Genomic DNA, 60415 nt, shown 5'->3' on the forward strand with positions numbered 1-60415 from the left:
CACCCCCACCCCACTGCCACCTGTGCTCTCCTCTGCCCCAGGCTCAGCTCAAGGGCTGGGCAGTCACATGGGGAAGGCCACTGACTGCTAGGGAGGCAGGAGGGGGCCCTAAAAGTTGGGAACCCTTAAAAAAAGAAGTGCCTGCTTCCAACTCAAGGCCTGGAAAAGCATGACCACAGAATTGCCTTTGCCTGGGTCCTGTGCATCTGAGCTGGGCTCTGGGACCTGGGAGAGGGGTGCGGCAATCCAGCCTTAGGCCCACACGGCTCCTGCAGGACACACTGCACTAAAGGGGCTTCTGAGTGGACTTCCGTGTTGTGACTGATCGGGCTGCATGTTCTCGAGCTTCATGCTGCGCCGCCCACGGAGACGACCCCTCCTCTCTCCTTTTTCTCCCAACAAAGCATCACTTATCCTTTAGCGCAGAGGCCTGCCTGCCCCCTTCCCCACCCTGCGTCCACCCTCCCCCCACGACACCTGACACAGCTCTCTGGTCTATCCTTTATTTCCCTGTCTGTCTTCCTTCCTGGACTCCCCCAAGCCCAGGGCCTGGTCCTGCTCCTTTGTGCCCAGAGCTGGGGCACTGAGGTACAGAAAGTACCCGCGTAGACAAACGGATGGGCCAGCAGATGGAGAGATAGCTGCGTGGATGGATGGAAGGCAGACAGGAGGCAGAGTGACTGATAAAAACCTGGCCGAAGGAAAGCCTGGCCCTTGCAGAAGAAGGGCTGGCAGGAGGCCTAGAAGGGACTTGGTTGCTGCCCCGCTCAGCCAGTAGTCATGGCAGGCACGTCCCCCAAGGCTCCTGGAGTCCACTCCATGGCAGCCTGGAGGATTCAGCCCTGAACCCTCCCGGGGTTCCCAGTGGTCATGGGCAAATGGCTCCACCTCTCTGGGCCTCAGCTGGCTCATCTGGAAAATGGGGACAGCAGTGGCACACCTTCCAGGGTGTCGTGAGGCCAAATGAGGGCACGTGTGTGAAACTCCTGACCCAGGAGATAAAGGTGTGCAGCAGAAGGTGCAGTGTGGCTGTGAGGGTGAGGACGGGGACCAAGGGGGACGAGGGGACCACGGCCAGCTCTTGGGTTCCCGCTCACAACTGCAGGGCCTGCTGGAGCACATGCTCATTGGCCACTTCATGTGGGAGTGTCACCACCAAGCCGTTGTTCTCTTGCATCGTCTGGCAGATGATCTCGTAGGCCTTCTTGTTCCCAGACCAACAGCGGCGGGCCACCTGCCAGCAGGGCGGAGAGAGGGCGGTGCACCAGTTGGTGCCAACATTACCAGGTTCCCAACAAGGCATTCTGGACACACTGTGACTGGGCTCCAAACTCCCTATCCTCCTCCACATCAGGGACCTTCTGTGCTATCAGTGGGGCCAGTAGTCCTTTGCATCTGCCGCATCCCCACCCCAGGCTCAGACCTCCTCCTCCTCTCTTGGCCAGACTACTGATTTACCCACCCCTCTGATCTGAAATTGGCCATCCAGCCTACCCCATCGCCACACAGGGGCACCAGGCCAGGCAGCCAGGAGTCATCCTCAGCACCCTCTCCTCCATCCTCATAGAATGCATATCAACCTTAGCTCTGCCTTAAAATCTCTCTCCGGTCAGCTTCCTTCACTCCATCTCCATCACCAGGGCTCCCCTGGGTAATGGTCGTGGTACCTTCCCACCTCCCTGCTGCCATTCTTGCTAGCCATGTCCTCCCACGCCTCTCCCATCTATCTTCTCACCGCTTCACTGCCTTCAGGATGAAGACCACCACCCTTGCTGGGGGCTCCTGGAAAGTTGGCCCCTCCAGGGACCCCTCCACTCTCAAGTTCACCTTCCGGGCCTCCCAACCTCACACGCTCTGGGCCCTTGTGCTCGGCTCCCCAAACCCTCCTCCCCATCTTGCTCAGGTCCTCACACACCCTTCCCCACTACCACCTGACTTCCCATTTGTGCATTTCCCCCTTCTTGGCTCCCTGTGATGTGGTCATGGGGAGGGATAGAGCCCCGCCCCCCGTCCCCCCCCACCCACATACACACCAAGAGAAGACTGCATCGCAGCAAAGTGGGTTAGAGCTGCATTAGCATAAGAAGCTGCACTCTGACCCACCTTCAGAGATGGTGGAAAGATAACGCTTTAAAAGGAGGCCTCTCAGCACTAGCAGTGGGGGTGCTCTCCCTGGGAGGGAAGGGTTGGGACCCCGGGGCCCCTGTGTGAACAGAGGCTGGACTGAATGGGTAAGGCCAGAGGCAGGGAGACGCAAAGGAGACTCTGGAAACAGCCCTGGAGACTCTGGAAACAGCCCTGGAGAGAAGCGGGCATCTGAAGAGGAGGGAAGCCCCGGCAGTGGCTGGAGAGGAGAGAGGCATCTGCAGAGGAGACGTGAATAAACAAGAAGGCAGCACGGGCTCCTGACTGTTTTCTAGGGAAGGGGCAGATCTCTATCTCAGGTCTGCAGTCTGAAGAGGCAGAGCCACTGGTGGAGAGAGAAGGCTAGGGGAGAGGCCTGGGTGTAACTTACTCCGTTGGAAACATCCCAGCTGAGCATCACCTTGGCCTTCTGCTCAGCTTCCTGGGTCCCGTCCAGCACAAGGCCAAATCCCCCGTTGATCACCTCACCCCTACAAGAGGCAAAGGTCACTCTGGGTCACTCTGGGTCCTGACCCCACTCGGAGCAGGCAGAGCATAGCTTGGATCGTTTTGAAAGCATTGGCTGGAGGAGGCGGCGTGGTGGCCCCATGCAGTCGGAGCCTGCACCCTCTGCACAGCCTAGGGGATGCAGGAGTCGCATGGCTCTGCACCGCCCACTCGTGCCTTTGTGCTTTACCGGGCCAGCCCCACGCCCACCTTCAGGACCCATTCCCGTGTCACCTCCCGCAGGCGATGTGACCTCCCTCTCCTGCGGTTCTCAGAGTGCTTCCTATAAAGGTACACTTTCTTGGGGTCTCTTGTATTACACAATTCAATTGTCATTCCTCCTGATTTTCTCTCCAGGCTCCTGACCTTCCTCACCCCTTCTTTCTGCTACAGCTTTAGGTGTATTTGGGGGTCCTGATCACTTAATTTAAAGGCTGAGTTCCTTTATTTGCAGTATTTCTTGTTTTCTAATTGACGCATTTCTCTGAGTAGTTTTGACTGCCTCCTCTCACAGGTTGACATGTTCTTGTGGTCATCCGTTTCTTCAGAGATGTCATTTGAATGTCACTTTAGCACGTTACTGCTACTCCACTTTCTGCATGTTTGCCCCCGGTTTTTCTCTATCAGCCATGACATCCCTCTCCTCCTGGAGCCCCTGGATCCATCCTCACCCTCAACGTCCTCATCAAGGGCTGCTGGACCCGGATGCTGGACCTGGCCGCAGTTCCTGCTCAGCTCGCATCCCTACACCCCTCGTGCCACCTTTGGTCACACACACTGGAAACGCCCGGATCTTGTCAGCACCTGCCAGGGCCGTACTGCCAAACAGGAGCCCCTGGGACCACAGTGTCTGGCCTTCCAGTCCTCACTTCCAGGGAATTTGCTCTTTCTCCTGCCTGCACACAAAAGGTGCAGCTGTGCATCTAGTTTCTCTAGTCTCAGATCCTTCAGGCCTGTCCAGCCTTACCTGATTCTCTGCCCAGCCTGGACACTACTGACAATTTCAGCCAGTTCCCACCAAGAAGGTGAGGAGCCCTCTACCCCAGGAGCCACCAGCGCTCCTCACTCCGGGCACAGAAGCCAAACACCTCTTGTGAGCAGGCCAGCTGCCCCTGCCGGCCCTCAGCCTGTATCCCTGCAGCTGGCAGCACTGTGCCTGCGAGTGAGCTCCTGTCACGTCTCCCACCAGCCTCCAGGGTGGATGCTGCTCTGAACAGATTTAAGGTCATCATCATTCACCGGTCAGAGACTGATGCCAGCTATCAGAGCGGAAAGTGGGCGGCAGCCACAGTCACCAAGTGAGGACCCCGATGTGCCCTTCAACCAGAGAGGTCTTTCCAAGATTAGAAGTACATCTTTTGTTTTTCGAGCCTGAGGCCCAGTCAGAGAGCACAGCTGCTCAGCTTCAGTGACCTCAGTAAACCCTGCCACGGAGGAGCCCTGAGCACCCCGAGCCAGGAAGATGGGCATGAAAAGGCAGCATTGCTCTCAGTAGGGCACTTAGGGTCACTCACAGACGGTGGGGACAGCCAACTATCCCTTTGAGAAAAACATGAGAGAAGAACCCAATGTCACACAGGGAGAAAAATAAGTGCCAGAGTACTAAAGAAAGAGATTCAAAATTATAAGATGAATAAAGGAAGTTTAGGAGCATGTTGTTTCTTAACTCAAGAATGGAGGAGGTCTTTTAAAGCAACATTGAAAAAGCAAAGAGCCAGAAGAGAAAAGTCACTGGACGAAGACGTAATGCTGCCCTGTGGGGAGAAGAGGCCTGCCCAGGTGCTAGATGGGGAGCTGGTCTGCTCACAGCCCCCAGCCATGACTCCCTAGGTCCTTCTCGGGGCCAAGACTGAGCTATGCCATGTATGGGCCTGCCCGCTTCACCCGATGCCGGCTTCTCCCATGGCCGTGTGGGCTCCGGAGCTCCCGTTGGGTGGCAAGACTGTCGAGTCTGCATGGGGACTGAGGGCCCCCGCCCAGTCCCGCTTCCCTCTTCCTTTCCCAGGTGGTCCTCCCCTATAAGCCTTTTGCACACTCCCAACTCCACCTCAGCATCTGCCTCGTAGAGAACCCAACCGTGCAGATATTTAAACAAAGTTCAAAGACGAGTGACATGCAGCTATTGGTGCATCTAACACCTAGAATAGATCAAGAACACCTGCAAACCGATGCGGAAAAGCACATGACTCAAAAACAAAAACCTGGGGGGCCAGCCCGGTGGCGTAGCAGTTAAGTTTGCGCATTAAACTTCCGTGGCCCGGGATTCGCTGGTTCGGATCCCAGGCACAGACCTACTCATCGCTCATCAAGCCATGCCGAGGCAGAGTCCCATATAGAAGAACTAGGGGCCCGGCCCCTGTGGCTTAGCGGTTGAGTGCGCGCGCTCCACTGCTGGCAGCCTGGGTTCGGATCCCGGGCACGCACCGACGCACCGCTTCTCCAGCCATGCTGAGGCCATGTCCCACATACAGCAACTAGAAGGAAGTGCAGCTATGACATACAACTATCTACTGGGGCTTTGGGGGAAAAAAAATAAATAAATAAAATTAAAAAAAAAATTTCTTTTTTAAATATTTGTAAAAAAAAAAAAAAAAGAACTAGAAGGACCTACAACTAGGATCTACAACTATGTACTGGGGCTTTGGGAAGAAAAAAAAAGAGGAAGATTGGCAACAGATGTTAGCTCAGGGCTGATCTTCCTCAAAAAAAAACCCACCAAACCTGGGAGTGAAACATTCAAATCAAAACAAGAAGGATTATTTACTTCTTGCCCACCCGCCTGGCACATCCCGTGGTAACATCGGTGGGTGGTAACATCTAGGGTAGATAGGGTTATGCAAACAGGAATTTTTATCTCGGGAAACTGCAGTAACCACCAAGTTTAAAATGCCCACACTTTTTGAGTCTGCAATCACAAATAGCGTGCACACGATAAAGGTTAACATTTATGGGAGGGCTGCCGCGTGCTGGGCCTGTTCTGGCTCCTTTATGAGTGATTCGCCGTGGTGAGCGCATGCTTGGGGGCCAGGCCTCCTGCAATCCCAGCATGCTGTGAACCCTGGGCCAACTGACTTACCCCTCCTGGGTAGTGCCTCTTTCTTAGACGGGACTGTTAAGGCAAATAGATGAGTTAACATATATACATTTCTTAGAAGGAGGCCATGCACATTATGTACTACATGAGGGTTAGCTATTATAATTAACTCACTTAATCTTCACCACTAGCCTACAAAGCAACAGCTATTATTATGACCCTTTTGTCAATGAGAAACAAAGCTGAACCAGCTTAACTCCTGTGGACAGATCAACTTCAGAATGCATACTCTTCACTGTGCCACAAAATGGTACCTGTGAAGATGCTCCCTGCTGCAACAGGGCGGGGGGTGGGGGTGGGGTCAGAGAGATGTCTGCGCACAGGCAGGAGAGCCCTTGGAGCCCAGACTACCCTAGGGTCCTCAGGCCAGCAGAGGCAGCACCGCCTGGAGCTAGGTAGATTGGCTGACTCTCTGCTGCTCCAGACCTGCCAGTCAGACTCTGCATCTTAACGAGCTCCCAGGGGTTTCCTGTGCACATGCAAGTTTCAGATGGCTCTAAAACATTGTTTGGTGAAAAAAAAAAAAAAAGGTTAGTATCCAGATAAAGATGGTGGGTCAAATACATGCATTTATTGCTCAAAGACCTGGGTCTCCAGGGCTGGATCTGGGTGTGAGGGCAGAGGCACCTCTGACGGTGAGACAGCGAGCATGAAAACACAGAGATTGAGGAGAAGTCTCAACAACCAACAGTGAGGCCCCCTCCCTCCCACTCAGCTCCCAGAACTGGCTACACCCTCTCTATAAGGACAGGAGACCAGAAGGGTCTTTACTGAGCTGTCCAACCAGCCCAAGACCAGAGACTGACCACTGACCTCTCCTGCTCTGCAGCCCGTGGTCCAAAGGTCCATTAGCACACTGGGCTGCAGCCTGCCTGCCTCTGAACATGAGCTGACAGCAAGGACCGCTGGACAGACAGCACAAGGACAGACACCAAGCAAGCAATCAGAAGAAGGGGCTCTGAGGAGACAGAAGCAACAAGGGAGGAATCAAAGAATGACCCTGCTGACACTGATTGTCTCGGCAATGCAAGCGCTCCAAAACAGGGAGCAATAGACAATAGAAAAACCTGAAAGCGAATCAAAAAATAGCAGGGGGAGCTTATAACCTAGAAATACGGATTTACATACAACGAAGAAAAAATATAGCTGAAGAGTTGGAAGTAGGAATGGTTGTGGGACAGATTTTTTTCCTGCTGATTTTTGCAGTAAGCCTTGCAGGGGTGTCTGAAGGATTAAGTGATGTACGTGTGTGAGTCTGATGGATTCCAAGGTGGATCTGAGGCACTTTCCCGACAGAGTCCTGGAGGACAGCCAAGATAAAGGGCATTGGTGCCAGCATCTCACCAGTCTGCGGCTCTGTCCGCAGAGCCTGGGGGCAGCCTCAGGGTGGGAGCAACTTGGGAATTGGCAGGGAGCATTCTCCTCCCCCGCAGGGGTCAGCGGCCAGCGTCCTAACCGTGGCCCTGCCATCCCTGTCCCGAGGTCGCTTTCTCAGCCCTGCTCTGCTCTGCTCCTTCTTGCTCTCTGTTGTGCTGTGGGCAGCGACAGTGGATCCTGGGAGATGACAGCTCTGGGTTTGGATCCGACTCCACCACCAGCTCTGTGGCCTTGGGCAAGTTACTCAACCTTCAGAGTCACTCTCTTCACCTCCAGAACCAACTCAGCAAATCCAGCGCTGAAATGCCAGGAACCCAGTAACCAGGCATTCTTCTCCTGAGACAGGAACCAGCCTAGCAAGACAGGGCCCTCTGCAAGGCCCCTGGCCTAACAAGATAAGGCCCCTAACCAATCTGCAGGCTAAGAGAATCAGATAGAGACCACTAAGATCCACGGTCCACAGCCTCCAGACTTTCCTGGGCTTACATGTGCACCCTGGCACCCAGGAGTCCACTGAAGGTGACCCTAGCCCCATTAGCACAGTAAAAACCACACCCAGGGGTGGAGAGCTAGCATGCTAATGATACATGCGTCACATGTAGTAGCATGCTACACATGCTACGTGACAGCACAGGAACAAGTACAACCCCGCCTCTATGTGCCATGACAAGACACTCCTCCCCAGCCTTTGCCTAACAAAAGCCCCACAGTCCCGCTAAAGGAGCCCGTCACCTGCCCCTTTCCTTTCTGCCCCGGCTGCCTTGTGCCTCTCCTGTGCACACCCTAATCAACTTTTACTTTTCTACTCTCGTTTCTTGTCTCTCTTGATTTCCATCCTGGGGGACAACAAGGACCCAATGTGCCAGGAACACTCTGTCCTGGTTTTCTCCAGCCTGTGTATCGGAAAGGACACGCACTCCAGTCACATTTTCCATTAATTACAGCCACCTGACTGGGCTGCTGCTCGGCATTCTGGCCTCTAAGGGCCCAAGGGCCTGCCAGCCCATCGGAATGCTCTGGGAAGCTCCTAGTGATGAGGGGCTTGGCTCTGGGGGGCAAAGCCAGGCTTGACTGGGCCAAAACAGGCTCAGAGGTCAGTTCAGAGATGGCCAGGCCTGGGGAGCTGTCCTCTTCTCCAAAGCCACAGCCCCCCCTGCTGCTCAGAGTAGCCAGGAATCCAACTTGTCTGGGAGCCCGGACCTGGGAGCTCCCCCCAAGAGACTCCCCCAGAGGCGGACCTGCGCAGGAACAGCTGGTTAACTTCCCGGTGCCTCGGTTTCCTCATCTGTAAAAAGTATTTACCCTCTAAGATTAGGTGAGAGAGTGGTCCATGTGTAATAAAGATTACTTATTCACTATTCTTAGCAGTGGATGTTGTGATTTATAATAATACATATGTGGTCTGTGTCCCTGTTTCGGGCACAGAACTTCTAAAACCCTTGGAATTTCCTAAGTGATGAGAGCAATAAAGGTGTCTGTTGTTATGTTAATAAGGTGACTTTTGGAATGCCCTAAGGATCGGGGGTGGGGCTGGTTGCCAGGGGACCCAACCAGGTGATTAGAGGGTTGGAACTTTAAGTCCCACCCACTGAGGTCCAGGGAAGGGCTGGAAATTGAATCAATCACCAATGGCCAATGATTTAATCAATCGTTCCTATGTAATGAAGCCTCCAAAAAACCCAAAAGGATGGGGTTCGGAAAGCTTCCAGGTTGGGGAACCAGAACGCTTCCACGTGCCACTGTGTCAGGCCCCAAATCCAGGAGGACAGAACCTCCTTCGTTTGGGACTTCACCCCGTGTATCTCTTCATTTGGCAGTTGGTTCCTACCCTTTAATATCATTTGTATTAAATGGGCAATCTAGTGAGTAAATGGGTTTCCTTAGTCCTGTGAGCCCCTCTAGCAAATTAATGGAACCCAAGGAGGGGGCTATGGGACCTTCTGGTCTATGGAAGCACAGGTAACATGGTGGACTTGCGATTGGCATCTGAAGTGTGGGCAGTCTTGTGGGACTGAGCCCTTAGTCTGTGGAATCTGATGCTATCTCCAGTAGATAGTGTCAGAATTGAGTGGAATTGTAGGACACCCAGCCGGTATTGGAGAATAGCTTAGTGGTGTGGGGAAAACCCCCACATGTTGGAATTAGGGGTACAGAATTATAGCAGACATCTTCGTGATGGAATTGTGACTGTCAGCCGAATGAGATCCTTCCAGAAACTCCAATTTCCTCATGGCACAGACTGGAAACGGGCCTGGCAGGACAAAGCTGAGGTTTTGTCCGGGGACCCAGGGGAGCCCAGAATCCAAATCTCTGGCCTCCCAGCCTAGCCACCCTGGGGACCTTGGGTGGAATGAAAAGACCTGGACTGGGACAGCACTGAGAATTCCTGAGAAAACATCTGTGAAAGCATCATGGAAACTGACATGAAAGGGCAGTTGCTGCTCTTACAGCATCACAACAGGACTTCGTGTCCTGCGTGACAGGTGAGACCCCCAAAGGTAGAGTGGCTTGGACGAGGCACCCTCACGCCCTCAAGTTCCCAGCTCACATGAGGAACACGTAACAGCAAAGCCTTTAGCAGAGGGAGCTCAGGGGAGGCAGGGCCCGGGACCCTTGAGGGAATTCCTAAGATTTCCACATCACCCGGTTCTCTGAAACCTTCTTACCAGCCAACGCCCCCGCCGTTATGAAGAGCGACCCAGGTGGCACCGCGAAAGGCATCTCCCACGAAGTTCTGTACGGCCATGTCTGCAGAAACAGAGGCCACCACCCATCATTCCCTGCACGAAGTGGGCCAGGGGCCAGGCAGACAGCGGGTATCCACAGGCCCCACGGGCTGAGCCAGCACTGCTCGGGCCTAAAGGACAGATAGGGAACTCGGGACAAGTAAGTCTAGAAATAGCAATAATTTATGTTTGCAGAGCCAGCAAAGGCAGGAGGAATTGACAAATGCCCAACTAACTACCTTCCCTGTGGGTAAGCTCTCTAGCACTGAATGCCAGATAAAGGGCCCCAGAGGCAGCAAAAACACAAGAATTAAAAGGGATGTGGTAGCAGTTTCAGCTCAGAGATGCAGAGAGCCGGAGCGTTACTCCCACCCTTAAAACAACAACAACAAGGTGGAGGATGAACTGCAAATTAACGACTTTTCCTGACCCCATCAGAGAGCTGAGGGCCCAGGGCAACTGACTAACCTGAAACCTGGGGAGACACAGGCACTTGCACAGAGAAACAGAACTCAAGCTGGTCGCCTTACAGGGTCTAAGAGATCGCTAAAGGATAAGTGTGAGCCAGCCCAAGACTGTGAAGCCCCTGGGGACACGGATACAGGGGAGTTGCACCCTCTGGCAGGCTCTTCCTCCAAAAACCCTCCTGGGTGCCCACAGAAAAGATCAGGGAGAATTCTGAGCATGCTCTCTCCTGGTGCTGGGCTGTGAAATGCAAGAAGTGCAGCTCTAGAATCTGGAAAAAGCTGGAAACAGATTCTCCCCGATCGCCTCCTGGGATGTCATGGCCCTGCCGGTACCTTGACTTTAGCCCATTGAGACTGACTGCAAACTTCTGACATTCAGAACTGTGAGACAATACACTTATGTTGTTTTAAGCCACTAAGTTTGTGGTAATTTATTACAGTGCCCATAGGATATGAATATAAACTATATTAATATCAGAGAATTTCAGAACAAGGAATAATATCAGGGATAAAAAGGGACATTACATAATGATAAAGAGGTCAATTCTCTGAGAAGACATAATAAACCTAAATGACATGTACGTAACAACATGAGGCAAAATCGATGAGAACTGAAAGGAGACATGGACAAATCCTCAAATAGAGTTGGAGACTTCACCACTCCTCTCTCAGGAATCTATAGAACAAGTAGGCAGGAAATCAGTAAGGATGTAGATGACCAGAACATTATCAACCAACCTGACTCAGTTGACATATAGAACCCACCAGCTAACAGCAGAATATACACTCTTCTCAAGTGCACCAAGACAGACCATATTCTGGGCCACAAAAAAATCCTTAACAAATTTAAAAGAATTGAACCGATACAAAGTAAGTTCTCAGACCATAATGCAATTACACCAGAAGTCAGTAACAGAAAGATATACAAAAAATCTCCCAAACTTGGAAATTTAAAAAGATACTTCTAAATAACCCATGGGTCCAAGAGGAAGTCTCAAAGGAAATTTAAAAATATTTTGAACTGAATGAAAATGAAAATATATTATATAAAAACTTGTAGGATGCAACTAAAGCAGTCTTTAGAGGGAAATTTGTAGCATTAAATACTTATATTAGAAAAGGAAAAAAGGTCTCAAATCAGTAACGTCAGCTTTCACCTTATGAAACCAGAGAAAGAAGAGTCAATTAAACCCAAAGCAAGAACATACTGAAGATTAGAGTGGAAATCAATGAATTTGAAGCAGAAAAGCAATAGAAAAAAAAGATAATTAAACTAAAAACTTCTTTTTTGAGAAGATCAATAAAACTGATAAACTTCTAACCAGACTGACCAAGGAAAAAGAAGACACAAATGACCAGTATCAGGATTGATGGATAGGACATCACAACTGACCCCACGGACATTAAAAAGATAATAAAGGAATACAACTCTATACATATAAATTTGATAACTTAGATGAAATGGACCAATTCCTTGAAAAAAGTGATGCAGATGGTATTCCTGAGTGTCTACGGCCCTCCTTTGGGATCCCGTCCACAATGGAAGGAGCCCTCAGGTGCTGGAAATGAGAAAGCTACCCCAGGACTAAACTTGTTAGCCTCTGTGATGATTATACCAATTATAGGCATACTTCATTTTATTGCACTTTGCAGATATTGTGTTTTTCACAAATCGAAGGTTTGTGACAACCCTGTATCGAGCAAGTCGATTGGAGCCATTTTTCCAACAGCATTTGCTCACTTCATATCTCTGTGTTACATTTTGGTAATTCTTGCAATATTTCAAACTTTTTCATTATCATTATATTTGTTATGGTGATCTGTGATCAGTGATCTTTGATGTTATTATTATAATTGTTTTCGGGCACCACGAACCCCACCATAACAAGACAGCAAACTTTATTGATAAATGTTGTGTGCGTTCTGATGACTCCACCGGCTCTTCCCTCACCTCTCTCCCTCTCCTCAGGCCTCCCTATTCCCTGAAGCACAATAATATTGCAATTAGGCCAAGTAATAACCCTACAATGGCCTCTAAGTGTTCAAGTGAAAGGAAGAGTCACATGTCTCTCACTTTAAATCAAAAGCTAGAAATGATTCAGCTTAGTGAGGAAGGCAGGTCGAAAGCTGAGATAGGCTGAGAGCTGGGCCTCTTGCACCAAAGAGCCAAGTTGTGAATGCAGAGGAAAAGTTCTTGAAGGAAATTAAAAGTGCTATTCCAGTGAACACACAAATGATAAGAAAGCGAAACAGTCTTATTGCTGAAATGGAGAAAGTTTTAGTGGTTTGAATAGAAGATCAAACCAACCACAACATTCCGTTAAGCCAAAGCCTACTCCAGAGCAAGCCCCTAACTCTCTTCAATTCTATGAAGGCTGAGAGAGGCGAGGAAGCTGCAGAAGAGAAGTTTGAAGCCAGCAGAGGCTGGTTCATGAGGTTTAAGGAAAGAAGCTGTGTCCACAACATAAAAGCGCAAGGGGAAGCAGCAAGCGTTGATGCAGAAGCTGCAGCAAATCATCCAGAAGATCTAGCTAATATATTAATGAAGGTGGCTCCACTAAACCACAGATTTGCAATGTAGATGAAACAGCCTTCTACTAGAAGAAGATGCCATCTAGGACTTGCACAGCTAGAGAGGAGAAGTCAGTGCCTGGCTTCAAAGCTTCAAAGGACAGGCTGACTCTCTTGTTAGGGGCTAATGCAGCTGGTGATTTTAAGTTGAAGCCAATGCTCACTTTTTTTGCTCGTGCCCTCGAGTTGATTCTGACTCCTAGTGACCCTGTGTGCAGCAAAGTGGAACCATGCCTGGTCTTTTTTGCACCATCCTCTCATCTTCCAGTTCTGTATCAGACAATGCTCCACTGCTAATCACAGGGTTTTCATAGCCAATTTTTTCGGAAGTGGGTGGCCAGGTCCTTCTTCCCAGTCTATCTAGTCTGGCAGCTCTGCTGAAACCTGTCCACCATGGGTCACCCTGCTGGTATTTGAAATACTGGTGGCACAGCTTTCAGCATCACAGCAACACGCACCTGCCACAGTATGACAACCAGCAGATGGGTGGTGTGGTCCCCTGACTGGGAAACAAACCCAGCCCATGGCAGTGAGAGTGACAAATCTTAACCATTAGACCACCAGGGCTGGCTATAATGCTCATTTACCATTCCCAAAATCCTACGGCCCTTATGAATTATGCTAAATCTATGCTGCCTGTGCTTTATAAATGGAACAAAAAAGCCTGGATGACAGCACATCGCTTTACAACATGGTTTACTGAATATTTTAAGCCCACTGTTGAGACCTACTGCTCAGAAAAAAAGATTACTGTTTTCAAAATATTACTGTCCAATGACAATGCACCTGGTCACCCAAGAGCTCTGATGGAGATATACAACGAGATTAATGTTGTTTTCATACCTGCTAACACAACATCCATTCTGCAGCCCACGGATCAAGGAGTAATTTTGACATTCAAGTCTTATTATTTAAGAAATATATTTCGTAAGGCTACAGCTGCCTTAGATAGTGATTCCTCTGATGGATCTGGGCAAAGTAAATTGAAAACCTTCTGGAAAGGATTCAACATTCTAGATTCCATTAAGAACATTTGTGATTCATGGGAAGAGGTCAAAATATCAACATTAACAGGAGTTTGGAAGAAGTTGATTCCAACCCTCATGGATGACTTTGAGGGGTTCAAGTCTTCAGTGGAGGAAGTGACTGCAGATGTGGTGGAAACAGCAAGAGAACTGGAATTAGAAGAGGAGCCTGAAGATGTGACTGAATTGCTGCCATCTCATGATCAAACTTTATGGGATGAGGAGGTGCTTCTTACGGATGAGTGAAGAAAGGGGTTTCTTGAGATGGAACCTTCTCCTGGTGAAGATGCTGTGAAGATCGTTGAAATGACAACAAAGGATTTAGAATATCACATGAACTTAGTTGATAAAGCAGCAGCAGGGTTTGAGGGACTGACTCCAATTTTGAAAGAAGTTCTACTGTGGGTAAAATGCTATCCAACAGCATCACATGCTGCAGAGAAATTGCTCGTGAAAAGAAGATTCAATCAATGCAGCAAACTTGTCTTATTTTAAGAAATTGCCGCAGCCACCCCAACCTCCAGCAACCACCACCCTGATCAGTCAGCAGCCATCGACATCGAGGCAAGACCCTCCACCAGCCAAAAGATGATGACTCACTGAAGGCTCAGATGATGGTTAGCATTTTTTAGCATAAAGTGTTATGCTAAAAACACTTTATTGTATGTTATGTAATGAAGGTATGTACATCGTTACTTTAGACACAATGCTATCGCACATTTAGTAGACTACAGTATAGCGTAAACATAGCTTTTATATGCACTGGGAAACCAAAATATTCGTGTGACTCACTTCATTGCGGTGTTCTGGAACCAAACCCGCACCCTCTCTGAGGTCCACCTTGCGGAGTGTTGTAGAAGCTGTGGCAACAGCTGCTGCAGCAGCGGCAGCTAACCCTCACTGCACACTGGCTGTGGGGCACTGACATGACGCTGCACATGTATTAATTCATTTCTTTCCTCACAACAACCCTTTGAGGGAGGTACTATTGTTATTTCCATTTTACAGGTGAGGAAATTGGTGTTCAGAGACTTTAAGCACCTTGCTGAAGATCACCCAGCAAGTGACAGGGCCAGAAGCACACCCAAGTCTAGGGCACCCAAGCGTCCCCGTTTGGCTGGCACTGGCCCCGTTTTAGAACCAGCAGTTCCATGTCCCAGCACCCCCTTTGTCCTGGGTTCATCACCCTACGCCACATGTCTCAGATGCCAGCACATTTTTTGCAACATCATGACTGACAGAATGAATCAGTTGATTTTTAAATACAATCCAAATCCAACATTAAAAGAAATTTTTAAAAAATTTTTTGTCTTCCTCACCTGCACAGAAGGCAGAGCCATCGTAAACGTTGGAGGTCTCCCTAAAGGGGCTGTCTGTGCCGCTCACGTCATGGTGGTCTCGGCTCAGGACCACTGGCGCCTGCAGTGTGGAGGGATATGAGATGTCAGCCAACAGTGTCCACCACGGCTGCCCAGTGGAGGGCAGAGGTCAAGGGTCAGGCCACACCAGAAGCCCTTCCCCTGGAAAACAGACCTTCTTTAGCAAAATGAAGTGCAGACGTTTCTCATGCCTTCCTATAGCTAAGAATAGATTCTGCTGATTTTGATGCTTTCTATACGCCCAGGAGCACCCACGTGCTATGCATGTGTTAGCTCACTGAGTTTTCTCAACGACCCTCTCCAGAGGACTGCTATCATGCCCACTTTACACAAAGGAAAACTGAGGCCCAGAGAGGATAAGAAACTTGCCCAACGTCACAGAGCTGGTAAGTGGACAGGCTGGGATTTAAACTCACACACAGTATACCAGAGTCTGGGCTCTCCCCTCGGGTAGCCTGGCCCCTGAGTCTGTGACACCACTGGGTGTCGGAGTTCCTAGCCCTCCTCGGTGGTCCTGGAATTTCACGGGCTCCCCATGCAGGAGGAGGTATCCCGTTGAAAGGGGAATTCCCCACTGCTCTGAATTAAGAGGTCCTCCTCTTCTTTCCTTGAACAGGCCAAGTTTGCTCCCATCTCTTCACCTTTGCCCTGGAACCACCTGCACCCGGGGATTCTGGCGCCTTCTGGATATTCAGGCCTCAGCTCTACATCAGCAACTCAGAAAGGCCTATCCTGAGCACCCCACTGAAAGTCACCCCTCACCCTCACCCCATCACCCCCACCTTGTCACCTCAATTCATTTTCTTCACAGTGTGTCACCACCTGAAACTCTCTCTGAATTTATGCCTTCAGCTGTGCATCGTCAGTTTCCCTTCACTATCAGTAGACACGATGAGGCGGGGACCCTGTCCATCTCATTCTCTGCCACATCGTCCCTAGTGCTTAGACAAGCCTGGCACAGAGGCGGCGCTCCATCAAGCATTGTCGAATGAATGAAGGATTGAACACCAAGCACTGTGTGCCCACAGCCGACCGCAGCCTGGATGTGAGCCTGCCTAGAAGGCTGTTCCGGCCAAGCTGCGCCAGCCATCCCCATAAGCACGGCAGGCTTTCGGGAAGCGCTGAGCAGCAGTGGGCTCAGTGGTGCTCCCTGAGAAAGGCTGGGGCTGCTGTCCTTGCTGCCAGTGCCACCCGGGCCACAGGGACGGCCCTCACAGTCATCTGTCTTGACTTCCTTTTCATGTCTGATCATTAATGCTCCTGGTACTTGCAAACAGAGGGGTGCCAACAAGAACTCTGTGGCAGGTGCCCACAATACAGAGGACTGAGAGGCCCCTCTGAATAAGTGTCCCAGGAGCTCCACGTCCCCCAAGGTGGGCCTGGTTGACTCAGAGGAAAACGGAGAAAAGCCGGGGAAGTTTGTCATGATTTGAAAAACATAATTCAGCAAAGATGTATGAAATACTCATGTGAAAGCTGACTCATTTCATCCTCACACCCATGCTCTGAGGTTAACATTATTCTCCTTTCACAGAAGAGGGAAACTGAGGCTCAGACAGGGCACCTGACTTGCCCAAGATCACACAGCAGGGAATAGTGTCAGAGCCCGAGTCTGGGGACAGGCCTCATCACTCCCAGCCCACAGTTACCCGCCCCTGACCTGACACACCCCCAGAGCTGGGGGCCCCAGGGCAGGGCTGGTGCTGATGGGAAGGAGCCTAAAGGAGGACTCCCACCAGCAGCACAGGACATGTCACCTTGATATTCCCACGGGCGATGGCTTGGTTAAAGGCCATGGCAATGGCCACTCGGCCTTTCTGGTCTGAGTACAGGATCCTCGCCTGGGAGCCCACCACCTGTGGAGAGAAGGGAGAGAAGAGGTACCTCAGGGACCTCTGATACGTGGGGGGAGACGTGGGTGACATGTCCCACCAGCAACCAGATGGTCACCTTGAGGAAGGTCCTGGAGGACCCCCAAGGTGTGTGGTAGCTCTAAAATCTGGGGGCCTGAGGCGAGCCCTCACATGCAGCCCACCAGGCAGCCGTGCCAATCCCCCACATGTCCACACTCAGTCTGGGCCCCTAGACGTCCCTCTGTGGTCCATCACCTCAAGGGTTAACCCCTGGAGGGGCCTCTGAGACCCTGACTCAACATCCTATTATGAGCATCACCCTTGCTTGAGTCCTTCCAATAATAATAATATCCACTGAATGCAGTTTTTGATTGTGCCTGCACAAGTCCAAGTACTTTACACATAGTTACTCATTTGTGAGTTTTATGAGGAAGACACTATTATCCTCGTTGTGGCCTCCATTTTACAGATGAGAAAATGGGCACAGAGAGGCTGAGCCATGGTCACCCAGCCGGTGGGTGGTGGGGCTGAGCACCTACACACTCAACCACCAGGATACAGCAGCTCTGGAGGGTAAGGCGCAGCTCCCAGGAAGGAAAGGCTTCAGCAAATGAAAAGGACTCATTGTTTAGCACAATGGTTCTCAACCAGGATGACATCTGGCAATGACTGGAGACATTTTTGGGTGCTGCTGGCATGGATAGGGATGCTGCTAAACATCCTACAATGGCCCCCCATGACAACTATCCAGCCCCCAGGGTCTTAAAGAGATATTTGCACACCCATGTTCACAACAGCATTATTCACAATAGCCAACTGGTGGAAACAACCCAAGTGTCCATCAGTGGATGACTAGATAAACAAAACGTGGTCTATCTATACAAGGGAATATTATTCAGCCTTAAAAAGGAAGGAAATTCTAACACATGTGACAACATGGATGAACCCTGAGGACGTTATACCAAGTGAAATAAGCCAGTCACTAAAGGACAAATACTATGTGACTCCACTTTTATAAGGACCCTAGAGTAGGCAAATCCCTAGAGACAGAAAGTAGAATGGGAGTTGCGAGGGGCTGGGGGAGGGAGATGGAGAGTTGTGTTTAATGGGGATGGAGTTTCAGTTTCCGAAGATGAAAAAGTTCTGGAGACACATGGTGAGGAGGGTTGAACAACAATGTGAATGTACTTAATGCCACTGAGTTGTACCTTAAAAATGGTCAAAATGGTAAATTTTATGTTAATGTAATTTTACCACATTTGGAAAAAAAAAAAAAGAATTATCTGGTCCCAAACGTGAGTAGTGCCGAGGCCAAGAAACCCTGGATTCTCCACAAGCGATGCAGGGGTTTCCCTCGGCTGCCTGGCCAGCTCGTCCAGGAGCGAGGCGAGGAGGCAGGAGCCGCGACAGAGCTGGTCTTGCACCTGCCCATGAGGCTGAAATGAGAGCTCAGTCTCCGCCACTTCGTAGGTGGTCAGCCTGGCTGCTTCTTCCTTCTCGTGGCTTTCTATCCAACGGCCTTGGATACTCACACCAGCTGCCTCAAATCCTCTCTGGAAAAACCATACCAGAACTCAGCACCGTGGAGATTTTCAGATTTCTTCCATCCAGAGAAAGAAAACTGAGGAGGGTTAACCCTTGAGGTGACGGACCGCAGAGGGACGTCTGGGGGCCCAGACTGCGTGTGGACATGCGGGGGATTGGCACGGCTGCCTGGTGGGCTGGATGTGAGGGCTCGCCTCAGGAGGAACTGACAGAGGATTGCCAGCTTTGTCAAGAGTGTACATTAAAAGGAACCTCAACTAAAATTTTTAAAAAGTATGACCTTCTGCGATCACCATCTTTCATAACAGAGCAACAGGAAATAAGCAGGAGAACACAATCTTCGAATAAATTAACTCAAACACAAAAAACAGAGTCCTGCTTATGGCCCTTGCAGCAGCGTCCAGCTGGCCACTCCATAAGCCCTGACCGCACAACCTCCCGCCAGCCCTTCTCGGTCTGTCATCTGTCAGTGGCCCTCCCTCCAGGCCGGGTCCTGCTCTCTCCTCCAGGCCCCGCTCTGGACTAGCCCTGCCCATTTCCACCTCCCGCCCCTCCTCCCAGGGCCCCAGGCGCTTAAGTCTGACAGCTGTCAGCCCTGGGCGTCTCAGACTCCTCTGTTGGCAAAAGGGGTTTTGTGGCTGAAACACGCGTACACATCAGTGGGCAAGGAGGCGGCGGTGGTTTGGGTGGACGCTGTTGGACCACGGAAGCCCAGGAAAGGGGGCAGTGCTCAAGGCAGTCCACTTCTGGCCCTGGGGCCCCCAGGCCAAGGACCCACTAGTCCGGATGTGGTGGCAGCGTCTGGCCATCAGGGTCTGTGGCCAAAGGCCTGTGAGCCAAATGCCCACTTCTTGTTCTGTCCCTGGCACAGCAAGCCCGCTGACACCTCAGGGCTGTGAGTTGGCTGGTTCCTCTGCTTCCCGCACAGGTCACACGCTGCTCCCCCACTCCCCGACCCCCGGCATTTAGACCTGAACTCACAAGTCAGCTCCTCAGAGACACCTTTCTGCCCGGCTTGCGTAAGGCAGCCTCCACCCCACGTCACCCTGATTTGTGTGCACACTCACAGCCACAGAAACGAGGCAGCAAGCACGCCCATCTGCTCAACACTGGCCCTGGCTGTGCCTCACGCACAAACTGCCACAGAGGGCCTGCTTCAAGCACGCCACCACAGCCAGGGTGCATGTACCATCACCAGCATCTCACTGTGCAGACGAGGCAGGGGGCTCAGAGAAGCTGAGCCACTCACCCCAGGTCACACAGCCGAGAGCCCAGGAGGCCTGGCTTTAGGGCCCTGCAGGGGCCACCTCTCCCTCGAGAGCTGTTTGTGGAGCAACAGGGTGAAGAACGACCTGGCTGACCCTGGTCGCTGCCCTGGAGCCCCAGGCCACCTTCTGAAAGGCCCCGGGCTTCTCTGTTCAGCTGCCCCGTGGGCGAGGTAGCCGCTCTGCCTCCTACGAGGCCGATGGGGCTGCCACATCAGCAGTCTCACGGGGTGTGTCAGCACCCTGTCCGGAGGCCCCACCCTGCCTCCCACCAGGCCGAGCCCTCACCAGCCGGTGCCTGGCAGCCTCCCGGATCCAGCGGATGCTGTCCACATACTGCAGCTGCACGGCCGGGCTCACTGCAGGGAGAGGGGACGTGTCACGAGTACCGGGGCCTCTGCCCCACGGGGGTGTAGACCCTCCCTCTCGCAGGCTGCTTGGCACAGGTACCTGCTCTGCACCCGTCACTGGAGCCCGGATGTGGGGTCAGGGAGCCCCCATCCCCAGCACCACACCAGGCCATTCGACTTCTGGAACCAGCAATGCCAATGGTCACGTGAATTAACACACGGACGTGTGCAGCCCACTGCCTGATATATTCATTCCCTCAACAAACATCTATTGAGTGCCTACTGTATGCCAGGCACTGGGAACAAAGACTGCTGTGAGCCATGAAGAAAATAAGAGTGTGGTGAGGTTGTCACTAGGGCTGTGGGTCAGGGGACCAAAGGCTTCTCTGAGAAGATGACAGTCAAGCTACGTTCAAAATGCTAAGGAGGAGCCAGCTACATGATGATCTGAGGGAACAGCATTCTAGGCAGAGGGAATGGTAAGTGCAAAGGCCCTGAGGTGGGAAGAAGGTTGGCCTATGCCAGTAAGACAGCCCAGTTGGCTAAGGCATGGAGGGCATGAAGAGGAGGGTGCTAGCTGTGGTGCTCGGGAGCTGCTGCTGCCAGCTCGTGAGAGCAAGCTGTTAAATCTTCAGGAACTGTGTGAGCCAGTGGTTAAAATTTCAATTAAATAAACTTACACTTTTAAAGAACTATATTAAAAATGAGTGTAATGCTCACAAGTCATCACCTCAATCTGTGCTCTCGAGGTTACTGCCTGGTGGAAGCACTGCTACTGCTCCAGTGGAGCTGCAGCTGAAATCTCCCAGGGAGAATTTACACCACGGCCATCAGCAGATGCAGCCCTGGACAGAGGGCGGCTTGCTGAACACCCGCCTGCCTCCTGCCCAGGGCTGCACAGCTGTTCTGACACCAGGAAGCCTCAGGAGTCCTTTGACCAGATTTCCAAGAGCAGGTCTGCTTCGCTCCTCCCCAGAGGCCTCCCACCGCTGGCTTCTGCCACACGGGTGCCTCGCCCACGCTCAGCCTGGCTCTGCAGCCCTGGATCTGTCAACCCTGACCCCCGCCCCAGCACACGGAGCCTGGATATGAAAACGGTCCCTGGGGATTTGAAACAAGCAGCAAAGGCTGACCACCCACACAAAGACTGGGAGAGAAGCCACCTGGACCTGCAGGAAATCTTCAGAGAGAGGCAGCAGGTGCTCTGACCGCTGAGGAAGCTCTGTACAATAACCGCCTCTCCTCCACATGTGACAAAAGACACGTCAAATCCACTACACGAGAACGGACTGAGGTTAAAGCAGGGGCGGGGGCAGGTAGACGTGCGACCACCACCACCATCCACGTGTGAAGGCAGAACCAGCGCGCTCTGGACGAGCTCTGACAGGAAGAAAGAGAAGTGGGCCTGCTGGACGTGGAAGGCCACGGCACAGAGGGGGCACAGCAAGCAGCTGCAAAGACCCGGAAGCACTGTTGACAGGCACAAACCCGCGCCGCGTGCTCCTGTGCCCACGGGCCAGGCAGGGGACAGCAGAGAAGTCCGGTGGGGGGAGGTGGGTGCAAGGACAGACAGTGCTGCATCCAGGGCTGCCGAGAGCATCTCCAACCCGACGGCCTCACCTCCGGCAGCAATGGCCTCTTCCAGCACGGACGTGGCCAGTTGATCTGTGACCGCCAGGTCCTGGGGGTCCCCTGACGTGCATACCCAGCGGAAAGGCCCGAATCCCTGGGAGAATATGTCCCTGCAGGGACAAAATGCCTTGTCACCTTGGGGCTTCCCAAGCTGGCTGCACCCACTGGCTGGGGCTGGGGAGGGAAGGGCAGCAGAGGCTGCAGAACTGAGAGCAGTGAGGCTGTCTGCAAGGGGGGTGTGTGTCAGGAAGCGTGGTGTGTGGGCATGTGTGGTGAAGCGGGGGCTTCAGCCTCTAAAATTGTTGCTGGAAGCCCCTAAGCCACTAATTGGACAGGCAGCTTCAGAGGCCCTGCCTCCTCCAGCCCCCTCCCTCCTCTCAGCCCCCTCCCTGACCTCAGTCCCCTCAGTGTTCTCTCCCCTAGCTCTCTGTTCCCCCTCTCAGAGCTGCACCATCTCTAGCTGCAGGAGCAGCGACCTGGGACACAGACAAGCAGAAATTTCCTTAAATTACTGTTACAACCTGAAAACCAGTCAAGTAAAACTAAATAATTGAGAGAAACAGTGCAAGTGGGGCCTTGGCCACATTTGCCTTAGGTGGCCTGACCTTCCCAGGCGACCTCCAGCAGAGGGTGCAGCAGCCTGGGCGTCCCTGGCCTCCCCTGCTCACCAGCCCCCTCGTAGGCTACCCCCTTCCTCCCTCTCAGAGACCTCAGCTGCCCCTGCGCGCCTGTGGCCGGCAGCCCAGCCCACTCCTGCTCTGCCCCTCCACCCACAGTGAACCTGAGAAGGAGCCCTTTCTGTCTCGCCTCCCTCCCTCTCTGGTCCCATCTGGCGCACACAAGGGCTGGCCAATCTAAAAGCATCAAGAGGCCTCCTTTTCCCGGCCTCTGTGTTGCTTACACCCAAACTCCTCAGCTTGGCCTCGAAGCCTCTACCCCTAGCCCACCTCCCTCTGGGTACCTCCCGCTCCTCCCTCCTTGTCCTAGGCCGCTGGCCTCCCCAGACCTGCCCTGCAAGGCCAGGCAGGCACACGGGCTTCAGGGACCAGCAGGTCTTGGCCTTCATAGCTCAAGCCGCCCGCCGCCCGCTCGGGGCCTGTGGCCATGGCCATGGGATGGGCAGCTCCTTGGACGCAGCACTCAGGGTACACGGAGGTTGGGGCATTCGCCGGGAAGTGACCTCAGCGGCTGGCCCCGCAGCCTCTTTGCTCTCTCACTAGGGCCCTGCACGAGGTCGCCCAGGGTTTCAGTTCCTCTTTACCTGCATTTTGTGGCGGAAGTCCCATGACCTGGCGCGGTGGCCACTCTAGGGCCGAGCAAAGGCCTCACTGCATGAGCCCAGCGGTGGCCAAAGGAGGAGGCTTTTCCGACGGAATGGCCAGGACCCAGATGCTGGAAGGGGCCCCATCACCTACCCCATAATGTGCTGGACGTAGGAGGGGTAGCGGAATTCTGTCTTCTGGGCGCCTTTCTTCTCCACGTCGGCTCCTGTGGACAGAGCCCCGGCCCAGAATCACCTGGAGGGGCCGAGGGCTGGCGGGCCCCCCCCGGGTGAGGACACACCAGCACCCGGATGGCGATTCGACAAAGGCCCAGGGAAGGGCTGTGGAGGCAGCCTGTCCTGGCAGGAGCAGCACCAGGCCTCTGTGTAGGCAGAGGAGGAAGAGAGAAGGCAGGGAGCGTGCTGCCGGCGTGCAGGCCGCGGCGGGGCGCATCCACGTTTGCCCGCACAGCCGCAGCGTGTCTGTACAGGCATCCCCAGCCTGCAGACTCCAGGAGGCAGCCGGTGCCGGACACAGGGCCCGGAGGAGGCTTCCCACTGTATGTCTTTTGTATCCCTTGAACTTTACCCTCCACAAATGACTCACCTGTTTTACAGAAAGAAGTTTCCTTCACGCAAGAGTAAAGATGCATTTTTTTGCACGTTTTTTTGCTCATCCCCGAGCATTGTACCTGCTCTCCCTATGGTGCTTTACGTTGTTCTTAAAGCAAATGGAGAAACTGAGGCCCAGTGAGGCCAAGGACCTAGCAAGGCCAGCTTCCAGAAGGCCTGGCAGGGGCACAGTGAAAGCTGCACGCTGTGGCCCCACCTCCCCCAGGCACCTGCTGGGCCACCCCTGGCTGGAGAGAGGGCAGCTTGCCCAGTGCCAGCGTCTCAGCCCCTCCCAGCCCAGGGAGGCTGGGGCCCCCTCGCCCAGCCTCTCTCCTCCTCTCACCTGCTCTGTGGGCCTCCAAGAGGAAGGCGTTGCCATAGTCCCAAAAGAAGAAGTTCTCCTTGGCCAGCCTGTTGATGGCTGAGACTTGCCTCCTCAGGCTGCAACAGACTGGTGGTCAGCGGTCAGCTCCGCCCACCAGTGAGGCTCTGAGAGCTGGCCCTCCCCGCACCACCTCTGTCATCCCCGAGCCCTACCCCATGGAGCTCAGCCAGCTCTGCTGACTTCCACCTCGTCTGACAGAGGAGAGAGGCTCAGAGAGGTTAAGGGTCTTGCCCAAGGCCACACAGCTGACTGCTGGAGAACGAGGAGGCCAGAACTGCCCAGTCCAAAAGCTCCTGCCAGCCATGCATGCCTCCCCCCACCCTGCCCCCAAGACCCGAGCTGCCCAGGGACCTGCATCACCTTTCCTGGACCAGGGCCTTGAATGCAGCAGGGTTGGAGGCCATGAGGCTCTGGGCCTCTGTGAAGCCCAGCTGCACAGGGTAGTAGCCACCACTGAACGGGTTGTGGCAGGATGTCTGGTCTGACCCCAAGTCCACCAAGAGCTCCCCTGTCGTGTCCAGTTCCTGGACCAGGCGCTCCCTGGGGAAGACGTGGGGGGGGGTCAGCGCAGGGCGGCACCTGCAGGGGCAGAGGCAGGGGCAGGGCCTGGACAGGGGAGGACCGCAGCATGTTTTGCAGCCACAAGACCAGCAGCCAAGGGCTGAGGCCAATCCTGCAGCCCCCCAGAAAGAACTCTGGCGGGAAGTCTGCCGGGTCAGGCAGAGAAGCTGCCGTGAGCCGACACTTGAAGCTTTGTGTCCTGGGAGTACCTGGCCACCCTTGGGACCTTGGCTGGAGGGGGAGGTTCACCTGGGGTCCCCAAGGCTGCCAACTCCCAACCCCCCACTTACCAAAGATCCACAACATTGCCGTGGTACCCAAGGCTGAGCACATCCTTCTTTCTCCTTGCTTCCCTAGAAGGGCACAGAGCAGGACAGATGTTCCCGTCACATCTGCCCACAGCTGCCCCCAGCAACCGGGGGCACCAAGCTGGCTAGGACGCAGGAGACCCAGGGGTCCCGAAGAGCACCGTGTGCAAGTGGAGTGTAGGGCCTGAGGTGCAGGCACCTATGAGGCACGTCACCTGAGGATTCAGAACTGTAAGGGAAACAGACTCGACTGCCGCAGATCGGAGAACTGACTTAACAATGGTGACAACCCTTCCCGAGGAGACTCGCAGAATTAGAGCTATTGCTATTAGAACTCTAAGATGGATCTTTCTAGAACTCACTCAAGGTGATCCTCCAATTGTAGATGTCACCAAAGATGATTCCAAACATTACTCGGAAAAATAAAAGGACAAAAAAATGAAAGCATGTTTTGGGGAAGAGAAGATTCGAACACATAAAAGCCCTCGCAGACATTAGAGGTATCAAAAAGCAATGATAAGTGAGGCGGTACGGTGCCTACTTAAAGAGGCAGATTGACTGAATCCCATGCTTGGCAGAGAGATGCCTGCCGGAGCTGTGTGCGCACCTCTCTCCCCAGAGTGCAAGGACGACGAGGCAGGAAAAGGCACCTAGTCTCAGAGGGGTGCCAGGCTGGAGGAGGACTGCATCCCAGCTGCAGGACCAGCGCGGGGACGGGAGCCCCAGAGGCTCACTCTGTTCCCATCTGTGTCTTCCACAGCTCAGGGAGCAGAAGTACGGCGAGACAGGCTGCTTAAGGCAGTTTGTGAAACTGATTTGAACTGATTTTGGCGTGTGTGTGTGTGTGTGTGTGTGTGTGTGTGTGACAGTAGGAATTCAGCTGGCCCAAACTTTGTGTGAGGGACAAGAGGGAGAAGGCAGATGGAAGAGGGAAAGTTAGAGATGACAAAAACATCAGAGTAGTTGGAAGTGTGTGTGTGTGTCTATGTGTGAATGTGTATGTGTGCATGTAAGTGTGTGACTATGTGCGTGAGTGCGTATGCGTGCAAAAGTGGATATCTGTACGAGGGTGTGCAAATGAGTATGTGCGTGTGCGTGTGTGTGTGACAGTGTGCAAGTGTGTGCGTGTATTCAGGATGCTAAACAGCATTCACAGGGATAGCTGCCGGATCAGGCAAGACCCTTCAATGCCACACTAGGAGTTTGGAATTTCTCCTATAATTTATGGAGAGTTAGCTGAGAGTTTTAAACAGGGGTGCAATGTTGTCAAATTGACATTTTAGAAAGACCTATGTCAAAATAGTATCCAATCTTCTGTGTGTATTTTGAAGCCCCCGGGGTTTCTAATTGTAGCCAGTGGAGAACCACTGTGCTGATGTGACCTCCTCTAACGGGGCTCAGGTCTGCACAGCAAATGAGCTGCGAGGACTCTTCACAAACAGCGTCTGGGCAGCAGCTCTCAGGGCAGTCCTCCCCCATTCCCACTAACATACCTCAGGAGACATCAAACAGGAGGGAAATGTTGCCTCTGACACAGCACAGACACTCCAGCATAAGTGAGGAGGAACCTGATGGGGTCACGCCGAGGAAAAGCTCCACCTTTCAAAGGCTCACGTTCCCACAACAGCTGAGACGAGCACATACTATGTGCCGCGCTCTGGGCTGCACTGAGGCCACAGCAGTGAGAAACATGACACAGTCTTCGCAAACTGTGGCTGGATATCAGGAACACCAAGAGAATGACTGCAAATCTCTTGGAACCAAGTATCTGACCACAAGTCCGCAGACCCAAGGGTTTCCTACACACTAGCCATAACAACCAGCGAGAACAGACGTGAGACCCCTCCTGTGACGCTTCTACCGTACCATCTCTGAGCCGTCATTTGGTGGTGCCCATTGGTGGCCAGGTGTCAGGCACCGAACAGGCCACACAAGGCAGCTCAGCCTCCGGGCCCCTTCTCACTGTCTCCCTACTTTCAATGCTCACGTGTCGGTCTTTGTACCTGAGTCTTTCCATGCAGTGGTCCAAGCTGTCAGTCACTTCCATCAGCCAGCCTTGCTTCTGGCGTTTCATGAGGGCTGCTTTATCCACCTGGGACCATGAGACATAGGGCCACCCAGTGACGAATCACCCCTGAGTGTGTCAGCCTCCCCTAGGCAGGTGCCACCCCCCCATGTAGATCATCCACTTTTATAACACAGTGTCAGTGCCTTCCTTATCAACAGAACTCGGATTTTGCTCAGGGTGACTTTGCTCAGGGTGACACTGTGCTCAGCGCCAGGAGATGAACCACGTCCAAGCTAATCACAACTATCCTTTCCACTGTTTCCAGCCTCCCTTGTAGATAAGAACATCATTTATCCAATACTGGCCAACGACATAAAAGAAGGAATTTCTAAGACATTATTTTCAGGCTAAAATAGAGTCAGCCATAGCTGGCACTTCCCCTTCTCCCTTCTTCCTGCCTTAAATATAGATGGGATGGTTGGGGCTGGAGCAGCCGTTTTGCATCCGTGAGGGAAGCCCAAGAGAATGTTGGCCCTGACATCACTGAGCTGCTGAACCAATGCCAACACTGCTGGTTATATGAGAAAAATAAAACTCTATTTGTGTAAGCTGCCATAGTTCAGTTTTCTGTTACCTGAAGCCAGATGGGCTCCGAACAAGTACAGCTATGTATTTCACAGGTTTAGCATCAACTAAGTGCAAATCACCTGGTGTGTATCACCAAGGCTTTTCTCAGAGCCACTCACTGCCTCTTCCTGCTTGCCTTCCTCTCCTCAGCACTACCAAAGAAAGCTGTGAGAGCCAGCCAGGGAAAGCTGCCTGCCCTCACCTCGACTGGTGGCGACTCATGTGCTTCCCCTACCCCTGACTGGGGACTGTCTGAGTTGGGGGAGTCTGTGTTCATTTATTCACAAACATTTACTGGCTCCCAGCTACGTTCCAGGGATGTGGTGGATAAGGGAAGCCGTGCCCACAGAAGGTCAGTTTCACAGAAGCCTCAGCAGGCACTGACTGTGGAAGGGGGTGGGCACTGTGAAGGCAGGAGGCATGCACTGCCGTGGGAACCCAGCCTGGGAGGCTCTGAGGAGGCGGTGCATGAGGGGCGCAAGAGAACAGAGGGCTGTGAGTGTGAGCGGCTCTGGAATGAGGAAGGACGGAGGTGGGCAAGGAGAGGACTAGGCACTCCTGCCGGGCTCACCTCTGCTATCACACCGATGCACCCCACGATGACTGCGGCTTTGGCCTGAGCCCCACTCATTCCGCCCAGCCCAGAGGTGACAAAGACCTTCCCAGCCAGGTCCTCGATGCCTAGGTACCGACGCCCTGCATTCAGCACTGTGAGCTGCAGGAAGAGGAGTCGGGTGCTCACTGTCCACTCCTAGCACGTCCACAGCATGTCCACCTCCCATACCCTGTGGACAGGCATGGCCCCTATCTCTCACCACTGTGCCGTGGACGATTCCTTGGGGACCGATGTAGCAATAGCTGCCTGCTGTCATCTGGCCATACCTGACCACAGACAAGGCAAGCAGGGAGGTGAGCCCAGGGCCAGGCACAGCCTCTCCCACTTTAAGTGGTTGAAAACTCATTTTTTTTTTTTTTTGTGAGGAAAATCAGCCTTGAGCTAACATCCATGCTAATCCTCCTCTTTTTGCTGAGGAAGACCGGCTCTGAGCTAACATCTACTGCCAATCCTCCTCCTTTTCCCCCCCAAAGCCCCAGTAGATAGTTGTATGTCATAGCTACACATCCTTCTAGTTGCTGTATGTGGGACGCGGCCTCAGCATGGCCGGACAAGCGGTGCGTCGGTGCGCGCCCGGATCCGAACCAAGGCCGCCAGTAGCAGAGCGCGCGCACTTAACCGCTAAGCCACCGGGCCAGCCCTGAAAACTCATTTTTAATTACCCCAAAATCATTAATACATTCTCCTTAAAAAACATTATAGAAAAGGCTACCGGCCCCCACTTCTGGTCCCCTGGCCTCTCAGACCTTCTATAAACAGGTTTTGCTCTCTTAAGACCTGTAGTATGATCGGTAGAATCGCAGTGGGGAATATCTAGCCATATAGACGGAAGCTGAAGGCAACCTGACCCCGCACTTCCTCTTTCGATGCTTATGCCCACGTAAGGACACGCACACCATCGTTCATAGCAACTTTCTTTGCACTGGCCAAACCCTGACACAGCTGAAATGCCCATCACTAGGAGGAGAGAAAAATGAATCGCGGCGTGTGAACACGATGGAACACTACCCGGTGAAGAAGAAGGAAGCCCTCCCGTGTGCCATGTGGCTGAGTGAAGAAGCCAGACTGAAAGAGTACATTCTGCAGGATTCTACTCCTATCACATTCGACCACCTTCATTTGGGGAGCCGACCTGCTGGCAGGAGGGAGGGAGCTGCGGGAGGCGGGGGTGGGGCTATCTATGCACATTTGTCAGCATTCACCGAGCTGCACACCTCAGGTTTGTGCACCGCGCTGTGTGTAAGTTAGACTTCCGTGAATGGCATTTAAAGGACTGTTTTGTGTGAGGGGTTATTGTTATTGTTAGTATTAGTTACATAAATGGCCTCATTTTGTAGGTATTGTTTCTGCAGCTTGTTTTTCCCCTAAACACAATGCCCGTGGTGTTCTTTCAAAATCAGCACACAGATCCTGCTTATTCTTTTCCATGACTCCACCGTATACAGTATCAGAAGCCACAGAATGTTCTCCTCTCCCCTATTGATCATTGGGATGGCTCCGGCTCCGGTTCCCCTACACGAACAACGAACAACACTGCAGTGTGCAACCTGGGACCCTGGGCTGTGCCCTCCAGGGTGGAAACCAGGAAGCGGGAGTGCTGGGTCATCGGGTGCAAACATTTAAAATACTAATGGACACCGTCAAATTTCAGAGGGACTGTCGGCAGCAGTGCATGAGTGTGCCTGTTCCCATCACTTGAGAACATCCAACACTGGATTTGGGCGGTGTGATGGGGATTGACAGCATTCTGCTGTTGCCTCAGTTTTACCCTTCCCAGAGGACTGTTGAAGTAAGGAGACTCTCCAGCCCCTACTTCCTTGTCAACTTCAAGTTCACTGCTCTTCTCTATGGGGCCCCTGTCCCCAGGCAACCTTCCCCAGCCCCTTCTCTCTTCTGGAGCAAGGGGGGGATCCTGATTCTCACAGGTCTGTGTCTGAAGGCCAAGCCTATCCCATAACTTAGGCAAGGCACTGGTCCACTTGGAACCTCTGCTTCCGTGACTGGGGAAGCAGGCAAGGAAAGGGTTACTGAGAATCTGATCAATAATTAGCATGGTCTGTCAAATGTTTTCCAGACAAGAAGAAACTAAATGTTCTTTTTTTCAGAAGCTGATGTCCCCGTCTGGCAGATGCTGCCATCTTGCATGCTTGCAGCAAAACCTCTACAAAAGACTCCAGCCCCAAGCGTCCAAAAGTTACCTTGCACTCCTTACGTAGCAGCAGGTGCCTCGCACTCCTTATGTAACGGCTTAATGACACGTCCCTTGCACTGGTTATGTAATGGCCTGCTTACCTACTACACACGCCCCTGGTTAAGCACAGTTGTTACACAGTTGTAACGAATAAACCTGTTATCCTCTGCACTCTTGTGTATAAAGTCTCCACCGGCACTGAGCTAGGGGAGACACTGCTTTTGGGAAATATCCCGTGTTCTCCACTGCTTGTGCAAACAATAAACCTTTTCTTCACCCACTTCAGCCTTGGTTGTGCTTATTGGCTCTGTACTCACCAAGAGACAGACCCATTGAGTTTGGTTACTCTTCCTCTTCCAAAAACTGGGGAGGCACTACCCTTACCTTGACAGGTTATATGACTATCACGCAACATAAGAGGATAGTGCTAACATAATAAACCTCCATCCAGGGAGACAGGTGAAGCCACCAGACCCCAGGGCAGCACAGACCCCAGCCCCCGCCATGGCTGTGCTCCCCGGTGGGCCAGCACGTTCCGGAGCCCAGTGCCCCAGGGCTCCCTTTGTGCCCCGTGCCAAGGGTGCTGCCTTATCATTTCATCAGTTCTCACACAACTGTCTGAGGGAGGAGCTGCCAACATGCCCTCTTTACAGACAGGATCGGAGTCCCGGCGTCATGCACAGACACGTGGCAGAGCTGGGGACTGATGTCTAGTCTTTCTGACTCGATCCTTTGTGCTCCACTGACCTGCTGCATGCTGCTCCCAAGATCACTCTTGGAAGTAAAATTGTGGGGGCAAATCTTCTCCATTTGGAGCTTTGACCCCAGTCACTGGATGCAGCCCTCCCGGCCTCCTGCAGCCTTGCTGTGCTGACCTAGACTCTGCCCCAATCTGTGCCTACCGGTTTCCCCACATCCTCCCCAGCACGTGCTGTCCTCTGTATTTTCATTTTTGTCAGCCTGACAGTGAAAAAGTTTTGCTTTATTCAGATTGCTTAGACATTTAAACCTTTTCCTGTCTCTACTGGCAATTTGCATCTTTTCTTTAGTCAACTGGTCAACTGCCCGCAGCACCTGGGGTCAACCCTCAGGTGCAGCCAGACCGGGTCTGCCTCTGCAGTTGCCCCCTTTAAACCATCCTGAATCCATGAAGCAGAGGCACAGCAACACGCCCGAAATCACAGTTAGGAACAGCGGAGCCAGGATGGGGACCACTGCTCTGGCTCCACGGCTGCTTCCGCTGGCACAGAAGAGGTCTTCAGCCCTCACAATAATATTGACAGCAACAGTAACTACTCGGGACCAACCAAAATGATAACTGGGTTTCTGAGCCTCAGTTTCTTCCTCCACAAAACGGGTCAGTAAGGGTACCTAGGTTCAGAGGCTCTCGTAGAGGATTAAATGTGATGGCATCTATAAATCCTAGAACAACACACAGTGGTGACTATTATTATGATTATACTATAACGTATTAGCCTGAGGCCTGGTTAATTGGCTTCTAATACCCTCGACTTGACCACATTTTACATGGTTATTATCTTAGAGCGACACTCTCAGAGATTCACAAAGATGTGTGGATCAGGACCCTCACTATAGTATTCTTTATAATCCCAAGGAACTGGAAACAACCCAAATCAGATGCCAAGTGGGCTAAATAAATTATGGTGCAATTGAACACTGCGGGTAGAATAAAAGTTAGACCACGTTTCCTGAAATAAACAATCTCTAAGCTGTGTTGTCAAAGCAGAAAGGCATGGGCCGGCCCCGTGGCTTAGCGGTTAAGTGCATGCGCTCCGCTACTGGCGACCCGGGTTCGGATCCCGGGCGCGCACCGACGCACCGCTTGTCTGGCCATGCTGAGGCCGCGTCCCACATACAGCAACTAGAAGGATGTGCAGCTATGACGTACAACTATCTACTGGGCCTTTGGGGGAAAAATAAATAAATAAAATCATTAAAAAAAAAAAAAAGGCAGAAAAGCAAGTGCTGAGGGTATTTATAATGGTCTTCTTACCTAAACCTGTAACCACATGCATAAGAAAGGTCTGGAAGACACAGGAGACACTGTGAACTGGGGAGTCTAGGGTAGGAGAGGGATTTCCTTTTCACTGTAGTTCCTTTTATACTGTTGGAGGGAAAAGTTTTCAGTCTGGAGCGTGCATTAATTTTATAACATGGAATAGTAGTGCTCTGGACCTTGACGGGGTCTGAGTTGCACCAGTAAACACATTGGTTAGAATTCACCCAACAGTGCACGGAACATGTGTGCATTTCATTATTGTAAATTTCACTTTGAAAGAAAAAATTGTAAACAAATACTGAATTCCAGGCCATAATTATTTGCATCTTACTTTGAGATGCCCCAAAAACCAAGGCAGGAGGATAGATGGAGGGATGGATAGATAGATAGAGACGGGATCAAGCGAGTTTAGTAGTGTGTTAATCACAGAATCGGTGTTCACTGTAAATTTTTTCAATTTTCTGCATGTTTGAAATGGTTCATAATAAAATGTTGGAGAAAAGCAGGATTTAAATTGCATGTTCACTCGCTTACAAGTGTATAAAAATTGTAGGCATATCCATGAAAACTACTAGGGAATACGTAAACATGAAATTGTGCTGCAGTGCTGTGATTGTGAGCGTTTTTCAAAATTGTATTTAATATTGCTACATTGTTTTATAATAAAGCATGGTGTGAAATGAATAAAGGAAAATCTCATTCGAAGTGCAGCTAGGAAGCCCTGAAGGGGGAGCACTCATGCACACCACCCACTGCAGCTATTTGTACAATCCTGGGCAGGAAGAGGCTCACCTTACTACCCCAGCAGAAGGAAGGAAGATTTTCTCTTTGTCCAGCAACAGCCCAGACTATGAGAGACTGCCATGCTCAGCCAATGAGAAACTGTCACCACCCTGAACTCTCACTCTTCTCCAGTGGACTTTTGTTCAAAACAGCCCCTCCCAAGTTCCTCCTGCCTTCTATAACAGCAAGCCCCTCTCCTTTGTTCTCCAGACTTGCCTATGGTTTTGCCATAGTTGCATGTCCTGAGTGGCAATTCCTCTGCTATTCCCAAATAAACTCATTTAGCTGGTAAAACAACTGGCTCTTTTGCTTTTAAGGCCAACAACGGCTAAGGTGGAGATGCCATAATATAAACTGAAATAGCAACTTACATTGTAACTCCAAGGGCAAAGAGCTTCTCATACTCTGTCCTGGAGGAGTAGTTAGGAATGACCTGGAAAACAGGGGCAGGAGCCGAGGGCTGCGGGCAGCGCAGAGCCCTTGGAGATGATGGCTGAGAGAGCGTCAGGAGCGCCTGGCTCTCCCTGCTGCCCCCAAGCAGCCTCCGTGCCCGGCTGCCCCCAGACCCACCATCCCATTGGTGATGACCAGCCGTGGGGCACCAGGACTGCTCGGGAAAAGGCCCAGCGGGTGTCCGCTGTACATGACCAGGGTCTGCTCCTCTGTCATCTGCGACAAGTAGGACATCGTCAGCCAGAACTGCAGAGGAGAGCAAAGCATAGAGGGCTCTGTTAGTGGGGGGCCCACACCAGGTCTCAAGTCACCAACCAAGCCCAGAGAGCTCCCACAGGCCCCAGGAGTCCCCTCCAGTGCCTCTGTCCCTCCAGGTCTCCATTGCACTCCAGTGGCTCCTGGTGCCTCCCATAATGCCACTCCTACCCTTAGGAACTTCAACATCCCCAAATAGGGTCCAGTGCTGAGATCTCAGGCATCTCGGGGGCAGAGACCTGAGTCCCAAGCCTCAGAGTTTGTAATCTCCTTCCCGGCCAGAGGACATGGTGGGGAAAGGCCTGGGGGTGGGGGCCAAGCCAGCATACCTGAGCCCAGTTGCTAAACACCTGCCCATTTCCTCCATAGGTCACGAGCTCCTGGGGAAACTGGAGAAGATGCGGTGTTGTTTGAGGTGGGGGCCTGGGAAGGAAGGGCCCCCATCCCTGTGCTGCGCTCAACAGGACAAGGTGGCCAACAGCCCTTGAAGAAGGAGTTTGGGGTGCAGGGTGAGAAGCCAGAGGGGCGAGGGCAGGGACAGCGGCCTCTATAGGAAGACTGGCCCATCTGTGACTGGGGTAACGGCTTGGCTTGGGGTGAGGGTCAGAGCTGGGTCTGCAGTCACTTTGGAACTCATCCTCGGGTCAATGTCAGGGGTCTGTTTGTGACCAGGTTCTGGGGCCAAGGCAAGGGCTGAGGAAGCTCTGACCACTAGGCAGAGTGGTCAAATTCTAGGGATATATTGCCTTCAAATATAACATTGGAGACTCACTCCTGCGAAGGCTACCCTTTGTCAAATGTGGGTATCTGATGTACAGACTGGCTCTAGGATGCCTGTGCCAGGCACATGTGGCATGTCCATGTGCAGCTATCGAGTGCTTGAACCGTGGCCTGTCTGACGTGCTCTAAGTGAAAAATACGCCCCTGATTTCAAAGACTTAGTGGGAAAAAAGATTGTAAAATATCTCAATAATTTTTATAGTGATTACAGGTTAAAATGATAATATTTTGAATATATTGGGATAAACAAAATACAGTATTAAATCTGTTTCTTTTCACTTTTTCACGTGGCTGTTAGAAGATTTACAACGCCACGTGTATCCACTGTACCAATGTTGATGTCCTGGTGTTGATGCTCTGCTACAGTCACAGATGATGCAACCATGGGGGGATGCTGGGAGAGGGGTATGTGGTCCTCTCTGCACTATCTTTACAACTTCCTGCGAATCTATCATTACTTCTAAGTAAAAATCTTAAAAGCATTACGTGTGTGTCCCATCATGCTTCTATGGGACAGTGCTGGCCCCGGGGCCCTGGTTTCCCCAGTCGCTACCTGGGCCACAGCAGGGTCCAGGTTGTTCATGATCATATGCATGATGGCCGCAGCAGCTCTCGTCCGGCAGGGGTACTGCTCGATGGGGTAGGCCCTGCAAGAGAAGTGCAGCCACCAGGTGTGACCATGCGAGAGCAGCCGGCTTCCTTCCTGCAATGCTCAGGCCCACCCTGCTCGCACAGGGGTGGACAGCTAGACCCGCGTCCCGCCGCGGAGCTCCCAGCAGGAGGCGGTTCCAGACCAGCAAGGCCAACCTGCTCTGGGCTCACGCTGTGCTTGGTGCTGCCCCTTCTAGGGGTGGGGAGTTTGGCCGTCCTTCCTCAGCACGCGGCAGGCTCCAACTGGGAGAAAGCTGACTGAAGCAAAGCTGATGTCTGCTTTCCAGAAGCCTCTACCCTGGGCGGAGTTTACTCATTCCTTCTTTCCTTCACGTCACCAGCGCTCCTGGGCACCAATTCTAGAGTAGGTGCCAGGCCAGCAGACCCTGACAGGAATGAGGGGACATGGCTCCTGCTTTATGGGGACAACAATAGTCCCTGTGTGGTCTCAGACAAGTCAGGGCTTCTGGGCACATTCAAGACCAATGGTGCTCAGAGTATGACCCCTGGGAACTGTGAGAGAGGCAGATCCTCCCGCCCCACGCTAGAACTGCCGAATCCACAACGTGGGGTGAGGCCAGCCACCCACGTTTTCACAGGGCCTCCAGTGCCGTCCACGCTGCAGCTTGAGACCCCTAACGGGGACCCTGAACTCTGTGAAGACTGATAGAGCCGCGTCTCCTCACCCTCTGGCGGGACGGCGAAACGTGGAGTTTAGAAAGGGATTTTGGATACAATTTGGCTCCAGAATTGCACAGAACTGACTGCCCAGGACGGTGGGCCAGAGAGACCCATCTGATCAGGATCCCATATCTGGAGCCCAGTTCCAGGCTGCAGACCCCCACAGACACAACACAGCCGCCCTTCTCTGCGCGAGTGCCTCGTCTCAGCACGCAGCGCGCGGGCCTCCTAGCACAGACAGCCTGCATGCTCCCCTCACTGCCGACCCTCCCAGCTGCCTCCCCCGCCCCCTCTGAAGCTGCGCCCGCCGGCACTCACCTCATTTCAATGCTGGGGCAGAGCCGGTACATGTAGATGTGCCCATACTGCCGCAGCTCCTGGGCAAACTCGGGGGCCAGCAGCTCCTGGAGGTCCGGGGGGAAGTAGCGCAGGGCGTTCCTCAGCGCCAGCTGTGGGAGGAGAGCAGTGAGGGGCAGCAGGCGACATGGGACTCCAGGCCAACCATCCTGAGGCTTCCACGACGGGCCATCCTTCTTCCCCACCTGGATTTGACTCCACTCCACTCAGAAACATATGGTGTCACTCAGAGACTGCCTAGTTCTCACCCCAGGCCCATCTACAATGTCACCTCCTTCAGGAAGCCTTCTCGGATTGCCCTCCCCCCTTCATGTGGGCAGACCTCTAGCCCCTCCCTCTTTTCTACATACTGGGGACCAGGCTGCTTGACTCCAGGCAAGGACCAGAGAGAGGCCTGCTCTGAGGCTTGCAGCTACAGTGGGAGACGCAGACTCAAGAGGAGGGAAAGCAGACCTGCCAGGGTCCCGCAGGCACCTTATGCAATTGCAGAGAAGCACCCTCCCCTGGCACCCAGCTTGGCAAGCAGCCTCAGGCAGTGCACAATTGCAGCTCTGGGAGTGAGATCCCGCAGATCCGGGACGGGAGAAACCTTCGAAGGGCTTCTCCTCCAGCTATGGAAGGCAGCTCAAACTCCCAGCCCCTCCGGTGGTCACTCTTCTCCAGACACTCCTGATGTTCCTGGTCCTGCCTCAGGGCCTTTCATTCACTCTTCCCTCTGCCTGAACCCCCTCCACTACCCTGCCTTTTCTTGGAGGGCCCCTGCCTTCACTCGGGTCTCAGTCCAGATGCCCCTCCTTAGAGGCCTGCCTTGACCTCCCCTTCTGGTCCCAGCCTCTCTCCCCACCTTTGTTTCCTGCCCAAGCGTTACATTGTTGGATGCTCTATGGTTTGTTTGTTCCCTTGCTTACACTCCATTTGCTAAACTCAAGGAGCGCCAGAGTTCTGACCGGCCCTTCACAGCCCTCTTCCTTCCAACACCCAGACTGGAGCCTGAGGGCAGGCACAGGGAAAGTAGGGGAGGGGCCAGGGTGACAACCTGGTGTCTCAGTGGACGTTGAGGCCATTTATTCAACAAGCTGACCCTGGAGAACAATCCACTTTGGGGGCGAGGGGAGATGAGCTGGGTGTGATGAATTTATTCACTTATTCATTCAACACACCTCTGTTGAGAGGAGAGGTGGTGTGAAACTCGAAGAAGACAGATGGGCTCTGGACACTGGAAGGGAGGAGGTGACAGGAGAAGAGCCTAGGGCCCAGGACTGGGCCTTGAGGACACCAGTATTGGGGCAGGGGCAGAAGTGCCAGCCAGGGATACTGGGAGCTGGGAGCCCAGCCAGCAGCATGGGTGCCCTGGGGCCGAGGGCAGAGGGCTAGGAGAAGGACAGGAGTCCAGTGCACCCAGAGGTCCAACACGGCATGCGCTAAGACAGGCCTCCTGGAGTGAATGACAAGGGTGTCACTGGGGGCCTCGGGGAGGGCATGGGGTGGGAGGAGAAAGAAGGAGAGGGATAATGCAGGAGGGAGCAGAGGGCAAGAGCAGGCAACGAAGAAAACACCAGCTCAGGGAGTTATGGAAACTGGAAAAGGTTTGCAGAGCCATCCCCTCATTTAATTTTCACATAGAATAAAAGCACATAATCCCTTCTCTCTTGGAAAAAACTGATCAGGAATATGAGTTTCTCCCTTCAGAACAGTGGCTAGGAATACGCCCCAGCAGGAGGCTGTCAAACTCCAGCAGACATCAGAATCACCAAGGGCTGTGCAGCCCTGACGCTGGGCTGCCCCGCAATCTCTGATTTGCATTTCTGACATGTTCCCAGGTGCTGCTGCTGCTGCCGCCGCCGCCGCTGGCCCTGGGACCTCGCTTTGGGAACCACTGCAGGACAGTAACGAGGATGAAGAACCCACAGGCCCGTGCAGCAGCAGGGATGAATCTCCCGCCACAAGGTTCAGTGAAAGGAGCCAACACAAAAGGGGCACCCTGCACAACTCTGAGGATTCCAAGTTCAAGAGCAGCAGGACTCAGCGCCCCGGTCAGAATCAGGACAGCGTTACCCTCTGGGTCACCGTCCATTCCTCTCTCCCGGTGTGTCTGTGAGGTGCACGCCTGTGCACATGTGATTTCGGCTGCTGTCTGTGCACGTTACACCTCAACACAAAGATTGTTTTTGTTTGTTTGTTTGTTCTGGTGTGTAGCTGAAACTGGGGGCCAACTTGCTGTGACTGTGCTCAGTTAGTCGTCTGTTTGCATTACTGAAGCCCACCCTGTAGATAACATCTCTGACGCTTGGGTCTCCATGGTAATGGGGGCTTCAGTTGTTTTTCAGGAACTGAGAGTTGACTCCTTGTCCAGTTCAGGCCGGTTAAGACCACTGAGTCATCAACTGGGCCTGCGCAGATGCCTGATAGGTGACCCTTGGACGTCAGGGGCCTGGAAACGCCACACTCAGATCATGGTAATACCACCATTTTGTGACCATGCGTCCCGTGAAGAGCAGGGAAGCTGGCCTGTGCCTGCTCAGATCATCAATTACCTCACCTCCAGCCACCTACCCCACACTCCAGACCACCCTGCCCCTCTATCCCGTAAATGTCCCAAGTCCCCATTCCTGGGAGGTGGACTTGAGATTTGTTCTCCCATTGCCTTGCTCAGCTGCCTTGTTAACAAACCCTTTCTCTACCGCAAACTCGTCGTCTCAGAGACTGGCCCGCTGCGCGGCGGGCAAGACGAGCCTTGTTTACTAACATAGCTTCTGATCAGAGCTTGCCAAGCGAAATATTTAAAGAAAAGTTTCAAAAGCAATATATATTACACACACACGCACACGTACACATGCTCCACACAAGACTTAACCTCACCACCTGGGTCCTAACATATTCTACCCTATTCCAGCTTCTTTTATTTCATTTTCTAACAAATACTGATTGCAACCCCTAACCAACTTCACAGCCTGCTCCGAGGTGGCAGCTGCAGTCTGAAACCACTGTGTCCACTATTTTCACAGCAATGCTGCTTCCTCACCTGGGCTAAACTTGGTGTTTTACTAAGGTGCCAGACAAGGAAGGCCGGGGTTCAATGGTGTCAAATGCTTTTGCAACGCTGTATATATAACTCAAAAAAACACAGCTAAGGTTCCTGTCAAAATTAATGATTTTTAAATTGTATCATTGATAGAATGGGCCCAGCCACTCTTTGAAATGTATTTAAAGGCTGTACGAAATTCAGTCTGTTCTAAGATGAATGCACGTGTGCCATAAACATAAAGGAGATTCTGGCAAGTTCCAGAATCCTAAACGCAGCACAAAAGCTCTGCTTGTCATATTTTCCCTTGGATAAGATTTCCATTTTATGACCACTGAATTTTTCTTTACCCCTGAAATTCACTAATTTAGCCTAGATAATGTCTTAATGTCAACTATTCTACATCAAGTTTTCTTTTTTTTTCTTTTGAGGATAAACGATATCTTTTTATCTGCAATTTCATGTTTTTACTTAGTTCAGGAAAGTTGTCTTCTATTATATTTTTTGTTCAATAACTTTATCCTCTATGTCTAGAGTTACATCATAGGCATGCAATTAATATTTCTTGGGTAAAAAAATAAAAAAAGAAGCAGCTCTGTGTGCTGCCTGGATTCAACACTCCAAGTCTCTGACTGGGGGCAGTTTTCAGCACTAAGATGAAAACATGGCGCTCAGACAGGTTGTGTGACCTGCCTGAGGTCCCACAGCAGGCCTGTGGCAGGCCTGAGGGGAGGCCCAGGTGCCCCCACGAACCTTGGGAATCTCAGCAGAGGAGGCGGCACAGTGAGGACAGGCCTGGTGGAGTGATGGGGTCAGTGGCTTCCTGATGAGCACGGTACAACAGACACAGCTGAGTCAGCCCCTGGCCCTGCCACCTACTAGCTGTCACCTCGGCCTCAGCTCCCTTATCTCTCAGCATGGCCTACTTGGCTGAGGAGTTGGAAGGATTAGATGAGATAATGCCTACTGCCCAACACACGGTGCCAGGCCCTCTACCCACCTGATCTTTTAAAGACCTCCAAGGCAGAACCTGGGGAGTATTTCTTGCTTCCTCCCCCTCCTGAGCTTTGCAGCTTCCTTATTTGCAATGCCACAGCACACACAGGGAGAGCCAGTGGGAGCCCTATCTGGGAATTCACACCCCGGGTGGTCATCTGGCATGCTAATCACAGGATGCTGCCACAAGCCTTCAGCTCTCCATATCCCCGTCTACACCAGAGGGTCTGCTGTGCAGCATACAGAATGGCAGAGGTGAATTTTCACTGGGGAGATTGTGGCCTGTTAGTCGTATAATGAACGTTACAAGTAGGTTCTTGTTGGCGAAAGTAGATGTATTGAAGACATACTCAAGAATATTCTACACTCCTTTGCCTTGCTCTGAACCTGCGAACCCTGGGCCACCGAAGTGGAGCGCGCGCACTTAACCACTGAGCCACCAGGCCGGCCCCTATTATGAACTTTTTAAATGTAAACCAAGACAATCTGATATGTGATATTTGTGCCAAAAAAATGAGAATCACGAGACTCAATAAGAGAGCAAAAGAACAAGTACAATTTCAATATCCTTGCATTTGCACAAATATTTCTTGCCTTTAACCCAGAGAAACCCATTTCAGATTTCCAACACCCAGAATTGTAAGGGAATACATGCAAGCCGTTTGAAAGCCACTACGTTTGTGGTGATTTGTTACAGCAGCCCTAGGAGACTGATACAGACAGTGACAGGATCCTGTCTTGGGAATAATGTTTCTCCTGCTATGGAGCAAGTCTTTCCTGCATGGTGGCTGATCACCTAAAAGGATAGTGGCCTGTGACTCTGTTTAGCTCACAGACAGGGGTGTGTGCGTGTGTGTGTGCATGTGCGTGTGTGAGAGAGGGAGAGAGAGAGAGAATTCGGCCTATGCCTTACTTGCATTCTAACCTTGCAGTGTGCTTGTGGCACAAACCTCACCCACCTGCAAGTTTTCGACTGTCACTATTTCTGCCAAAAATGATGGCCATGATCCACTTGGCTTGGCCTTGTTCCAATCACCCCATCCCTGCACCCACTCTAGCCCAGCCTTCATTAGGCTAGCTCTGGCCGGAACTGGAGCCCGACTTCCTGGGTCCAAAATGTGGCTCAGGCTCTTCGTAGCTGGGGGCAGGTGGCCTCTCCAGAACATCCACGCCCTCTCTGGCTCTTCACCTTCCAGCACCTCCATGCGTTCAGCAACCCGGAAGCTCTCAAGCCCGTAGGTTACAGAGGCTTTAGCAGGTAGGCATGATTGATTATTAACTCCATTTGCAGCCCCTCTCCCCTTTCTGGAGAATGGGGGTGGGGCTGAGCCGTCCAAACTTCTAATCATGGCTTGGTCTTTCTGGAGACCAACCCCCGTCCAGGAGCCCTCCAAGACTGGCCTCCTTAGAACAAAAGATACTCCTATCACCCAGGAAATTCCTGAGGTGTATCAGGAACCAGGATCAAAGACCAAGTACTAGTGGGGGGAGGCAGAGATCACCATCTGTCTGTCTATCTTACTAGTTCACAGGCACAGCTGAAGGCTGGCTGAGCCGCGCACCCCGACTGGAGATTTAGCCCCTTCAACAGCTCAAACTCCCCAGACCAGCAAGTCGCCCCTACTCCAACGGCTTCGTGTACTTCAAGCAAACGGCGACGTACATGGGCAAAGGGAGGTGGCCCAGCACCTAAGTGCCCTCCTCCCAGCACAAGACACCATCACACAGCCATAAGGGTGTCACCTGAGATATGCAGGTGGCAGAGCTCTCCCGCCCCGGGGGCCTGAGGGCGAGGCGTTAGCGCCCAGCAAGCAGGCGACCAAGCGCGAGCAACAGAACCACTGCTTCGACCAGGCTGCGCCGGGCCAGAGGGCCGAGGGAAGGGGGCGGAGCGCCGGGCACCCCACCCCCGACCCCGACCCCTCCCTTCCCAGCGCCCCGCCCCCGCGCTCCGCCCCCTTGTGGGCGGCTCTCTGCGGACAGTCAAGGGCGCAGCCGCCAGAGGCGCAGTAGTGTTTGTCTCGGTTGGTGGCGTTCCTCTTTTCCTCCCTGGGGTTGTTTGTATTTTGTACTCTTTCCAATTGTTTCTGAAATTCCTGAGTAATTTTTAGTAAAGAAAGGGGAGAGAACTATGTTTATAAGTGTCACCTGCTTCACTTCATCTGGTCTCCTGGGGTGTAGTTGTTTTCCTCCCCAGCTTACAGGGAGGCGAGCGCGGCTCCCGGGGCCGGTGGCTTGCCCGCGCGCCCCGCTCCTGGCGCCCTCTGCCGGGCCCACTGCCCCGCCGGCCCACCCTCTCCAGCACCACCGTCCCTCCCCGGGCGCCACCGCGCAGCTGCACACGTGCTCGAAGATTTGGGGGGAGGGACACATCAACGAAAACCAGAGCTGACCTATTAAGGGGTAGAACCTCACAGTTCTGGCGCGTCTGGGGCAGGAAGGCACATGCTGGCGCTGCTGTGCCTTCGGGGCACTTCACACTGGCCCCACTCCTCCTCCGCCTGGAGGCTGCCATGGCGCCACCGCTTACTGGCTGGGTGACCTTGAGCCTCAGGTCTTCATCAGTAAATGGGGTTGGTAATCCCGCACCCAAGGGTGGCCGTTGGGGAGAGTGTGAAGGATATCGGGTGTGATGGAGTCTGGCACACCGTGGTCCCCACCCTACTGCCGCCCTACTGGGAGCTCCTGGAGGCGAGGTGGGGGGGGTTGATCCTCTCTTTTCCTGCAGAGAGAGCAGGAAGGAGGTAATGCCTACCGGACCACCCAGAGGGCAAAGGGTCCCCGCGGCCCAGCAGCTTCTTACCTGCTCCTCCACAGGGCTGAGGCCGGGGGTCCTGACGGGGGCATGCGGCACCCCAGCCCGGCGGCCCCGGTTCTCGGGGAGGGGCCGCAGGGGCAGGCCAGAGCACAGTGCCTGGAGGCTGGACATGTCTGGCTGAGACTGAGAGGTAGGCCAGCTCTGTGGGGAGGCCAGGAAGAGAGTGGGCAGTCAAGGTCCGGGTGGGCGGGGACCTCCCGCCTCAGGGCCACCTCCTCCAGCCCCTCGTTGGGCCCAGGCCTGCGGAATGTCACAGGGTCACTGGCCCCTAGGCTGGCTGCCAGAGGTCTTGATGTGGGGGGGAGGGCACTGTTCTGGGGAGAGGCCGGCTTCATGCAAGGGAGGCACGTTTGTCCTATTAGTGGGGTGTTGGCTTTGAGGGGTTGTGTTTTCTAGGACACAACTTTGGAGAGCTGGAGCACTCTAATGTTGGGGTTTGCTCTGGCAGTCTTATGGGGGAGCTACACAGGGAGGCAAGGTTGGGGTTTGTATCTTGATGAGGAGCCATGTGATATTGAACCTGGCACAGAGTTTGGGGTCTGTGCAAAATCCAGGCAGTACCCCTTCTGCCCCACCCCCCGGGCCTGGGCAACAGGTGTGGCAGGAGCCCATTCAGCAGCAGGTGTATCCTCCTGGGCTCCCACTGAGGTGCACAGTGCTCCACCCCCTTCCCAAGGCTCTCTGCAAAGGGCCGCCTGGAGGTGGCCCTCATCCCCAATCCCATTAACAACTCTTCTAGAAAGTACTTCTCGTTAGCTCTGTTCTCCAGATGGGGAAACTGAGGCCCAGGTCTCACTCACACAGCCAGGAAGTGACCACAATCGGTGGAATCCTGGTCATCCTGGGGAAGCAACACGCCTGAGTGTGAACCCAGCTCAGCTCCTGACCAGCCTGTGGCCTTGGGGCCTGTCCCAGTCTACACAAGTGGGTGGTAATTAACCCATCACGCTGCCAGAGACATGGATCAGTTGTGTAAGCACCCAGCACAGGGCCTGCGCACAGAACACGGAAAGAACAGCGGCCCTTTCCCCGTGTTAACTCTGCCAAACATGCCACGTGATCCAGTTCACTTTGTCCTCTCGTGGGCCCTGTGGGGCTCACTATCCCATTTTATGGTTGTGGAAACTGAGGTCAAGAGAGGTGGAGGGCTTGCCCAAGGCTGCACAGCCAGTCATGGGCAGAGCTGGGATGAACCCTCGGAACCTAGAAGTCTGGCTCTAGCCACCCTCTCGGCTGCTCCTGTTCTCACTGCACAGTGAGCATGGGGTCCAGCACCTCCGACCCTCACCAGCACGGAGCTGCTGTGAAGGCCAGGTGTGCAGCAGTGCCCTTGTGTTTGCTCCCTGGCACTCACCTATTCACTCTGTCTCTCCAGCACTGACCAAGCACCTTTCCACGCCAGGCACTGCCGTGGGCCCTGGGAATGGGAGTCCTGTTGTAGACACTGAGCCCCCCAACCCCGCCCCTCCAGGCCTGCACTGCACACAGCCTTGTCTGCCAGCGGCCAGCAGCTGCATCTCTCTGCTCCGAGCACTGCTTCTGGTGACCCAGTGCCCGTTCTTGTGGCTCAGAGGCAGCTGGCAGGGCTGGAGAATCGACAGCCCCTCCCCACCTGCGGCGGGAGCAGCCCTCAGCCAGCAGCAGATGGGGGTCAGTGGATAAGCACCTGCTTCCTCGCCCTTGTGGGAGGCAGTAACACTGGGGAGTGTTCTGCTCTGTCTCCAGAGTCCCCAGCAGGACTGGGCTGAGTTGCCCCTGGTGGGTATTGCACCCTTGGTTGGCTGCTTTCCCTCCCCCGTCCCACTCCCCGTGCCCAGAACAGACAGCCCTCAACAAACTGGCTGTACTGAAACCTCTCAAGATTGGCTTCTGGGGGGAGGCCTTGTCATCTCATGGCTCAAGAGAAGACAGAAATCTAACAGGTTTTGTAAAATCTTCTGATTTTTCTCTTTTTGGGAGTGGGTAGGAAGATTAGCCCTGAGCTAACATCTGTTGCCAATCCTCCTCTTTTTGCTGAGGAAGATTGGCCCTGGGCTAACATCCATGCCCATCTTCCTCTGCTTTATATGGGACACTGCCACAGCATGGCTTGACAAGCGGTGCATCGGTCTGCGCCCGGGATCCAAACCTGCGAACCCCAGGCCGCTGAAGCAGAGCGAGAACTTAACCATTACGCCACCGGGTTGGCCCCTAAAATCTCCTGATTTTTAAATGTTTGCAACCAATTAAAAAAATTTTTTTAAACATTATACTGAACGAGGTGGGTGGATTGTATCAATGCCAATGTCCTAGCTGTGATATTTACTGTGGTTTTGCAAGATGTTACCATTGGGGGAACAGGGTGCGTGAGGTCTCTCTGTATTATTTCTTACACGTCACATGAATCTACAAGTATATCTACCAAAATAAACAGTTTAATTTTTAAAAAATTGTACAAGCTATTTAAAAAACTGAGGATCTCACAGATGTGAAATACGGTAGACTGGTAGGTTCAAACTCTGGCTATACCACTCACTAGCTGTGTGTCCTTGGGTAAGTTAGTCTCTCTGTGCCTCAGTTTCCTCAGCTGTAAAATGAAAGTAATATATGCATGTATACATATACAGACATATACACACATATACATATATATACTTATACAGAGATCTGGGGATGAACTATCTCTGAAGGACACACAAGGAACTGGGAGAGATGGGGAGGGAAGGAGACTTCATTGTGAATCTCTTTGGTGCTTTCAACATTGTCAGTGTACTAAATGCCACTGAATTGTGTACTTTAAAATGACTAATTTTATGTTATGTGAATTTCACCTCAATAAAAAAAACTGGTGTTTTTGCATTTTGAACCATGAATAAACAAAGTAAATAAAATTTAAAAACTCATAAGGAGTAAAGAAAGACAGGCAGGCTCTGCAAGCCAAACCTGGCTTCTCAGTCTGCACCTCCCTGGGCCTCAGCCCTGGGCCTCTGCTGCTCGGCAGGGCCTGTCGCTCTCTAGAATGAAGGGTCTGCCTCAGTTTCTCCTCTGCCACCCCCCAGTGGCTGCTCCTGTCATGGCCGCACCAGCACCACCTGGTGACGAGCGCCACACAGCCCAGCCCTGCCCGACTGGCAGCCCCAATCCAGTCCACACTGGGCCCCAGTCTCTGCCGTGTCACCAGCATGTCCAGCTCACCTTGGACCATCAGCCTGCTCCCACCTTCCCATCTTTCCCCTCCAGCCACTCTGCCACCCTGGGCACCAGATACCTCCCCTGAGGTGCCCTGACCCCTCTACCTTCAAGATACAGCCTGGACCCTGAGACCACCCCACCCTGGTCCACACCCATCATCTCTCCCAGAGACAGCACCAGCCTGTTTCCTGGTCCCCACTGCCTCCCTGCTGCCTCCAGTCTATTAGCGACACAGCTATGGACTGTGCTTAGCAGAGCCCACACCATGGCCCACGAAGCGCTGGGCACGTGGACTCCCTGTCTGCCTCTCTGACTTCTCCCACCCACTCTCGTCCACCCCAGAGCCTCCTTGCTGGTCCTTGCTCAAGGAGCATGTGTTCACTCCTGTGATGACTTAAAAACATGCTGGCAAATCTTGCTTCTCCAAGTGAGGCTGGGGTGCGGCCCCGCCTCCTGAGCCTGCCAGCCTTAGTAGTTTTTGGGTAACCAACTCCAGGTCATTCCTGCAACTCTATCATGGTTGTCTTTTTTCTTTTTTGTGAGGAAGATTGGCCCTGAGCTAACATCTGCCAATCTTTCTCTTTTTGCTGAGGAAGACCGGCGGTGGGCTATCATCCATGCCCATCTTCCTCCACTTTTATATGGGATGCCGCCACAGCATAGCTTGCCAAGCGGTGCATCGGTGTGTGCCCGGGATCTAAACCGGCGAACCCCGGGGCCACCGCAGCGGAGCGTGCCCACCCAACCGCTTGCGCCACAGGGCCGGCCCCATGGTTGTCTTTTTTCTTATTGATCTGTGACAGCTCTTTATTCAAAATACACTTTGATATTTTATATATTGACATTTTGTCTGAAGTAGTCTGCTTCCAAAATAAAATTTTGCTCCAGTTCAACTCCCTCATTGTTCAGATGGGAAAACCGAGGCCCAGAGACAGGAAGGGACCAGCCCAGGGTCACACCTGAGTAACACCCCATGTCCCAGCCCCTTCTCCTGACATTCAAGGCCTCCCCCTGACCGGATGGCACAGCAGCTAAGAGAACTCACGCGGACGGATCAACAAATCGCTGTGAGCATTTCTCCCTACGGTTAATTCTCAAGTGGCCCGTGTAGATCCACAATTTCAACATCAAATGAAGTGAGCAATCGCAGCTACGGCGTGAGAAAAGGGAAGGAAACAAAACCTGAGACCGTGGGTCTGGCGACTGGCTAGTATTTTGTTAAGTTGTGTGGTGTGTGTAATCAGCAAATACGATTCTGTGGAGGATTTCATTGGCAGCCTCGTCAGGTGACAGCTTTCGTTTGGGGAGCCTTTACTGAAAGCAAGAAGAACCAGGAAGATGGACGCGACAGACACGTTGCTTCCCCGCGCTGAGGCGCGATGGCCCCAGGGCAGCGGCAGCCCTCCCTCTGGGTCCTCCTCCAGGGAGGACAGGGCGTCGGAGGCGAACGGCAGCAGCGGGTGAGCCCGGGGCAGGGCCCAGGCACCACGTAGAGCTCCTGCCTCTGCCACTTACCAGCCGGGCGACGCTGACCGTGGGTCCTTCACGCCACCTCTCTGAGCCTCGGTCTCCCCGTCTGCAAGATGGCGATTATACATGACCTCCTCCGTAGGTTTGCTGTGGGCGTCTGACGCGCTCCCGTGTTGAGACCCCCGGCCGGCGGTGAGCAGACATCGGTGCTCAGTCGACACTGCTGTTCCTCCTCCTCCCCGCGGGCGGTGGAAGCAGCCCTCCTCACTCTCCTGGGGGTCGTGACACGCGTGCTCTGGGGGTCTTGTGACAGCAGTCCCCTCCACCGCTCACCGGGCCTAGTGAAGTCCAGGCTCATCAACGCAGCTGGGACGGGCCAGGTGGCTGACACGGCCCAGTGAGGGGCCGGGGCGCGGACTGGCAACCTGAGGGCATGGCCGCACCCACTCGGCTCCAGCTGCCAGACGGGAACAAAGCCCAGTGAGGCCAACTTTTCAGGTTTCCTAGAGACTCCAAAAATCCAGCTTTTGTGGGGTAAAACCTTCCACTTTATAAATAATGGTAACCAAATTCAAGTTAAAAAATATAAAAAACAACCTATGTGGGCCAAAGAAACCCGCCCTTAGGCCACCAGTTTGCAATCTCTGAGTTTCTTCATAAATGGTAAAATTCTGGCGCGTGTGTCTCCACCCGCTTCCTGTGGCCCTGGCAGACACTGCTAATCGCTCCCAGCACTCTTTCCTGCGGCAGCAGGACTCGGCCTCAGAATTCCTCACAACCCAGCATTCCGGGCAGCACTGCCAGTCAGCTGGTATTGGCCCAGGGGAGGAGGCCCATCGTCACCCCTAATCTACTCCAAGTCCCTCATTTTAGGGATGGGGAAAGACTGGGTTTAGCCCACCTGTAATGCGAGATGTGAAGGTATCAGCTTTTCCCTGGCAACTTGCCCCGGATGGATACAGATAGAGGGAGAGACAGAGGGAGTGGCTAAAAGACGCTGCGTGTGCCAGCAGAGTTTTCTTCCACTTCAGAATTATAAGTTTGGGGCTGAAGCATCTTAAAATGCGGGAGGAGCAGACGGCCGTCGCAGCCCCAGCTGCCTGTTCCTACTGCCCACCGGGTCCCGGAGGCAGTGGGCAGGGGGATTGCGTGGGGACCAAGGGTCTTTAAATGTGTAAATGTAAACACTTCATTACGTTTTCAGGAACCACTGAAATGCCATCTCCCATCGTGTTGAGGAGGGGAACGCAATGGGAGCGCGTGGTCTAGATCAAAGGAAAATTATCACGGGCCGTCTCTTGGGCTCCCAAGTTGGAGGCAGATTCATGTTGGCTGCCAACTCAGTAATCTTGTTCCCTGAGCCAGGAAAGTTGAGCTGCTGTCATCACCTCCAAGGGATGTGGGCATCCTTTATCAGTGCCCTGCTTGCTCATGTATTTATTCTCCAAGCATTTGTCAGCTCAAGTCATGTGATGGCACCTTCCCAAGGAGCTGGCAGGGTGGGGCAGAGGGACTAGTCAGACGGGGCTTCTCTAGGAGGGGCAGAGAGGGAGACAGACGAGGCTCACAGCCCCTCTGTGGGGTAGAAGGTGCTGGAGCCTCAGAGAAGGGACCGTGCCAGGTTGGTGGGTTGGAGGAAGCTCTCGGGAGGAGGGGAGTCAGAACCAGGATTGGAACGATCCTGCTCTGCTGGATCAGCCTGCTCTGCTGAGAGCAGAGGGGCTGGTTTGAGCACAAGGTCAGAAGCTTCTAGCCTCATGTGGGGACAGTATTGAGTGGTGGGGAGGAATGGGTGGTGGCCTGGGTTCGAACGCTCACCCATTTGGAATAGAGTTATGGCATATTGGGCTGGTATCGAAAGCTCCTGGCCCCCAAACAGGGCATGACAGGAAGCCCCGACTTGGGGTGACTGGGATCACTACCTTCAAACCACCCATCTCTCCCCGTCTTGTGACACCCCCCCGGGGGGGGGGGGACACGCTGCTGCGTGAGATGTTCTGAACTGAGGGCAGCCGAAGCGTAGAAGGCAGTAAAGTGGATTCTTCCCAATCTAACTGGACTCTTTTTCAGGTTTCTCACATTTTGAATTCCAAAACAGATAGAACCCATTCATAAAATTTCACATAATTTCAGATTCTGAGTGAGTTATTCAATTTGATGATTAAAACATGTTATCAAGTCACATCATAAAACAGTTGAGTTATGGTCAATCCTCACTGTACTTCCTCCTGTAAAATGTTTCATGTTCTATTTCCTATAAAGTACAGTTTCTCGCTACCTGCAAGTTCGCCTCACTCCGCTTCGCTTTTACGAAAAAAGACCTACATTAGTACCTGTGGTCGCCAATGAAAGGAAATCCGAAGAGGATATTCGCTTTTACCAAAAAAGGCGAAAGCGAAAACAGTGCTCAGCATGTGGTTTGCAGCGAGCACCCCGAGGCGCGAGCGGGGCGCCCCCAGGCTCCCACCCGGGAACCACGCTCAGCGTCTCAGCCTCAGGCCCCAGAGTTTGAACGGTGTCTGCGAGCCTCTGGGCGTTATCTTGATTTATTTTGGTAGGTTATTTTGGGGGTCCAAATGCTCCAACATTTTGCCCATATAAATTAATGGTAATTCTTAGCTTTCTGTCCTTTCAGCTCACAAAATGTTACATAGGAACATTCTGCTTTCAGATAGCAGGGGAAACCTGTGTACCTTTAAACAAAAGATGAAAAATTACAGGTGTCAACTTAGAAAGGTTGGGAGGAGAGAGTCTTGTCAAAATTCTTTGAGGGAGCGGACAAAAAGTTGTGAAACCTCTCCTGTGGGCAATGGGAGCCGTGGATGATGCCTGAGCAGGAGCGTGACGTGTTTAAAAACGGGCTCGGAGGGTTATTCTGGGGGTGAGTGTGTGTGAGCGGCACCCCCTGGGTGGTAGCCGACAGGTGACTGGTCGGTCCAAGGGGAGTGGACGGGACTATCTGGGGATAACACGTGCCCTCACCTCCCCTCTGCCCCTTTGTCCTTCGACCAGGCTCCCCCAGTCCTCTGCTTCCTGCCCTGATGGTGTGGCCAGCCCCCCCTCCCCCCCTGCCCGGGCCTCAGTGTTCCCCTCGTTCTGATCAGGTGCTCCCAGGGCTGAGGGGCTGAGGGGCCAGGAGAGGAGCAGACCCCGGGCCCGGGCCCCACCTGCCCACCGGAGCCGTGTCCACAGGGAAGCCATCTGCTGACCCTGAGGGGCTGCCCGCCCTCGGCAGTGGAGAGGTTGGGCCTCAGAGGCCACGGCTAAGCTGGGCTGGGGAGCCGGCGGGCCGGCTCCTCTCCAGACCCCGGCCCAGGTTAGCCGCCCTCCCCCACGGGGAGGCTCCGAAGGACACGCCAGCAGCTCCCGGTGCCCCCGCCTGATTTGGAGCGTCTGGGAGGAGACGGGAGGCCGGCCTGCGGACATCGCTGGTCACGAAGAGACGAAGAGACGCTCGGTCAGAGGAGGGGCTCCTCCCGCCGGACCCTGAGTTAGGCTGAATCTTCCCTCCAGACCACCTGCCACGTGTCCTCACCTCCTCCCACCGCCAAGTCCCCCGTGCCCTGAGGATGACCCCGGCAGCCCCTGGGTTGGTCTGTCTGTCCTTCTGTTTCTCTTCTCTCTTCTCTCCCCAGCTCTTCCACAGGGGCAGAGGTCCCGACTCTTGAAATTTCTCTTCTTCCTCTCCTCCTCCCTCCCCCTCCTCCTCCTCTCTTCCCCTCCTCCTCCTCCCATTCCCCCCTCCTCCTCCCTTCCCCCTCCTCCTCCCTTCCCCTCCTCCTCCTCCTTTCTCCCTGCTCCTCCTCCCTTCTTCCTCCTCCTCCCATCCCCCTCCTCCTCCTCCCTTCCCCTCCTCCTCTTCCCTCTCCTCCTCCTCTTTCCCATCCTCCTCCTCCTCCCTTTCCCCTCCTCCTCTTCCCTTCCCCTCCTCCTCCCTTCCCCTCCTCCTCCTCCCATCCCCTCCTCCTCTTCCTCCCCATCCTCCTCCTCCTCCCATCACCCTCCTCCTCCCTTCCCCTCCTACTCCTCCCTTCCCCCTCCGCCTCCTCCCATACCCCTCCTCCTCTTCCCTTCCCCTCCTCCTCCCATCCCCCTCCTCCTCCTCCCATCCCCCTCCTCCTCCTCCCATCCCCCTCCTCCTCCCTTCCCCTCCTACTCCTCCCTTCCCCTCCTCCTCTTCCCTCCCCCTCCCCCTCCTCCTCCCTTCCCCTCCTCCTCCCTTCCCCTCCTCCTCCCTTCCCCTCCTCCTCCTCCCTTCCCCTCCTCCTCTTCCCTCCCCCTCCCCCTCCTCCTCCCTTCCCCTCCTCCTCCCTTCCCCTCCTCCTCCTCCCTTCCCCTCCTCCTCCTCCCTTCCCCTCCTCCTCCTCTCTCCTCCCTTTCCTCCCTCTCCTCCTCCTCCCCTTCCCCTTCTCCTCCTCTCCTTCCTCCTCCTCCTCTTCTTCCTCCTCCCCTTCCTCCTCCTCCTCCTCCCCATCCTCCCCCTCCTCCCCTTTCCCCTCCACCTCCTCCCTTTTCCCCTCCCCCTCCTCCCCTTCCCCTCTCCGTCCTCCCCACCCTCCTCCTCCCCTTCCTACTCCTTCTCCTCCCCTTTCTCCTCCTCTTTCTCCTTCTCCTCCCCTTCCTCCTCCTTCTCCTCCTCTTCCTCCTCCTTCTCCTCCCCTTCCTCCTCCCCCTCCCCTTCCTCCTCCCCCCTTCATTCTCCTCCTCCTCACCATCCTCCCCCTCCTCCCCTTTCCCCTCCACCTCCTCCCCTTTCCCCTCCTCCTCCCCTTCCTCCTCTTCCTGCTCTCCTTCCTCCTCCTCCTCCTCCTCCCCTTCCTCCTCCTCCTCCTCCCCTCCCCTTCCTCGTCCTTCTCCTTCATCTCTGTTCAATACCCTACAGCCTCGAGACCCAGACTCTGGTCTTCCAATCAGCAGCATGGGCATCACCTGGGAGCCTGTTAGAACTGCAGACTCTCAGGCCCCGCCCCAGACCTGCTGGATCGGAACCTGCATTTCACAAGACCCCCTGGTGACGTGTGTGCACTTTTCTAGTTACAGAGTAATCTGAGGTAATTGCAGGAGAAAGTACAGATAAGCCAGAAGAAAGGGATCATCACCTGTGGCCCCTCTGCTGCTTGCTGACTCTGTTTCCAATTTGCTGTTCTTTCTTCCAAGGTTTTTTTTCTTGTATATGTATATATATATATATATGCACACACAGAAATAGCTTTTCTTACAGAAACGTCAGCAAGCTGTAGAGATTTTGTAACCTTTGTTCTTCATGCATGTAAATATATCCTGGGCATCTTGCCATGTTAATAAGGCTGGGTCTATATCCATTAGTCATTCATTAATTTATACATCCAGTCAACGAATATTGAGCACCTGCTACGTGCCAGGCACTGTGCCAGGCCTGGGTTTACACTGGGAAAGAAAACAGATCAATTTATACCATTGTGGAGCTTACAACCCAACTGGGGAAAAAGATAAACCAAGAGTCACCCCAACACAGGGACCATTGCAAAGATGACAGGTTCCTGGGGGATCCACGTCATCGGGGGATTTGGCCGGGGCGGGAGGGCCCCCCAAGGAAGAGATGACTGGGCTGGGATTTGAAGAGTGAGTTAACTGAGCAATGAGGGGAGGGGAAGTGATGGGGGCCCTGGGCACAGTGTGTGCAAAGGCTCTGAGCCGAGGGAATGTGGCTACTGTGGTTGCGGGCAGAGAGCATGGAGAGGACGGTGCAAGATGAAGCTGCAGATGGAGGCAGAGGCCATTGCCGGGCGCAGACGCAGCAAAGTCACTAAACCCGTCCCTGGTGAATGGGCACTTAGCTCGTTTACAATGTTTTAGTGTTGTAAACCGAAATTAACATCCTCGTGCAGTGTAGGGGAGGGGATGGTTAGGGAGGGCTGCCTGGAAGAGGGGACACTTGCTCAGGCACCTTGATGGAATAGTAAAAGGTTTTTCTGTGGACAAGAAAAAGAGAGATGTGTTCCCAAGAAGAGGGAACAGCACTTGCAGAGATGATCAGGGAGAGGACAGGAGTTGTGTGTGTGCGCGTGCTGGGCGGGCAGTGGTAGTAGCAGGGACGGGCATGGCTGAAGTCAAGAGAGTGTTGGGGTTGTGTGGCTGAAGCAGAGCTTCTGTGGGTCTGTTGTAAACACCTAAGTGAGTGAAGTGAGGGGCTGGACAGGCCACTGTTGTCTCTGTGCAGGCTCTGGAGTCAGAAGGCCTGGGTTCCGATCCTGACTCCACTTGTCATCAGCTGTGTGACCGTGAGCAAGTTGCCAAACCTCTCTGTGCCTCGTTTCCTTACCCGGGAAATGGAGGCAATAACGGTGCCTCCATCTTTTGGGCTGATTTGAGATTGAATGAGTTATTTCATGGAAAGTACTGGGGAGAGTTCCTGGCATATAAAGGGCCAGCTGGAGACCAGGAAAAGGTCGTCCACTTCTCTGATCCTCAGTTTCCTCTGCTGCAGTGTGGGCAAAATGAAACGTCTTTTGCAGGAGGGCTTGGAAATATCCAACAAACGTGCACGTGTCTGGCTCTCTGCTAGGCACACTCAGCTGCTCCCACGGAGCTGACAGTGTAGTGGGGGAGACGGAAAAGGCTTCGTTTCAGAGAGAGAGCTAAATGCCATGAGAAACACAGAACAAGACCATAGGAGAGAGGGTGAGGCGGTGGGGGGCACACCACTTCAGGCTGGTGGTCAGGGAAGACTTTTCTGCAGCAGCAACATTTGAGTTGAGATCTCAGCGTCAAGGAATCAGCAAAGATGGGGCAGGAGGCATGCTCCAGGCTGAAGAAACAGCATGTGTCAAGGCCCTGCGGTGGGAATGCTATCAGTGTGCTTGTGGAACAGCAAGGGGGAGTGTGGCTAGAGTAGGGTTGCCAGATTTAGCAAACAAAAATGCAGGGCATGCAGTTAAATTTCTGAAATTAGAATTTCAAATAAACAGTGAATGATTTTTTTTAGTAAGTATGTCCCAAATGCTGCAGGGGACATACTTATACTGAGAAATAATTTGTTGTTCATTTGAAATTCCAGTGGAACTGGGCACCCTGTATTTTATCTGGCAATCCTAGGCTGCAGGGGGCAGGTGGGGGAGCTGCGGGAGGTGAGTCAGCAGCAGAGCAGAGGCCTGGCGGGACTGGACTGTGTTCTAAGGGTCATGGTCAGCAGGGGCCTCAGCCTCAGCCTCCAGCCTGATCCAGGCGCTAACTGGGCGGGCGCTCTTTGCCTAATGGGGGAAGCGTCTGTCAGGGACCTCAGAACAAGCGATTCAAGTTACCCACGTTCTGAAGGGCACTCGGAAAGATGACTCATGCCAAGTAACAGACGAGAGAGCTGGCGCTCATCACGCTCTTGGGAGGCGAAGACACCGCTTACAGAGGTGGGAGCGAGGGGCGGCGCTCCGAGGTAGTATGTGAGCCATGTTAAAAGTAGAACAACCGTGTTCTCTTAATTAGAAATGCAGGCGGTGCAACATGAATCTGTAATGGGCTTCCTTCAGACTCTGGAAGGCGGAGGCCGGGGTCAGCCGTGTAAACATTCATGAGGAGCTGGGAGAGGGTCCCTGGGGGATGCAGGCCTGCCTGCTTCCAGGAGAGGCACAGCCCGGGGTTCTGGGTACCAGTCCCTGCTCTGCCACTAACTGAGTGCATCTCTGTGACCTCAGGCCTGCCCTGCTCTCTCTGAGCCTCAGTTTTCCCATGTGTACAGGAGGGACCCTGTCCTGGGGAGATGGACGGAAGAGTCAAGTTCAGGACAGGATACCAAGAGATGAGGGCCAGAGGGAGGGGTGACTCAGAGCTACCCCTCGGCAGAATCAGGGCCCCTTATGTGGGCTCTGCTGGCTTCACAGACTCCGGCTTGTTGAATGAATGAATGAATGCGGGATTTTGGCAAACCCCTTCCTTTTTGTGGGCAGGGCTATTTTAAGACTTCCGCCAGGTCCTGTTTTGGCATATCCATGTCACGTCACATCAAACATATTAGAAGGCAGCCACATGCCTCATTAAGTAAAATTCGTGTCTAACCCATACAGGAGCAGAGCTGGGATGCAGTTGACTACTTGACTAATGTTACGTCCTGTGGACGTTTAATTAAACATTCATTCATTCTGACGTCTCAATGTGTTGTTTTCTTCCCTCCCCCACTCCCATCTCAGACACGTTCACAGGCCCCTGATGGCGCTGCAGACGCTGTGTGCCCAGGGTCTGAGGGAGAAGGCCTGGTGTCGGGGCCCCAGGCTCCCCATCTGCAAAAGGGCACAGTTGGTGAGATGACCCCTACGGTGCACGTTCCTGCCACGAGGAGGACTATTAAAGCTGCCCTTCCTTCAGAGTCACTGTGGTGACAATGTTACTGGACACATATCCAGGTTCCTTACCCACCACACAAGAGGGGCCAAATAAAACTAGAACACCAGGCTTGCGGCAAGGAAAGAGTTTTTATTTCTGGTGACATCAGCCGGGAGACGAGAGCTCTCAGATTTGTCCTGTCTCCCCGAAAGATGGGAGGGAAAGGGGTTTCAAAGGTTGTGAGGAACATGGCTGCTTGTAGGGAGGGGGGTGCTGGGCGGCGCTTGCCCACCAGCCTGTGTTTGGCCTCGTGAGGCTGCTTGGAGGGAGGAGGAGGGCGAGATGAGGGAATTGCAGGTGGGTGTCCTTGGTTGTCTGTCTCTGTGGTGGAGGGTGGATTTCAGTGCCAGGAAGCCAAGGATTTGAGGTCTGGGAAGCTTTAGCTTCTTATCATCTCTGGATATCAGTTTCCCTGTAACAAACCTCAAGAACTGGTAATTAGCCAAAACTTCAGTGTGAACCCAGCTTGAGGCCACCTGGGCTTTTAGCAGTTTGTAACTTCTATTTGCCTTGTGAAGTTCAGGGATACAAAGGTTTGAAAAACCAGTATTTACATACGAATGTAATTTAGAAGTTAAGGAGATGTAACCACCAGCCATCCTGAAACTGGCCAAGCCTCCCCACAGAGCTACACCCACAACCTTTGCCTTATTTTTTTTATTGATGTCTTAATAGTTTATAACATTGTGAAATTTTGGCTGTACATTTTTGTTTGTCAATCACCATATACATGTCTCCCTTCACCCCTTGTGCCCACCCCCCCACCCCCACTGCCCCTGGTAACCACAGTACAGTTTTCTCTGTCCATGTGTTTGTTTATCTTCCACATATGAGTGAGAGCATACAGTGTTTGTCTTTCTCTTTCTGGCTTATTTCACTTAACATAATACTCTCCAGGTCCATCCATGTTGTTGCAAATGGGATGATTTTGTCTTTTTTTATGGCTGAGTAGTATTCCATGGTATATATATACCACATCTTCTTGATCCAATCATCAGTCGAGGGACACTTGGGTTGCTTCCACTTCTTGGCTATAGTGAATAATGCTGCAATGAACATAGGGGTGCATAAGCCTCTTTGGATTGTTGATTTCAGGTTCGTTGGATAGATTCCCAGTAGTGGGATAGCTGGATCATAGGGTATTTCTATTTTTAAGTCTTTGAGGAATCTCCATACCCTTTTCCATAGAGGCTGCACCAGTTTGCATTCCCACCAGCTGTGTATGAGGGTTCCCGTTTCTCCACATCCTCTCCAACACTTGTTTTTTGTCTTGGTGATTATAGCCATTCTAACGGGCGTGAGGTGATATCTTAGCGTTGTTTTGATTTGTATTTCCCTGATGATTAGTGATGTTGAACATCTTTTCATATGTATGCCTATTGGCCATCTGTATATCTTCTTTGGAGAAGTGTCTGTTCATTTCCTCTGCCCATTTTTTGATCGGGTTGTTTGTTGTTTTGTTGTTCAGTTGTGTGAATTCTTTATATATTATGGAGATTAACCCCTTGTCAGATATATGTTTTGCAAATATTTTCTCCCACCTCGTGGGTTGTCTATACATTTTGATCCTGATTTCATTTGTCTTGTAGAAGCTCTTTAATCTGATGAAGTTCCACTTGCTGATTTTTTCTTTAGTTTCCCTAGTCCTAGTAGGCATGGCATCCAAAAAGATTCCTTTATGACCAACGTCAAATAGTGTGTTGCCTATATTTTCTTCTATGAGTTTTATAGTTTCAGGTCTCACCTTCAGGTCTTTGATCCATTTTGAGTTAATTTTTGTGAATGGCAATAGCAGATGGTCCACTTTCATTCTTTTGCGTGTGGCTGTCCAGTTTTCCCAACACCAATTATTGAAGAGACTTTCCGTCAAAAATTAGCTGTCAAACCTTTGTCTTATTTTTAATGCAAAGATCTCTCCAGGAGGAGCTTAGGCCTCATTATGTGGAAGCATGTTCTCCGACTGAGCCTGTGCAAGCAAATACCTGCCTCTCCCATTTGAATATTCATTCCCCAACCAAAATAAAAGTTCCTGCTTCCCTTTGTTCAGAGACGCCATGACTTTGGAAATGATTCCTCATGGCCTCCTATTTGCTGCAAATACACTTTACTTTGTGAGACAACTTCCACTCCTGTAGAGTCTTATTTAACTCACCAGGAGGCGAGCCCACTTGGTTCAGTAACAGGAGCACATTAAACAACACGAAGTGACAGGGAGAGACAGGACCTCCTTGTCCGTGTCTCTTTCAATCCTTGTGACTCTACGAAGGAGAAAGTCTCAGCAAGGTGCTGAGGGGTCCTTAACACTCTCTGGAACTTGCCAATCTAGAAAGTACAGGCCTCAAACTCACAGCGCAGAATGACAACAGTTTCTAATGAGAAATTAACATTTTTTTCAGTCTATTTTATTTTATGGATTACAGTCTAATTATGGCAAGTGATACAAAGTTTCATTTCAGACAACATAGATTTTGGTAAGAAAACTTAAAGATGTTTTTGTTAAAAAAAACTTACGTAAAAAAATCAAATATGCTTTTAGTGTGTACCAAATGATGGCAAAATTCATGAAGGCAATATTTGAATGAGCAAATTTGGGGTTGCATGGGGGGTGAGCTGTCATTAACATGGTGTGTGCTCTCAGGCAGGTCACCCTTCCTCTCCGGGCCTCCCCACTTGTAACAAGGAATTGTTGGCCCAGACAAGCTCCAGCGCTAATGCTCTAATTCTGAAGACTCCTTTTTCTGATCCTCTCCCCCTTCTTTGAAGGGAAGATGGAAGTCTTCTATTTTGGTCCAGCAGACAGTGGACCAAGGGCATTTGGAGCAGGTCTGAGTCCTGATACTACGATCTGTGCACATGGGCTCCAGGAGCATGGTGCCTGGGATGAGAGACCCCAGGAGGGGCTTCCATCCCACCTTAGTTGTGTGCAGCTGCTCTCAGAGTTGCTGAAAGCAGCAACTTTGTAGCCAGTTACCTGCTCCTGGAAGGTGGGACAATTGAGGAATGAACCTCCTTCCTGACTTGCAGAACAGAGGTGACTGACAAGGTGGCTGCAATCACCAACCAGCCCAGTCTGGAGTGACCACAAAGTGCTCCTCAGCCACCCAGTGAGCAAGGGGCCCCATGACCAGCCCTGAGGACTAGAGGCCTGGAGCATCAGGACAGGGGAGGTGTGGAGGGAGGTGGCAGGCAGGGACTCCAACGAGAGGGATCTCTGGAGATGCTTTACCTCTTGTAAACACATGCAGCTGGGCATTGTGAGAACCCCGTCTGAGAGTCTCTGCCTTTTAATAGGGGAGTTAAAAACATTAATGTTTATTGTAGTTGATCTATTTGGACTTATTTGGCCATCTTTTTTTGTGTTTTTAATTAATCATGATTTCATTGTGTTTCGTTTTTAAATTGATCAAATTATCTTTGTTCCATTTTTTTCCCTCTACTGCTTTGAAAATTATGCCTTCTATCTCTATGTTTCTAGTGGCTACTTTGGTATTTTTAACACACACAGTTTTCTAACAATGTTTATTGTTTAACAGTGTCCCTGTTCCCACTTGGTCTTTGCAGATGCTGATAAATCCCTGAGTCAGGGATCAGAGAGTGAGAAAGGATGACATTACGTGCACCACCCATGTGCCAGGCACTTTCTATGTGTTTCCACACATGACCTCATTTTATCCTCAGGGCAGCCTGGAAAGGGGGCTTAGTCTCCCCATTCACAGATGAGGAAAGTGAAGCTCAAAGAGACAAAGAGAGTTGCCCAGGGCTTATCAGCAAGTTGGTAGCCAGGCGGGACTTCTGAGTCCTGGCTCTTTCCACACTTTTGGTCTGTGTGTCTGTCTGTACTGTCTGCCACGTGTCTGTACTTGCCCAATAAAGGATCAGGTAAGCTGGAGAGTGAAGACAAGAAAGGAATGCTGGAGGTAGGGGTGAGTGTGCAGGGGAGGAGAGAGCCCCTCTTGTCGGCTGTTCCCCGCTTCCTGCCAGTGAGGGTTCAGGATGCCTGGGAGGCTCACAGAGCTCTGGGGAGGGCACCTGTGCTGACCCAGGTCTGAGCTCAGAGACTGCCTGTCCTGGTCATACCCCAGGCTCCTCAGGCATTCGTTCCCCCGCTTCTCCATTCATCCC

At 52.7% G+C, this 60415-nt stretch overlaps 1 protein-coding gene across 3 annotated transcripts; it reads right to left on the reverse strand.

Annotated features, from left to right (window-relative positions):
• Positions 1 to 470: 470 nt before the first annotated feature.
• UROC1 (urocanate hydratase 1) lies at positions 471 to 43438 on the reverse strand. Of its 3 annotated transcripts, XM_058566608.1 has the most exons (20): positions 43286 to 43438; positions 36426 to 36556; positions 35329 to 35422; positions 34325 to 34384; positions 33858 to 33986; positions 33659 to 33720; positions 28493 to 28559; positions 28249 to 28392; positions 27046 to 27134; positions 25025 to 25087; positions 24534 to 24713; positions 24132 to 24229; positions 23331 to 23403; positions 21904 to 22025; positions 20222 to 20292; positions 17028 to 17126; positions 15211 to 15310; positions 9769 to 9850; positions 2516 to 2615; positions 471 to 1234 (listed from the first exon to the last, which is right to left on the reverse strand). In XM_058566608.1, exons 1-20 carry the CDS (start codon positions 43409 to 43411, stop codon positions 1094 to 1096), a joined length of 2031 nt encoding a protein of 676 aa, XP_058422591.1. In that variant the 5' UTR covers positions 43412 to 43438; the 3' UTR covers positions 471 to 1093. The 3 variants fall into 3 exon arrangements, 2 of the variants coding, with proteins under 2 accessions (XP_058422591.1, XP_058422601.1); XR_009223556.1 differs by lacking the exons at positions 471 to 1234; positions 2516 to 2615 and adding an exon at positions 14684 to 14862 and having other exon boundaries at positions 9800 to 9850; XM_058566618.1 differs by lacking the exons at positions 471 to 1234; positions 9769 to 9850 and having other exon boundaries at positions 2551 to 2615.
• Between the last annotated feature and the right edge of the window lie 16977 nt (positions 43439 to 60415).

The sequence above is a fragment of the Diceros bicornis genome, chromosome 2 (assembly GCF_020826845.1).
Source record: "Diceros bicornis minor isolate mBicDic1 chromosome 2, mDicBic1.mat.cur, whole genome shotgun sequence".
In the NCBI taxonomy this organism is placed as follows: domain Eukaryota; kingdom Metazoa; phylum Chordata; class Mammalia; order Perissodactyla; family Rhinocerotidae; genus Diceros; species Diceros bicornis.

What these genes read in the sequence shown, in the direction of transcription:
- UROC1 (XM_058566608.1), bottom strand. Translation starts at nt 43,411, where the DNA reads ATGTCCAGCCTCCAGGCACTGTGCTCTGGCCTGCCCCTGCGGCCCCTC. An exon ending in TGTTTAGCAACTGGGCTCAG is followed by an intron (nt 33,987 to 34,324) that starts GTATGCTGGCTT and finishes TCTCCTCTGCAG; the next exon opens with TTCTGGCTGACGATGTCCTA. An exon ending in TCGCCCGTGGGAATATCAAG is followed by an intron (nt 15,311 to 17,027) that starts GTGACATGTCCT and finishes TCCACACTGCAG; the next exon opens with GCGCCAGTGGTCCTGAGCCG.